Below are 60,215 nucleotides of genomic sequence, written 5' to 3'. Positions count from 1 at the left end.
GATATAAATGGCAAGTGACGTTCCAGTTGGGAAATATACCTAGATATACATACTAATATTAATACAAAATAAATACAAAATCAACAAATTTATGTTTTTTGTGTAGTATACAAATGAAATACATTACTGGTTACCTGTATAAAAACGTAAACTTGGTCATAACTTTTGAATGGTAGATTTACGGACTGTACTAGTATCTTATGTATTTATTTATTTTTTTAACACTTTACATATCGTTAACTCAAACGTTTCAGTGTACATTATTTCAAGGAAAGAAGTTTTGTTCTGACTTTGTTTATCATTTTCACCTTGTAATACTTGTCGTGAATTTTCGTGACTTTTAAAACATTGTCCTCACACAGCTCATAGCTGATGACGTTATTTTCTCCACACAAATCTATGACGAATACATCTCTTCCTGCTCTAGCTGCGACTGCGCAGACGCACCAAGGACCATTGTATGAAGGGATACAAAGATGATGTTTAGACTGAATCTGAAATTTAGTTCGTAGTGTTAGGAAAAAAATAGAAAAAAATAACTCTGGCCATAAATGAAAAAAGTATGTTTGCCCACTTTATACGGACTGAAAAATTTTCCTGATCTTTTCCTTTAATAGAAATGATTTCCCCACTTTTTTATCCAATGAACTTTTTTAATCGTCATTTCTTTGTATTTTTTGATATAAGGTCAGACGACACATTCCTCAAAAATCTGTATTTTTTGCAATAATTTGTCATTGAAGTCTAGATATTAAAACAAGTTTTCTCACATAAAATTAAGGTACCGTACCAGGCATTTGGACATCATACCAAAGGGTGATGTTTCTAATAAATCTCATACGGGTAATCAATTGATTGGCCTTTATCACAATTTGTGGTGTACTTATATTTAAAAAAAAATATTGAAAACAATGTTGAAATCACAAGAGAATGACAAAAATGCATAATTTTCATATAATAACAAGAAATGCAAGCTATATTTGAGGAATTGTCGTCTCCTACCAACCTGATATTTTCCTTGTTGCAAAATTAAGGGCAAGCAATCATATTTAAAGAGGGCTTCACATGAATGTACATGTAAGCATAACTTTCTAACCTCTGGCGTCATTTAGACATACCCGTTGTTTGGTAAAAAAAAACCCCAAACAAGTAGTGATTAACCTTATTTAAATTAAACACTACTAAACTTAAGTAAAAAGGCCTTTTAGATTAACCACACCTACCCACTGTAGTTGATGTTGATTTCGATAATTTATAAATTCTCCTGGTATCTGACAGTCGTATGATCTGAAGAGAGAGAGAGAAAAAAAATGATTATCTTAGCTCTTAAATAAATAGAGGACGTTTTTTTCACCTATCATATATTGTAGATTATCGAAATTATTATTGCAATAAAATCATTTAGTAAAAATAATCACTCTAAAATGATTGAATTTTTAAAACTTATATGTTACCATCTACAAAAAAATTGTCATATAAGTACATTGTAAAAGAGTGATTGTTCCCTGTAAGAATTATATACATCTCATGTTCTTTTGCATCTAATTATATAACTCCATAACCAAACATAAAAAAATTAAAATTAAACACCTTAGACGGATATAACTTCGTCAGTATTTTTTCAAGACGGTTACGTTCAAAAATATTTTACTGCACATGATTATGTAATTTATGCATGTATGCAGCCCACAATTCATGGAACTAACCATTAGTAGAGAGTCTTAAGCATTGTATTGTTCAAACGTTTCATCCAATACAGACACATGTTTTGTTAACAAGCAAATTCAGAGAAGCTGTTCATTTGTCAAGCAAAAGAATTTAATCTGTACTGCAATCATGTCATGGAAAGTAATCACCAAAATAAAAAAATAGGTAAGACATGAAGGTGAAGGTCAAGTTGTAAAAAATTTAAGCTTCCTCGGAAACAGATTGTTTCAGGCAATGCAGATGTCAAATATAAAAGCCTTATATCTTCTCACAAGTTATATATACCATTTAAGGTTTTGTTTATTCAAGAAAAATCTTATCAAATTAAAGGTAATGTAAATACATATGAAAAAGCTTTATCACTTCTAATTCAAGGTTATGACTGAAATAAAAGGTTTTGAAAAGTTGATCAAACTTTAAAGTCATGGCCATGGAATTAAAATCATAAAAGTATGATAGTATATTTAGAAAGGTCTTGTCACAGGTAATGCATGTCATGTTAAAGCCACGCAATTCTTTTTTTTCTCAAAGTAATAAACATGTGTTATAATTACATGAAAAGCCAATCTTTTCTCTATCAAAAGTTATGACCAATTTGAAGCAATGCTATTTGTTTTAAAGAAGGTCAAACCTTAGTTTTTTTTTTTTTCGTAAAATGAGTTGTGAAGACTGATAAGAAACGATTTTGTCTTACTTTCCGTCAAAAGTATACATGTGTGGATCTGCTCTAACACCACAAGATTTTCCTTTCCAGTTTTCATTTCCTTCTCGAACACTAATCTGTAACATAAACTCTAACCTGAACTCTATAATCTTTGTATAAATGTGACTCCAGATGTGTAAAAAATACAAAATAAATGTAGTAGGAAAGGAGAAATGCACAAAGAAAACATATGGTTGGACCGGGAATCGAGCCCGAAACCCCAAAACAAAATTACAGATACATCAATAACTATAATTAAAAAATTATTTTGCATCTATATATTGAGATTTAGAAGCGTAAATGTTTTCAGCGTTGCCTGAGAAAACAATTCCATTCTGATTAAATGTGACAAAAATCATACCGAAATGTCGGGCAAAGACACGTGCTCGAATATTTTACTTCCCACACCGTTAGTTCCTCCCGTCTTTAATCTTAAGGTCATCTGACTGTTGATGACGTAACCATCCGTGTCTTGGCTATAAGCCGGAAATGAAATGTTCTGCATCCATTCGCCGTTCTCGTACTTGTGTTTTTCATTGTAATTAAAGCTTTTAACTTTGACCTCACACTGATTGGACGAGCCTCCGCCACCACATGTAGAGGAATCATCTGTTTTAAAGGTCATATGTATGTTCAGGTCGCTCACTGGTTGAGGAACATTATTGAAAAAAAGCGATTCCGAGGCAAATGGTATTGTCATCTCCAATTGGACATTCTTTGATCCTTTTCTTTCTATTTCAATGTTTGGATTCAGTATCTTGAAAGCAAAGTATGTTTAATCTGAAAATGTTGTTCACATACATGTATTTAATAATAAATATACAGTTATGTTCGAAGAATTCTATTTTGTTGTATGTTAAGTAAGATAACATTTAAAAAAATATTGAATATATTAGCACATATCCTCAATAAACCATCTAAGTATTGAACATAAATATTACATATATCACCTTTATTCCAGCAAAGAAAGGATTTCCTACTTTGTAGATACACGGAAAATTGTCCTTTATGCGTTTTGCACCAACCTTGCAATGTACCTTACAGAGGAAACAAATATGATAAAACCTTTTTGGCATGCCCTAATTGATCAATAACTTACACTTGTTGATGTGTAAATGAAATCTACATTAGAATTTACCTTTACAAGTATAATAGACATGTATACACTAGACAAAATTGCTAATGCACCACTTGTTAATTCTTATTTGTGAATTAAACATTTACCGCATCGGTACTAGTGTATATAATATGCCATTATTTCCAAAATGGTGGGATTGACAAATGTTTTGGTATCATGAAAAGACCCTTGAATAACCTTCTTGTCTGAAATCCAATTTCCAGCTGTGCACTGAGCACCATTTTTGCCCAGATATGAAATTCTTGATCACTAAAAGTAGTCTTTGAGGTTGCCAACTGAGTAGTCCCCCAGTTATAAATTAAATAACAAACAGTCATTGACTATCACAACGCCTAGTAATCATCGATGCCTTAGTGTCCATACCATATCCACTCAACTTCCGGTTGACCTAGTTTTGTGGAACAATTTTCAACTGATTTTATGCTGCTAACGTAATGCCCTGGCTATCTTTTGTAAACATTTTTTATGTTTATTAATATGTTTGCAACAATTTTTCATGAGTGGAATTCATAAGCTTTTTATTGTTTTCATTGTTTACAGATTTCTTTAAAGGAACCCCCTGCATACGCCATCCTGTCTCTAGCGTCAAACGCCGCATACTCTTTTTCTGAGTTTTCAATCAGTAGCAATGTAAAGAACACAAATACGAAGCAAAAGTTAATATTTTTAATTTCCAAAATGGAATAAAAACGATTTTAATTTTTTCTATGAATTAGCCACATTTCAGTGAACACAGTAGTTATTCATAAGGTTTGACATTAATATGCCTTTTTATTAAAGATATTTAATTATATATCAAATACATCATAAACAGGTTTTTAAAAGTAAAATATTAGTTCTCTTAGGTGGTGCATTAGCAATTTTGTCTTGTGTATATTAAAATCAGTTAAAAAACATATCATTTTCCAACGACTTCCATTAAATAAAATGTTATAAATATTTTCATGTATATATTAAAAAATATGGAAAAAAAACCCCACAAAAATCCTCAGTTAAGCTTTAGCGCTTTCATTTTCAATCTACAGAAGCTTACAACAGTATTACAGTAACAGTGATTGTGACGTCAAGTTAACCGGAACCTTAAATGTCTATATCACAGGGATTTGAGACAACCTTAGAAAAATCGGGTATATAGTATAATAGGGGAGAAGTGACCTAACGAGCCTCCATATGGCCGTCAGCCATATTTGATTCCGTAAACAAATATTATCCAATCATCTTTGATCGTTTAAACTTACGTCATTCGGTGCTGATTTCATTCAATATGGTTGACCCGATTGAACTCAGAGGTAAATCGAAGGTGAAAATAGGGCTGATTTCTCTAGACGGACGCTCAACGGTCCCTCAAATATTGTGAGGATGACCAAATGCATTTATATATTCAAACCTTGCTCTATGATAGAGTGCAACAGATCACAAGTGCGTAAAAATTAAGGTAAAATGGCATTGAAAAAATGGTGTAGGGTTAACGACGGCGACCTAATTCTCGGAAGTTCAAATATTTTTTTCTAAGTTTAAAGTTTTAATGAAGTAAGGTAAATGATTAATTTATGACAATAAAGAACAACATCCTTCGTTTCAACTGGCAAAGCTTTTCAATAGGCTTTTTTTAGAGTTTGAAGCGAGACACCGAGGAATTAATGGCGGCTCGTTAGGTCCCTTCTCCCCTATTATTGATGATGTACTTTATACCCGATTTTTCGAAGATTGTCTTGTCTCAAGTCCCTGTGGTCTATATTAGGACGTCATAGATATACAATCTGTTAAAAAGTACGGGAAAATCTCAGGTAATTTATAAAAGACTATTAAGTTTTGGCTTAGAAATACTAATAAAATGTTTTTTTCTTTTTCCCGTCTCTGGATATCACAGGAACACCTAGTTTATAGAAAGGGAAAATTTTGAATTGTTTTTTTTTATTACACGCTTCCAGGTTTGCACTTAACTGAATTTGTCTGTATTCGGGTGTACTAATGTGTTGCTGATGTACACGTACACGGGCACAGAGAGTGTTGCCGGTTTCACCAATATAATATTCCTTGCATCCAGGACATGTGATGACGTATATGACATTCTTTGTATCGAATGACATGTTCATTATACCCCCGCTTGAAATGTGGGAGGGTATACTGTAATCGGTATGTCCGTCCGTCCGTATGTCTGTTACGCTTAAGAGAGCTCGCAAGCCTCGCCCTCTATCACGTTTTCTTACCCTCGCCCAGATATCGCTTATATTTCAAGACAGTACCCATGTATTTTACATATATTCTGCAAATGATGGCTGCTTAACGATATGTCAATATGCTTTTAATATAAAAAGAAATATTTTCATCAAAATTTCTTACTTCAAACCCAATCTTTTTCTCAGCTTTCAACATATCATGGGCTGTTATTACTGCTGTATAATTACTGGATTGGTCAACTGTCTGGTTGACAAGTTCCTGTCCATCAATATACCATATGACGTCATATAATAAATCTTCATCGGATTTCACACTGAAGTTGCAGAGGAATGTCACAGCTGGGTCATATCTGATAATGTTGTTAATTTCTTCCTTCTTCCACGTCATGTTATGATAAGAAACGGATACATCTGATGGTGCCCAATCAATACCTGTTTCGGAGGCAATTTCACAAAGGCGATTATTACTACATGTAACCAAAAAAAAAAAAAAAAAAAAAAATTAATGTAATATGAAAATTCGCACTTAATTAAATATGTGTGATAAAATAAGAACGTTTTACTCACAATAATTTATGTCGACTGAAAAAGAAAACAAGAATTGAAATGCCGAGAAAAATGACCTTCAATATAACGGCAACAATAACAGGATGACTCAGATATAAGAAACAAGGTACATGTAATTCAGAGAATGTGTGTCCCCCGCTGAAGAAAAAAAAGTGGAGGATGCTCAGATCGACCCCCCCCCCCTCTCCCTGGATTTGCAGATTTATTAAATCATGTAATAAAGCAAACAAAAATGCCAATATGGATATAAAGATTTGACTTCTTATTCTTAATTTTTTTTTTTGAAATAAATGTTTATCACATACAAAATGTACAAATACATGTAGTTTGTGCAAGTCATGCGTCATTACTTCTTCATTTCAGATGCTTTAATACTATCATTTAGTAATTGAAAAAAAAATTAAAAGACTCTACCAGTAATTGAACCAGGGGCCTTAAGCTTGCTTAATAACTTAATAGCGACAATCTTTCCCCTCCGAAATCGGCGAAATTGACATAGCGAGGAATGAAATCTAAACAATTGGTAACATACATATCGTATGTACATGTTTTTTTTTCTTCCTTTTTTTGGTAACATTTTAACAATTTAGAACGTGACGTTCTAAATTGTCAAAATTTAAAAAAAAACTGTGTCTTGTTTAGCCTCAACTTAACCTTCTTTTTTAAATCAAAACCAATATGAGTAGAATTCAATTGCACTTTCAGCGGGGGACAATAAGTGCTTTTTAACTGCCAACCTTTATCGCAAGTATCATTTATCCATCCTTGAGCACATCCCCCATGGCAACTTCCATTGTATCTATTACAAAGGTATGAGGTTATGCAGTGACTACTACATCGCTGAGAACAATCATGTCCATACCAACTAGAATTGCAGGCTAAGTAAAAAAATAAAAACATTCCAATATCCGAGTACACTTCTCTTTAAATAAGACTTACTGTGCGTACAGTGCATGGTTAAGGACAAGTAGAAAAATAAAATCAAATCTCAGATTCAGCGTGTTTTGTTGGCTCTACATGTATATTCTGTGGCGAATATCATTATAGGACAGACAAATCAATTCAATACACGAGTGCGATTTCATGGACAATATACACAAAGGACGAAAATGTTAGATGCACACATGTTCAGAACATCTCGCAGAGTGCGGTGAAGGAAAGTTTTAAGTGTTGACACCTGATGAAATCGCCCATTTACAAATGGACTATTTTATAGAACTGTTTAATCCGAAACTACATCGTAAATGAAAGAATTTATATAATTACTGACTTTTATTATTTTTGTATTTACATTTAAAAATATTTTTTCGTAGAAGAAACTATTGTAGAGAAAGTATGTTAATTCTGTATGGACTTTTTGGGTCAGCGAGATGATTTATAATCTTGTTTCCATATATTTCAGTCTGATTTCGGAACTAATAAGTTAAAAGTTATGAAAGGAATAAAATAACTGAAATATACGAGGGGATTTCAAAAAGTTTGTGGGCTAGCGCCATTAAATCAGAAACGCTTAAGGTACATCAAGGTACAATTTAAAATGTCTAGTAATCAAGCATCATCTTTTTCTATCTACGAGGGTCTACGAGGGTCATTCAAAAATTTCTTAGACTTTTGTAATAACTTTTTTATTTAACGTCATGTTATAACCAAATATAGTTCAAATATTTTAACAATAAATTTAAATAATTTGAGCCAATATATTGGAAAATATCTTGATAATTATCAAAATTATCAAAGATTAAAGACAGAAAAAATGGGGTCATGGAGCAGGCCGGGTCAAAATTTACCTATTTTCTAATTATACACTTTATAATGTCTAGAGTCATATACCTCTAATAAATGGCTCTTAAACGAAATAAAATTGAAATGTTAAAATTTAGAATTATTCAATTACTTCAGATGCTAAAATTTGATGTAAAACATCGCTTATTTTTCAAGATATCAATCTTTAAAGGCAGTTAGTCTTCATGAAAAAAAAAAACGAAAAAAAAAACGACGACGTTGAAGGACGTCACGGAGCAGCGTGTAGCGATGAAATTTTGTTTTGCATTCGGGAAACCTTTAAAACAAATTCTGAGAATGCTTGATGAACCAGGAAATTGATGCAAAATGTGCTTTGCATTTGTTTATAAAGGGAATGACTATTTTTTGAGTGTTAGAGACTTGGAATCGGACCATAAACGGTCTGCGAAGAAACATATTAAATTAAAAAATCTTAAAGAGTTAGTAACGTCATAAAATGTGATGTGCGATTTACTTTCGCGGAACTTGTGCAAACAAGAGTTACGCTATAAAGAATTTGAAAACATTGACAGTTTAACTTAGGTACTCAAACAATTGTTCGCGAATTAGGTGTAAAAGGCTATAAATTCATGAATTTAAATATGAACAGTTGACATCTAAAACTTTGTTAATTAAAAGTTCTATGAAAAATTATAGTAAATTTTACATGGAGTATCCAAACAAAAATAAGGCCTTAAAAATGACGTCAAGAGAGGAGAGGGGTTTCCTTTTCCAACATTCTATAAAGTTTACCGTAAAACCGTATACACCTATGAAAGGTTAAACTGGCTGCGGAGATATAAAATGCATCCAGAGTACTTGTCTTTTAATGTCAAAATAGATTCAGATAGAAAAAAGGATGTACAGTTAATGTCAATTTGTAGCCAAGGTGTGAAAATCGATCACGTCAAAAAATGACAGTGATCATGCGTGGTAGATATTCAACTCCAATACACTAAATATGCTGGCACAATCAAGCGAGGATCTCTCCCTATGTATAAATCCATTTGCAATATTATATGTATTGAAAGCCGCTGTTCATGACATTGTAAAGTCATATACAAACTGGGTTTACGTCCTTACTCAGGTCCAGGGATTCTCGTGAAAGGAAATGTACGGGGTAGAAGAAACGGACGTAATGAAACTAAATGGTGTCAAGTGACCAAATGATGTCGTTTTTATTTTACAAGAATTTGGCAAATGATGAACGTATCAAGCTAACTTTCTCAACATTTCTTTATTTTTTGATGTTTTATGTTCATTATAAATTATGAAAGCACAGACTAAATACTATTAATTTTATAGCCTCAGTCCACAAAATTTTTGATAACCCCTCACATAGATATTTTTCATTCAACCGTTGCTCAATAGATCTTCCTCCGGTGTGAAAAATGTTTAAATTACTCAATTCTATAATTAATCTAAAATCCCATTTACCTTTTCAACCAGAAATTCCTTTGAAGTTATGTAAACTAAAACAGGAGATACCACCGCTTTTGTATTCAAATATATAAAGATTTGCGTATCATGAAACAGTAGAACTATTTACTAGGTCATTGAATGAACTGTACATGTACATACCATGTTCAAAGTATCATCGTGATATTCAAGCGTTTTGATGGTTCATTCTACCTATTCCCACTTTTTGAAAATCAAGTAGAAAAAGGTAAAATTTTATGTGGGAATAGGTGGAATTTTTGTTTAAACAAAAAATTAACTATGAAAAACATAATTACTGTACAAACAATGATTATTGAACACCTATTGGAATAGAGGGCAGGTATATTTGCTTTATCAAATTATAAATCAGACTTTTAACTAATATTCGAAAGAAAAAAATAGATTTTTAATAGAATCAAATTATATTTTTTCTCCGTTAATATATTCATTCTAAAATCCACCTATTTGAATGCTTTTTTAAAAAAAAATTAATCTATTTATTTTATGTTCTTTAATTAAGATATTAAGTTGATTTTTCTTATAATTACTTTTAATCATTTCAAAAATCCGAAATAAATTATATTTTCTCAGGGATGTATTCATTATTTTCTGTCTTAAAATGTACCAAATACAGGTAAATCTAAAGAGCACAGTATTACTTCTCAATGACACTGAGCGCCGAGTATAGGACTTATTTTCAGGCAGGTTGCGGTTTCTCCATATGAGTGAAAAATATTTTCTACAGGGACGTCAAACATTCTATTATTATATTCTGAAAAGCCAACGTTTCGGAAAGCGATTTTGTTCAATTTCGACTGTGCCATTCTGTTTTTATTTTGGTTATGTATATATGAAAAAACCAGAAGTCTCTGTCGAGACTGTAGCTCTACTGGTTTGTACTTATCAAAAGCCATTGCACTATTTTATGTATCTTTGTGTAGTGTACTTGTGTGCCAACTTATTTTGAAATCAAACTAAAACTGTAGAGGGAGTAGCGTTTTAAAGGAATTTCACAGAAAATTCTATTTTTAGTAACCATGGTAACACCGTTAATCGAAATAAAAAACCGATGCATTATTCTATGTATCTTAGTGTAGTCTACATATGTGCCAAGTTATATTGAAATCAGACCAAAACAGTAGAAGGAGTAGCGTTTTAAAGGAATTTCACAGAAAATTCTAGTTTTAGTAACCATGGCAACACCGTTCATCGAAATCAAAAACCGATGCACTATTCTATGTATCTTAGTGTAGTCTACTTGTGTGCCAAGGTATATTAAAATCAGACCAAAACTGTAGAAGGAGTAGCGTTTTAAAGGAATTTCACAGAAAATTCTATTTTTTGTAACCATGGCAACACTGTTCATCGAAATTAAAAACCGATGCACTATTCTATGTATCTTAGTGTAGTCTACTTGTGTGCCAAGTCATATTGGAATCAGACCAAAACTGTAGAAGGAGTAGTGTTTTAGAGGAATTTCACAGAGAATTATATTTTTAGTAACCATGGCAACACCGTTCATCGAAATCAAAAAAACATATGCACTATTCTATGTATCTTAGTGTAGTCTACTTGAGTGCCAAGTTATATTGAAATCAGAACAAAACAGTAGAAGGAGTAGCGTTTTAAAGGAATTTCACAGAAAATTCTATTTTTAGTAACCGTGGCAACACCGTTCATTGAAATCAAAATCCGATGCACTATTCTATGTATCTTAGTGTAGTCTACTTGTGTGCTAAGTTATATTGAAATCAGACCAAAACTGTAGAAGGAGTAGCGTTTTTAAGGAATTTCACTGAAAATTCTATTTTTAGTAACCATGGCAACACCGTTCATCGGAATAAAAAACCATGCACTATTCTACGTATCTTAGTGTAGTCTACTTGTGTGCAAAGTAATATTGAAATCAGACTAAAATTGTAGGAGGAGTAGCATTTTGAAAAATTGTTTACAGACAGACAGACAGACAGACGGACGGACTCCGGACGCATTACTATCGCATAAGCTCTTCTGGTCTCTGACCAGTAGAGCTAAAAAACCCTCTTACCTTCATTGCACTTGCTTGACGTCCAACCCTTAGTGCAGCCGAGTGAACAATTTCCGGTCACGTAATCACAGGAATTATTTAAGCAATGCCCGCAGCTGTAGGCACAGTTAGGGCCGTATGTACTATTGGAACATTCTACAAAAGTTTATCTCAAAATAGTAAACCCAAAGTCTGAGAACTTTTTCTAAGCTTTTGCTATTAAAGCTTTTATCGTCTGTGTGTGTTACCTTCTGTGCAATTTTCAACGGTATATCCATCTCGACATAATGAACAAGATCCATTGGTAGCGTAACATTCGTCACAGTTTGGATAGCACGGTCTACATGGGGTACCATAGTGATTTTTTGGGCACCCTGTTAGACAAAAATATCACAAGGGAAAGCATTACTAAACCATATTCTTTAATCTAAAAACAAGAGGTATTTGTGAAACACTTATACGCAACGGTCTCTCATGGTTTCTTCTTTCCAGTCGTAAAAGTCTACTCTCGGCCTGTTTCGTAACTTATGGTGGTCTGCCAGTTCGAGGCAAATTTTCAACATTTTCTGTGATTAAAACTTTTTTTCATATGGTACGAAATGTCACCTATGATAAATTTAACTTTTCAATTTACAGTTTTTGTGCTTGTGTTTTAAATAAACAACAACCAGTTGTTTAACATCCTAACGTATTCCTTCCGACTTTCGTGCCGTGTTGGAAAACAAAATGGATAAATATAACAGACAAAAACATTGATACTTCATCAGATTAGGTCATCGGTCATGTGATAAGTATATATATATATGTGTAAGATAACTCTAAATTAGTCAACAATCGATGAATTTAACCGTGAAAATCGTTTTCTATGAAATATAAAAAAATCTATCATTTTGTTTTTCCGCAAATACTCTTGAGGCAGTGCTGTATTTTATCATTTGCTTGTTGATGTTGATCCTGGCAATGTTGTTTTTAAAATGTTGATTCTTGCTGAATGCCGATGCTTATTTTGCCTATGGTGATTTATGTAATTAAAATAAATTCCCTGTACAGTGAAACTGGATGGAAATTTGGTCTGATCGCGAGTACCGTTCTTCAGTTAACTATTCTTTAGGGTCAAATTTTCCTGATTTTAGTAAAAACCCTTGGTTCGTTGGAATTAGAATTCTTGGATAAAGAATTGTTGAGTTGTTATGTATGTAATATTTTACATTTCGTGGTGGAGACACTCTTCATACCTCGAAAACAACGAAAATTAACCCCCCCCCCCACGAAAATTTGTGATTTCCCATTATTTGATATGGTTGGAAATAATAAATATTAAATAAAAACCAAAATGCTATTATATAGGTTTCATATATTCTATCTAGAATTGATGCATGTCATGTCCTGTTGACATCCATGTTGACATCATCCTATTTTAAAGTTTTGATAATATTTAGGTCTCTTGTTTTCTCTCCTATCCTGTTATCCGTATTTAAATATATACTTAAAATACGACGCAAAAATTGAAAAAAAAATCTTACCGTTTATTTCTACTTCACAAATAGAGATTGAAGAATTAAACACGTCTCCAGGATCATCAAAAAAAAATCTGTAATAAATTCGTATAATGTGGAATTGCTTTGGATACGGGGTTACAACTTTATATGAAGAAGATTCTGGAATCTCTTCTGTCCCTGTTATTTGGTTCTCTGGTACACAGTACGTATGGAAGCAAACGGAATACCAGAATTTAACAGTTGAGTTACCTGTCAGAATTAAATCTAATTATTAGGTAAGGAAATTAAGAGACTGTGACTAGTCACTTTTGTGTTGGAAAAGTAATATTTACCCAAAAATGTTTTGAAGTGGAAAAATTATCTCTAAGAGAGGTAAAATTTGAAAACGAAAAACGTTTCAGAATGAAAATAATGTCCAAAATATACAATTTCATTAAAGTGATACTTTTGTGTAAACATGTGTATAAATCATTGTGTTCAATTTGGAAAGCACATCAAAAATGTGTTGTTTTTTTTTTTAGTAAAAAATTAACTTTTTTTGTATTGTACTATTTATTGTCCCCTTCCTTCGCGAATCTCATTCCTCTTTAAGTCCTTTTTTCTGTCCGCCCGTCACAGAAACATTAACCTTGGTCATAGCTTTTGAATGAGAAGAGATAGGAACTTCATATTATTCATGTGTATTACCCGTGACAAGACATTTAGGAAATCCCTGTGTTTGACATCTTGACCTTGAAATTTTACCTACTTTTAAAAAATTAAAACCTTGCACATGAGTTTTAAATACGAGGAGATAGGGCTTTCATTTTAAATTTATGCATTGCTTGTGAGAAGACCTTTCTAAATATACTACGATTTTTGATCTCTTGACCTTGATTTTGACAACTTTTTCAAAAATGTTAAATTTTCGTTATAATTTCTTATAAATTCGACATGTACATTATATTACAAGATATTTACGACCATCCCATGGTTTCTGAACATTTGACCTTTACGATTGATCTAATTGTTTAAACATCAATGGTGATAAGTTCTGCATGACATACATGGATGACAAGGCGTTCGTTTATGACACAATATGCCATAAATAATGACATTTCTCCCACCGAGAGGGAGACCACAATCCCTTGAATTTGCTTGTTTATTTATTTTTTAGCAGAAATGTTGCAGCAAAATATGGCATGGTTTTCATTTCGATTTACGTAAAAAATAATTCACGAACAAACCTAACATGAAATAACTCTCAAAGAAGCAAAAGGTGTACAATAAATTACCGATCCTAGTTTGTAAATGTTGACTGTCAGAATATAATGCATATACGTATGTGCATCTCTACATTGACAAATTTAAGAAAATGCGAAATATAAATATTAAATCAAAGAGAATTATATATACTGTATTATCTTTTCGTACCTTTATTGGCTATGTAAAACCGTATGTCTTTAATGTTATAAACACTTGAAAGATAAATGTAGTGGTTATATGTTTTTCCAATCCAAGAAGATGTCAAATTGATGCAGCTTGGCTGTTTAGTAGCCCCATCAAACAAAAGGTAGGCAGGTAAATAAATAAAGAATCTCTCATGATAGAAAAGCAGGTGTGAACTTGTCTGAAACGCTACATTCTCACTTCCTACAAATATAGTATAGTAAATCAAAGATTACAAAGCTTCCTTTGATGAATATTATCTTCATGTATGACAGTCTCATAGAATGAATCTTATGATTACATGCACTAGTACATAAAACGATGCAATTTTAGCCAGCTGATAGTATTGAACATGATGTTCCTTTGGAATGATTGATTGATTGTTGGTTGTTTAACGCCCCCCCCCCCCCAAGAACTTACATGAAGACGTCACTGTATGTCAGTGAAGGGCTTCAAATTAGACAGACATATACTCGGCACTCAGGGCCATTGAGCATTGAGGTTTCTTTATCGTGCCAACGCCTACTGCAACACGGAACCTACGTTTTTAAGGTCATGTCCGATAGACCCGTGACTTTTACTTCTAGTGCCGAGCACTTGGCAAAGGAACAGTCATTACCCATGTGTACATCTTAGGTTTGAAGCATCGTCGCGAATAAGAATCGAACCCGGGCCTCCTGATCACGAAGCGAACGCTCTACCACTAAGCTACCTTGACCGGTTCCTTGGGAATGAAGATGCTCCAGTATCTTTTAATATTTAATACCCATTCTCTGTAACCACTTAAACTTTTGCGGCACGCATAGTCACAGATTTTTTTCAAATTTGGCTGGAAAGTACCACCTCATAAACTACTTCAAAAAATATAGGTAGATCATATGAATGTTGAGTAGTTACCATGGAAACGGTGTCTAAAGTTGATTTTTTCTGAAAAAATGCAATATTTGGGAAAGTTTTTTGATGAAATGCGGCTACTTCAATTCATGTTCCTCACAGAAATAGGAAATATAACATCTAACTTGAAAAGGCATGTTAAAACCTTCTTGGAATTCTCTCTTTAAATATGAGAATTCTTTGATTAAAATATCAGACATTAACTTTGAAATTGAATTATCTCCCTTTGATAATTGTGAGCTCTTCAGTGAGAAAGATAAAAAAATCATTGTACAAAAATGACTGGAAGTTGTTTACATATTGTCAGCATACAGTTCTGTATAACCTGGAATTCAAGTAAATCAACTGTTTTTTCCTGTTTATTTAATGTGCATACAAATTTTAGCCTCTGTTTATTTCCTACATGCAAAAGAATAATTTTGATATGTGAAAAATGGTGAAATGTACAAGCTAGACTACATATTACAGGAAATCAGCTCTGTACATAAGCATTAGCCTAGTCTCAAAGTCTAAGGAGTTTCAAAACGGGATTCAAGATAAAATTGAAATATCAGAATTACTAGTATTATGAATTTTTTTTTTTTTTTTTAAGAATTACTGCATCTCACGATCAGTCAGAGTGATAACTGGAGGACTGCAATGAATACGGCGTTGGAAAGCAAATGAGTTTTTAAACTGAATGTCATTACAGACACATAAAGACTAATAATTTTTTTAAAACTGCATATGTCCTTGGCTGAAAGGGAAACAAGCTAATTCAGAGAATTCGTGTCCCCCGCTTAGGGAAAAAGTCAGCTTCCCTGACAATTTGTAGAATTATTAAATGTATACATGTATACTGAAGGAAATAAAATACATGTATGTCAATATGCATATAAAGATTTGATTGCTTATTCTTTATTATGTGTATAGAAGATTTTTTCATATGGAATATTTATCACACTGTAATGATGATTTTATAACCTCATAAATTTTTCATTTCACATGCTGAATACTATCATTTAGTAAAAAAAAAAGTATTTAAAAAAAAAAAGAAAAAAAAAAGAACGGTCCGACCGAGATCCGATCCCGGGACCTCTTACATTTGAAGCGAGAGACATAACCACTAGACCACGGAGTCGCTTTACATTGAGTGAAGTATATGCAGAACTGAAGTCACATACATGTATATATTTATGTTTTCATGTTCGGTATTCTCAAAATTTTACACAATCCATGGTGTTTGAATTATTTAGCCTTTATTAAACAGTTCTAATAGATGTAATAAGAACATAAAGTCCGCCGAGAACCTGTTTTATACGCAATAACTCTCCTCATGCCCCTGAACTAAAAATAGCGACATGTAATACTATAAATACTAATAAAACAAACGGGGCGGGGCACTTTGAGAGGGGCGAGAGACGTCCTAGGGAGTTTTGGTATAAAATTACATTGCATCAGCTCAAAATCTTCTTGAAATATCGCCCAAAAATGATAGTGTTACACACAGACAGAATGTATAAATTTACGACCTTGAACTTTGACCTTTTGACCTCAAAATCAATAGGGGTCTTCTTTAGGCCACAGGGAGTTGTTATGTAAAATTTCATTGCAATAGCTCAAATGGTTCTGGAGATATCGTGTGGAAACGAAAGTGTTTTAACAGACAGAATTTGCTTATTTATGACCTTGACCTTTGACCTTTTGACCTCAAAATCAATAGGGGTCTTCTTTAGTCCATAGGGAGTTGCTATGCTAAATTTCATTGCAAAAGCTCAAAGGGTTCTCGAGATATCGTGTGGAAACGAAAGCGTTACAGACAGACAGAAAGACGGACAGACGGACGGACGGACGGACGGACAAACCCAAATTAATATCCCCCACTTTTCAAGCGGGGGACAAAAATATACTAATAATAGCTACAATACCCATCCACAGGTCGTTATTTCAGCAATAATTTTTGAAACCCATGGTATAATACGTATTAAATATGGGTTAGAAAATTGTTACCTATACAAGCCCCCCCCCCCCTTCCCAAACAAAAAAGAGTTTTATTTATTATTATTGTTTTTTTTTCTTTTGCTCTTCAGACTTTTTTCTGTGAAGAAGAAAATTAATAATTTTCCCTAAAGATCATCTTGGAAATAAATGATATGTCCTGCCATGAAAATAAACCTAACTTAACCCCCCTCACCCCCCCTTCTGGATCAAAGTCGTCCCCTAACCCATAGTAAACGCAGTCATATTATGTAGTTTTTAAACAGGATAAACAAGTATAAAATGTTTTGTTAACCAGTCAAAAATATACTTTTGATGATTGGGGTAGTTGCATAGAAATACAAATTGTCTGTGAATCAAATTTAAAGTTAATGGTTTATCATTTCTCTGGACTAAGATACATTATGATTTTTTTAATTTATAGCAGTACAATTAATATTTACGAAAAAGCCTATTAGGATCAATCTAGAGAGAAAAAAAAATAAAAAGGCGTTATAACGCCTTTTGAAAAGGCGTAATAACGCGAAAAAAGGCGTTATTACGCCTTTCCATTCCAAAAGGCGTTATAATGCCTTTTTAAAAGGCGTTATAACGCCTTTCTAAAAGGCGTTATTACGCCTCTCCATTCTAGAAGGCGTTATTACGCCTTTCTAAAAGGCGTTATTACGCCTTTCCAAAAGGCGTTATTACGCCTTTCTAAAATTCTAAAAGGCGTTATTACGCCTTTCCAAAAGGCGTTATTACGCCTTTCTAAAAAGCGTTATTACGCCTTTCTAAAAGGCGTTATTATGCCTTTCCAAAAAAGTTATTATGCTTTTTGAATAACCATTATTTTGCATTTAACAGCCCCGTGCTTTTAATAGCCCCCCCCCCCCCCCCACACACACACACACTCCACTGGCCAAATTCGTGGGGGAAATACTCGGTAAAAATTTATTTAAATGCAATAATTTGTCACAGTTTTACATACTGCAACAAAATGTTCAGGAACCAAGAAACCAATAGTTAATTATGATATTTAACTGTAGCAAGACCTTTCCTCAAAAGTGTGTATGTTTGGAGGGGGTTTACCTCATTCGCACTCGTATTACTGGCCTACATGAAAAGGAAAAAGGAAAAGGCGTTATCTTTTATTAATAAATATAGAAAGATTTAATTAAAACCATCTTTATTTATGCAATTCTCTATATTCCTGCACATCTCACTGACAACTGTTTGCATTCGTATTAAGAGAAGGCAACACTCAAGAGAAGGCAACCCTCAAGAGAAGGCAACACCCCCCCCCCCCCCCCCCCGGTTGGACTAAATATGTTTAGTTATGTATTGAAAGTAAAAGGCGTAATAACGCCTTTTGGAAAGGCGTAATAACGCCTTTTAGGAAGGCGTAATAACGCCTTTTAAAAAGGCGTTATAACGCCTTTTGGAAAGGCGTAATAACGCCTTCTAGAATGGAAAGGCGTAATAACGCCTTTTAGAAAGGCGTTATAACGCCTTTTAAAAAGGCGTAGTAACGCCTTTTGGAATGGAAATGCGTAATAACGCCTTTTTTCGCGTTATTACGCCTTTTCGAAAGGCGTTATTATAACGCCTTTTAAATTTTTTTCCTCTCTAGATTGATCCTAATAGGCTTTCGTAAATATTAAATCTGTCTAGCAGTATTTTATAATGAAAATAATTTTCTGACCCCCCCCCCCCCCCAAAAAAAAAAAATTGATTAAAGCACAAAAGCAGATTATTCGAACAGGTCCAGCAGATTTTTATAACAGATTATTATTGATTAAACTTTGGAAATATCGGATCTTTTACGTAGATCCAGGCATATTTGAGTTGAAATCTTTACCATCAACATCGCTAAAATCTCATTTTTTAAAGAATGATATTGCAAAGTAAATTAGATTTTTCCGTCAACTTCCCTGAAAAAAAAGTCACTGGAAAACACATTTTGACTGTCACTTGAAAAGTTCGGGTCACTTGAAAAGTTCGGATTGTTAAATATGGTTTTAAAAATGTACATTTAGGGGCAAGGGATTAGTTTACTAAAACAACAAAGGAGTGTCTTTACATGCTTGTAGCGCAATTCTCTACATACAAGAAGTCTTGCACTCAATATGGAAAGTGTGTAGTCGTTCAATATCCTTAATTGCCTACCTTTATATAATTAAAACCTGAAAACCGTACTTATATAAGCATTTTCACATTATGCATCAAGCTAAAGGGAGAATGTAATACCAGTTTCAATAAAATACATTCTATACGGGATAGAGGTCAGGATATAACATTTACAATACCAGTATTCCGAATAACCGAGTATAAATGCATTATTAACAAGCTAATTCAAAGAATATGTGTCCCCTGCTTAAGGGGATAAGAATTTGTGTAGATTAAGAGGAGTGAAGGGGGAGGGGGTGTTGGAGGGTAGTGGGGTATGGGATGGGACACTTAAAATGGGGCGGACGGGACCATAAAGAGTTATGATTTAAAAAAAGCTAACCTAAACGCTTTTTGAGATATCGCTCGGAAATGAGAGGTTTACATACAAACAATGTCTTTTTCTACCTTGACCTTTTGACCTAGAAATAAATATGGGTCTTTTTACGCCAAAGCAAGTTGTAGTATAAACTCAAATTGAGAAAGATCGTCGGCTTCTTAAGATATCCCATGATAATAAAATGTTAAAACAGACAGAGGGGGGATATTTTTATAGACAAATAAAAAAACGAAAATAAATGCCTATTTTCTCCCAATTTCAAAGTGATTTACAGCTAAAATAGTGTATTTTATTAAAATATATATACTGAGTATATTTTACTTATTTTCGTAAAACATGAGAAAAAAAATCTATGTAACATTTAATTACATTCAAGATTTTTTCAAGATATGGTGATACTTGAAAGTCCGATTTCAATGGAAAATATCAACGACTCCTCCCCCCGCCATCAAGAGTTGGAATAAGGGATAATGTACTATTTAGCACTGGTATTAAAATAATGAATCAAATACCATTGAACTGTTTTTTGTACTATACAAAGATTTTATGGCTAAATCCCCATTAACATTGAATAAAATGGTCGCAAAATGTAGGCGGGAATTGAGAGTTAACGTGCATAGTTCTTTATATATCATTGTGACCTTGAACTTCGACCTTCTGTCCATATGGGCACACATTCATATGATGCTAGTTATTGTTGACCAGAACTGTAATTTTGTTTCTTCATTTGTTGTTTAAAACAAGTATTAGTTATGACACAGAAAAAAATGTTGTTTATAGTTTCCTTGAATATCTATCTAAATCTGCCATTTTGACCTTGACCTTTGGTCATGAAAATAGATTTTTTCGCTTTGTTTTTGCTATTGTTTACCATATAACTGAATTCAATTTAATCCATTTTAAAATACTAAGGCAATTATATGGATCCTGATTGTATCTACATATTGTACTTTTCTAGGATTTTTTTGAAAAAGCGTAAGTTTGTAACCATGGTAACATGAAAACTAAATATGAAAACCAAGTAGTTCTTTGTAGTTTATATTAGAACTATATGTGAACTTTCAAACCAGTGTATTCATTTTTTTCAAACTATCCGCAAAAAAATATACCATGCTTTTCAAAAGAGCCTAAAATCTACAATTTTCCCCATGAAAAATCCTACCTATAAACGAGGGATAATTTTTCTATGAGGAAAAAGTTACTGAAATACGAAAAATTTTGTCAAGCACTGTAAAATGATATATTTTGGCAAAAAGGTAAAGTCATGTTAATATCTTGTTCCATTAAAGACTTTTAATAAGTCAAAAAAGGGTCATTTTTCATCAAAATTTAGCGATTTTTAGGCCATGAAAAATGTATGTTAGTTGCCACGGTAACCATGGACCATAGCAACCATTTTATTATGAATTATAGGTACATACATCAATATGGGAATGTATGCCAATTTTCATAAAAATCCAAGACCATGCGTGCCACACTCCCTATATAAGAGTTTAAATGCTTACAGAGAATGGCTATTAATCATTAAAAATGTGCATCAGTCTGGAAATAAACATTCCTAAATGCATCATCAATAATAGTTTTGTCATTTCAAGCCATTAAGTTACTCGATTATGCACTTGATCAGCAAGAGGCAAACTAGGGCATTATAGGTCACCTGAGTATCATGTAAAAATTCTCCAACAAAAGACCCTTTTCCTATGACATATTTTGCGTAGGAGTTATTCCCCTTAGCCGCCATATGCATCTTGAAGGGCAAAGTAGTGAATTTACCTCTTTGATCGATCAATTTTAAGCATGCATGCAAGAAATCTATGGGAGAAAATATTTACAATCTTAAAATTATGAATTAATAGAATCTTTAACAAAAGTATATTCGAAAGAAACCTCAGTAACAAATTAAAATTGGTTGAATACCCAGAGTTAGATCAGAGTAACAAAGAGAAAATGCGTTTCCATTTTGTAACCAGTTGTAAACCCCACCCATTAGGAACCACTGACGATATAGGGGCACGTATTTTGAAACCCTGGAAAATTTTAACATAAAATTTCAGATTAATACCGAAGAGCAGATTTCAAAGCATTAATTTATTTTCAGACTATGTAACCCCCATTAAGTACAGTACCACTGACCCAGGAACCCTGATATTAACCATTTTGGAAGAGTCATCTTTCATCATAATCAATATGTACAAAGATCATTGGCATACATGTAACACCCAGGAACACATGAAAAGTATTTAGGGACCAGAAATTCACAAATCTTGAAAAGGCATCCTCCCTCATCATAACAATGTACAAAGTTCACTGGTTAAATACCCAGAAGCGAAACGATTTAAAAATAATTGCACAGGAACGTAAAGGTTTCCCAGAGAATATTTTCAGTGTACTCTGTGCATGCATTTCTATGAAATACAAATGTATGACGTCATAATTGAAAATGACGTCAAGTCACTGCAAACTTGAGCTGTAATTAGGGAATAACTATCTTCTAATTTGGTATTTGCGACCGTTAATGCTGATTTAACGGTCGCAAACTGAGTTTTACCGGCGACGCGTAAGCGGAGCCGGTAAAATGGATGTTTCCGACCGTTAAATCAGCATTAACGGTCGCAAATACCAAATTAGAAGATTAGTTATTCCCATTCTAATGCAATCCATGCATTTTGTTTGTTGTTTACGTCTTATTTTGATGAATTTTGTTACATGAAATACGTCATGGAGCATTGTGTTTTTGCGCCGCTCTATTATGACGTCACAATGAAAAAGCTTTCACGCTCGTTAATGCTCGTTTTACTGCTTCAAACATCAGTGCATTAGCCAATGAAAAAGTGTTTTACAAATCATCTGCATTAGAATGATTGAGAAAGTGTCATAAACTTTACATCAAATTACAATCTGCATATAAAGATGCAGAAAGCTAATTTTAATATAAACGTGTTTTAATCTATATATACATATATTTAAAAAAAATCTGATATATCTGAACAATTTAGATATTTTTTTCTATATTACTCTTGTTTAAAAGTCAGCGTGTTACGGCCTGGACATATTTTGATGAATAGAAATAAAAACAGAAAAAAAAAGAATAAGAATTTCTACAAAACCAATATGTGTTCCCTTGACACATACATGTCATAACCAACTTAAAAAATGGAAAATCCAAGGTCATTCTTCAAAAAAACCGCGAAATTATCACAAATATCTACGATATTTTACGTGTAAGTCCCTGACGTCATTTTAAGACGTAAAAGTTTTGTGGCTGTCTACGAATGAGGTGTAAGGAGTCATTTTAACAAAGCCTATGAAAGAAAAGATATTAGTAAAACACATATAACATTTTTGAAGAAGTTTTTCCCATTATATCACAAATATAATATTTTTATCCAAATGCCCTGAAAAACTGCCGAATCACGCCGGATATAGTTATTTTCCACCGGAAACAGTTATATTGGCCTCCCGAACACTGTAAAGTTCCCTCGCGTACAATCATTCGACATATTAAATTCGTCGGCTTCGAAATTCACAGAGGCATTCGCTAAGCAAACGTAAACAGTTCCGCGAAAATTAAAAAGGAGACAACGTCTGCGATTTGTTTATTAGAACTCAGAGGAATTATATAATTTAATTGAGGAGAAAAATTCCTTAAATACAACAAAGGTTATCAACACAAGTGTCAGTATACTGAAAACATTCTGCCTTGAAACAGGACGGGATATTTCGTAATTAGGCCCTATACTCAACGTACATGTGTAGACAGTGTTCAATAAATATGTTCGATGATTGATTAGGGTACAATGTTTAAAAATGTTATTTACCATATATTACATGGCTTAATTCTCGGACAGCAATACCAGAATATTTGCCCCTCGGTGACAGGAAAGCCCTGGAGTGTTATGTCGCCCGAATGCTGCAGGCATCGGACGAAATAACACTCCAGGGCTTTCCTGTCACCTTGGGGCAAATATTCTGGTATGCTGCCCTCGAAGCCATGTAATATATGTATAATGCCTCCTTCAAGGGGCATAATTCTGTCCAAAATGGCCCGATTATACTTAAAACATAGCTCGACCTAGAAATTCTCATGACAAATCTGAATACCAAAATTCCATTTACATATATGTGTCTCCTCTGCAAAGAAAATGAAGGGAAACATCAAATAATTGGATTTTTTCTACGTTCAAGGCGCATAACTCTGTTCAAAATGATCCGATCGTACCCGAAATATAATTTGACGTAGATATTTTTATGATAAATCTGTATACTAAATTTCATTTTAATAAATGCAACCTTTGCGAAGAAAATGAACAGAAACTAATGTTTAGCTGACAGACAAATCGAAAGACCGATGAAGGTGGAATTCCACAAGAGTATGTAATGAATGATTATATTTCTAGCAGTTTTTAATCGTAAATAACGGCCGGTCGCCATGAGGCTAAAAATATTTTTTTTTTACTTTCCATCTATTGAATTATAAATCTGAATACACCATCGGAAAAGGCGTGCCTGAAAAGGGTTTACAAAAAGTGTTAACTAATAAAATGAATTTTGGTACATATAAATTAATTTCATGGATTAAAACTAATACGATAATATTTTGAATGAAAATAAGTTTATCTTAAGGTAAAGATCCATACCATCCTATAGAAATAACGGAACTACAGATTTTGTTGAAACTTTTCAGAATCTTAACTGAGTATTTGTCCTTTCCAGATCAGTGTAAATTTTGGGGTCAACCGGGCCTCCTTTTGAAAGGATTGTTACTAAAAATAGACATTGTCTCGTGAAATGACGGAAATGCGGAAATTAAGATATTTATTCTAGCTTTCTAAAATTAAAAACAAAAGAATTTTTTTAACATATGAATCATAGAGAAAATATGCTTGTTTAAATGTTTAATTATTTTTTTAATCTGCTGATCCACCTAATATTACTTTTTAGGGCGAATTAAACATATTTAGCTCAAAATTATAAAGTTCATTACTAGTAAAAATAAATTGCTGCTTGATATTCTGACTACAGATTGCTTTTTAAAATAAACACGTTATTTTCCAATGTTCTCTCCCTTATATGGCATAAAAATTAAGTGGGGCAGCGGGCATCAAACAAGAAAATTTCACATTTTTAAACCAAATTTGCTGAAAAATGATAATTTGAAAAATCTTTTTTACATCTATACTTTTAGGATTTGGGTGTAAAAATCGCTTTAAATATTTGAAACTATCGATAATAGAACAGTAATAAGTATGGTTTAAATCATAAGTTGAATATTTAATGCATAGACGGCCAAAAATTCGTTTTCACGATTCACAAGCATAATAGTAATCGGGTTCAATCTTCGGAATATTCTATAAACCGTTAATGCGCATGTGTTACGTTGTGACGGAAGTGAAAGAAGAAAATACTTTCAGTTTCAACATGGGTAGTTTGGATGCGATTTAGTTGATTAAAAATTTAGAGAAGTGGCACGTTTTACTACTTTTTGTGTCTATGTAATACATTTCTCGCTATTCATAGATACAAATAAGTGGTTTGTTTGCCACATCTTTTTAACGTCTGGTTTCTGATCTCAGGAAATGCTCGGACCTGTCCAAGTAAGGTTCAACGTTGTTTATCATGTTTTTATTCATATACCATATAAAATAGATCAAATTAATGTACGCGGAGATGAATGTGTTCAGTGTTTCCACTTTGTAATGTTTGTTTGTTTAAAACACCGTGCTTACAGGCGATCATATCCTTGGAAGGCAGAGATCCCCTTCTTAAGCTAGGGACACTCTAGCACTGAATGATCGAGGTTTTCCGTACATAACTCAAATTCGTTTAATAAATTCAAGCTCCATAGTTGATGACTAGAATTGCATTGAGAGCATCATTACTAAAGCTATGTCATTTAATTGGTAAAATGTGAAGTAATTTATGTATTTTTAAAATCAATAAGGTTTTATAAATATATGAAAGAGTTCATAATTAAAAGGGTTAAGTACGTCAAACAATAAAAAAATAATTGTTTTATGTACTCTGACCGAGCTGTCAAAATCACCCTTACACAATAATTTTTGTCAGCACTTATATTTTTTTTCTCGTTTCTATAGTATAATTTCTATAGGATGCTTTTTGATTGAAATTTTCATGGCGGATCTAGTGGTGAGTGTGTGTGTTCCCATGGACATTGCAGAATTATTAAATGTACATACTTAACCTAGCAGTACAATTATTCTCTGCCATCCTTGGACTTTTAGTAAGACGTAGTATTCTCGGCACTAGTGTCTTTCAAATGGCAAATAAATTTTCATTGGTTACAAAATTAATAACATCAGGTACTTTTAATCATTGTTGACAATCATTAGACAACTTACCGGTAATCTTACTTTCTTATATGTCCTGAATTTCTATCCCGGCCACATATATTTCAACGATGAATGAAAGCTGTGTAAATTTTAGAGGCTAAATAGTAAATACATAACATCAAGAATATCCCGCCTTACTGATAGTCCTAAGATAACAGTGAATTTTACTAAAAGTGACCTTGGATGGCAGGACCCCTCCTTGGAAAAACTGATCTATGCAAAATTGGTATGAAAAGTCATTGGTATGATGCTTTAAAAGTCAACAACTCCCTGAGTAAATAGAATGTTCTATGTTAAAGTGATATTTTGATATGGATCCAGTGAGCATTTGTTCCATGAGTTTTGACACAGATTCTCGAACCTGAAATTGTCTGAGCTGATGAACATCACTATAGGTACTGAATATTTAATTTGTATGTATACTTGTATATTAAAAGTACCTGAGGAATAATACATGCATTATGAACTTGGTCTAGTTTAAAAAAAAAACTCTTTTCTGTTGCTCTGTGCCTAAAATAAAAACATTTAATCAAGACATCCAAGATGGTTCAATTTGACTTGTATTGGAGTTTAGGCAGTTCAATTATACTTCTTTAAAATTGTATTCTAATAATGAAATTTAAAAAAAAAAGATTTTTTTCTTCTCCAGCTTTTTATCATGCTACATGACACAGCACAAAGTCCTAACTCATAAGTTTGGGAAGGACTCTTCATTCATTTGGGGGAAAATGGTTTGATACAAGTTTTGCATGCTGGTCCAATACATTATCTGGCTTTTTGGAACTGTGTTGCTTAGTGCATATTGATGTTAAAATAGATATTAAATGTGTAGGTGTATAATATTATTAAGCTCAATATGATATCAAAAACTATTTATGTAGGAAAAGAAAGAACTGAATAATCACTGGGAAAGTTATGCTATTTTTTTTTTAAACAAGTATCTTGATAAACCAAGTTTAACATCAACAAAAAAAAACTTATATAATTGTCTCCCCTTTCACTGAAAGTGGGGATACTAAATTTAGGTCTGTGCATCTGTCCGTGTGTCTTTCTGTCTGTCCTTATTCCTTTTTATATCACCCTCTATGATCTCATAGGCATTCCTATTTATCATCTTATACATGTATTCCCTTCTTTGTTACTGTCATATTGTTATTTGTGGGTTTAAGTCTAACTATCATTACAGTAATCATGGTAATGCATAAAATTGCACATTATCTTATTAGCGACTGATATCTATTGCTGTACTATTCACGGGTGCTTGAAGACAGAAATATCCCCATTCCCCATCTGATATAGACCCCTTGGTCTGTTCGATGTATGTTTTTCTCATTTATTATACATATTGTATATACCGTAGATGAGAAATATGTAATTTATCATCAATTTGGAAATTGGCTCTAGCAAACATATAACAAGAGGCCCAAAAGGTTCGAAAATGGTTATGTACTATGTACAAGTATATAAGCAAACGATAATGACTTTCGTCAAAAGAGAACCATTTATTTGTTACTCTGTATTTTTTCAACTTCCAGAGAATCGAACCCAGGACACCTGTCAGTCTAATGACATGTGCAGCAATACACTACATTGTATACCCAAAGCACTACAAATGATAGCTAAAGATTATTGTGCACTAGCTTTAAAACAAATTTTTCCAAATTTTCAGCATATATGTCACATATTATGTGTATTAAGGAATTTTTTTGTCAATGTATCAATGTCCTTTCCTACTTAAATGAAATATTCGGGTTTTTTTTTTATCAATAATTATTTTATGTTTCAGTGCAAGGATAAACCAAATAACAGTCTGGAGCATTAATATTTGTGCAGTAACTGTTTTATGTATGATATATACATTGTAAAAAAAAAAGTTTTCCATAATTTTTTTTCAAAATCCCGAGTCAATCCCCAGGGGACGATATTTTAATTCAAACAATCGAGAAGAGAAAAACGACATATAAAAATCGGAATATTGAAGCAAAGTACAGTACTTGGCCATAAGTGAGTCATAATTTTATTTTTCCACTATATATTTCATTAGGAAACACATTTTTCTAAAATATTCTTGCAGTGTCATTTATTGTTTCTTTTTAATGTCTAAAACACCATAAAATGCAGAATTTGTTGTAGTTTCTTCACATTATTATGTTCCCCAAACGAAGTTGGGGAACATATTGTTTTTACTCTGTTTCTTATTATTATTATTATTATTATTATTATTATTATTTTTCTTCTTCCTGGGAAAATTTTGTCCACGAGTGATCTTGTAAACTACACATCCGACTAAGGTAAAATGTTTTTAGGGTCAGTAGACATGTTATGTAGATTTGCCGAACGAAGGTCATTTTGCGCGCACGTGCTTGCAAGAGCGCGCACGTGCAACACATGAAATGACCAATATAATGGATATTGCTGTAACTTTTCTTTTTTTTGATGAATTTTTTTGAAACTCATAATGTAAGGATATATTAGTAGTATAGACAAGATGGCATGGTCAAAATAGCAAGATCTCACGTGCATGCACGTGCGCTTCGCTCTGATTGGCTGAGACTAAAGTCTCAATATCTTTCTTGTTTCTTGTCATAATCTTTTGAAATTTTGAACATAGTCCTACATTATGAAGATCTACAGCATGATATATAAAAATTTTCATGAAAGCATGCGCATGCGCGCGTGCTGCAATCTGATTGGCTGAAAATTTCAATGGCTATATCTCCTTTGCTTTTTTACGAAATGCTTTGAATTTTAAAACATAGTCATGCATTAGGATATCCTAAAATATGATATAGAAAAAAATTCATGAAATCACGCGCATGCACGTGTGCTGCAATCTGATTGGCTGAAATTTTAAATGGCTATATCTCCTTTGTTTTTTTACGAAATGTTTGGAATTTTAAAATATAGCCATTCATTTAGATATCCTTCAATACAACAAAGATAAAAATTTATGAAATCACGCGCATGCATGTGTGCTGCAATCTGATTGGCTGAAACTTCAAATGGCTATAACTCCTTTGTTTTCCAACCAAACAGGATGGAATTTAGAACAAAGATAAATATAAAGAACTCCTACAAGAAGGTGTAGTCATTATGCATGTGCGTGCACGTGAAATGAGTAAAATTAAAAATACCCTCGAATGAGTGTATTTTTTAATACTTTTGGATTAAATGCTTTGATATTAAGTATATTAAAATTTTAGATAGTGTAGACAAGATAATATGGTCGTTACGAACATGAACACGCAATGCCTATTTTTAAATATATTTTGTATTTTTCTGGGAAGACCTTGATTAAGTCCAAATTCCATAAAGTATTTCTTATTTAATAGAGATTACAGGGAATATGGCACCAAAAGGGAGTTCGGGAGCGTTTGGGGAACATCTGTAACGGTCCCCGTTACAATTAGCACTAGTTTCAAAATAGTTTTATCTTTATGCATTACCATGAAATCACAGGTCAAGTGCAAAACAAAAATTTTTAGACTTCAATTTGTTAAGAAATCATAGTAATTTGAGGTTAGAAAATTTTGTCATGACAATATTTTATGATTTATTCTCAATAGTTTAAGTATCATTTTGTTTATCATTTAAGATTGAAAATTTATATATACAAGAAAATTTGAATAATTCTGCATGTTTCAGTGAAAAAATCATGAAAATTGAGCTAAAATTGACTTCACAACAAGTTTTTATGAAAATAGGTTTTTCAATGAAATATATAGTTAATAGTGTAAAAATAAAATTATGACTCACTTATGGCCAGGTACTGTAGTTAGGTACCTGAATACTTTCAGAGCCGTACGTGGTTCGAAAATGGTTATGTACTAAGCCTATGTACAAACATGTAAGCAAACTATAATGACTTTCGACAAAAGAACCATTTATTTGTTACTCTGTATTTCTTCAACTTACAGAGACAAAAAAACGACCCGATTGTCGAAGTCTTTTAGTTATCTTGTACTCGAGACAATGAATCTTCCATGCCATCTTTGTTGTACTTTCGGTTTGACGAATCATCTAAATTTAAACTCTCCTTCGATCATGCATCCCGGAAAATAACTGAACATCGTATATTTATGCCTTTTATTTGGAAATTAATGTACCTTTTTTTTTTTTTTACAATAAGTGAAATCGACGTCAGGCATTTTTGATAGAATAAGCGTCGGGCGCGTTTGACGTAATAACGTCACAAACGAGAATAACGTCACATAACGTTATTTTACGTGGTATGGATCTTTACCTTAATAAGTTAAACAACACCATTTTAAGTTTAAAGCGGCACAGTGACGCACAAAGGGGAAAATTGACAAATGTAGAATTTTCGCATGACCTCTGTAAATTTTGTTCAATTCCTAAAAGTATTCAGTTTCAGAAAATTACATATTTCAGAACCTAAGAATTATATTTTTATGGAGAAAAATAAAAGTAAAAATAATTTCTGTCTGACCCAGAACGAAAATATTGCAAAATTCCCTGGTACTTCTTCCTCTCTATTGTACGCATGCGCAGAAAAGTGTTGAATAAGTTTCCATAGTTACCATGGTCTCAGGTATCCACGAATGAATGTAAGAAGACCAAAATATTTGATTTAATGTTTTAAAAAAGTTGTCAGAATATATTTCTCACCTTTGCATGCTCCAGTTGAATGTTGTTTACAAGTTTGAGCTAAAAATAAGAGTTGCCTGACCTTGACATATACGAAGTAACGAAACGGTAGATACAACATTTGTTTTTCCGGCACTTATATTGTGCAGTCAATTCTTGCAGTTTGTCATATCTTCGCTATATACTCATAATTTTCATAAGTCTTTCTCTGTATGCTACATATATCTTAAAATTAAGATGTGATTTTGACTCACTGTGCCGCTTAAACATTGTTACGATTTCATGAAATAAAGAAGGAATGCTTCCGTCATCGTTCGTTAACGGCGTAGTTATACACAGTGTAAGACAGAAAAATCTCACACTCCTGTCTCACGCCGGACAGGTCAATCTAACATTGGTGATTATGCAAGAACTGTTTCTTTTGGTTTTTATACTTATTAAAATAATTACAAAAAGAATGAAAAAAGTCCTGCGGATGAGCCCTGGAAACCAAAATGACTCTCTGAAAATATGTTTCGGGATTGAAAATGCATTTTTTCTTTTAATTAAATAAACTAATCCTATCAGAAATATTTTAAACAGAAGTTAATCTATGAATTGATGAAAAATTATTAAAATGAGGCTGGTATCTCATAAATGACCCCTTTTTCGTTTGCCTAAATTAAACATCTTTCTTTTTACAGCAATTAATTGATTGTATGCTGTTTCACGTTCCATTCCAGAATCACCACCATATACCGGTGAAGGGCTTCAAATTCTGAAATTTACTCAGCACTCAGACCCATGGCGAAGTAGGGTCTCTTCCAAAGGACCCACAACTTCAACTTCAAGGCAATTTAGATTGTCGTTCCTATGCAATTTATTTTCAGAGCTTTTTCAAAAATTAGTAGCATTTTCAAAAATAATCAAAAACGATTAGCCCTGACCCCTTGAATTTGTCAGAAAACACATTTTTAATGGTTTTGGTTTTGACAAGGGGGGGGGGGGGGATGCCATGCAATGAATTCTTTTTGTTGTTATTTATTAATGCATGCTAGATAAGTGACTTATACTTGGCTCAAAAGAAAATTGTTAATGTTAATGTAAAAAGTAATACTTATTGTGCAATCCGCTCCCGTGTAGCCTTCTCTGCAGATGTAGCATGCGCCATTCTTAATATCACATACTTCACAATTATCAGACTTATTACAAGACTGACAGTCGCTTCCATAACGGTCAATTTCGCACCCTAAAGAAAGAGTTTTTTTTTAAATCAACATTGTCAGCAGTAGGGATTTTTTAAGATATAATTTTGAAACAAAAAGAAATTGTTTTGACATGTAAGTTACCGCTTATCTCTATTTCGCATAGTTCAAATTCTAATGTACTTCCATAACCATCCCATATGTTGAATTTAATTGAATATGCCGTGCGCTGAACCTCAAACTCAACTGTATGTGGAATTTCAGTTTCGTAGGATTGATAAACTTGAAAAGGCCATCCATGAGAGTCGGAGTAATAGAAAACCGTTCCGTTTGTGTGAACACTCCCTATATCCGGTTGAAAAAAATAGTATATTAAGATTTTATACTTAAATACTTAATAATCTACAGTTATATTGTATAGAGAAAAACGCTTGTAATTTCAACTTGGCACTTAACTATATGTATTACAATCGATACTAGTGCAATTGTTGAACTGATTTCACAATATACCTTTAAATAGAAGTCTCGATACTTCAATGCTGTAGGTCTTTTGAAAGTTGATTTCAATATAAAACCGACGGCCTTTTAAAATTTCGCAGGTATCATTTCTATCTCCGTCAGTCAATTTTCCAGTAGTTGAGCGACTTTCTTGTCCCCATGCGTTATAGAATGTCACAGTTTTTCCAAGTGCAATGTTATCTATTTAAAATAATAAAAATCAAAGCATTGTTTCATTCAAGGCTTAAATTGGTTCTTGCGTAATGCAATAAAGCAACAAAAAGCTAATCTTGCAGCACATTGACATTCTATGCTAAAGGGAGGAAATCTATTGGCGATGTGTAGAAGAGAAAAGGAGGATTATTATATTTCTATTCACAAAATTTTGGCATTTTACGGTAAACTTTTCTCACAATTGTCCTGGAAATTTAAGAAATAAAATTGTCTTCCTTTACATTTATAAATATTGTTAGAACCCCCCCCCCCCCCCCATGTGTCACTTTTGCGATTTTTGTTAAATTTTTTATCTTGACGATTTTTCCAGAATAATCGCCAGTAAAGTATCTTCAAAATAATATAATTTTTAAACGCATACAGTTTATGCAATTTTTTTCCTATATGTATATCAAATTCTTTTAATTTACTGTGAAAAATGGGTTTAAATTGAGATTAGAAATTTTCTTAATTGAAATAACTTAGAGAATATGTATATTCTACCTCATAAATGTCGTTTTCATCATCTAAAGCATCAGTGATTAGTACTTTTAACGTATGTTGAAAAACATTCTACACTAATAGTGTAGATTTTTTTTTTTAATTGTGTTAAAAGTACTGAAGTTTCCAAGTAACGGTGATAACTTATTTTATGAGAACCATTTCTTTTTAATTGATGGCAGGATTGTATTACCCTTACAATTGACAAGTGTGCAAGAAATACATTTTTATGCCCCCCCCCACCCACCCCCCCTCCAGCATCGAAGATCTCGAGGTATAAAGTTTTCGCCCTTTTCGTCCGCCTGTCTGTCTTCGAAAAAACATTATCCTGACCATAACTTTTAATTTAATTAGGTAAAGCTGACAGAAACTTCCCTAAGTACCATGTTTTTATGACTTTGACCTGGCCTCAACCAATCGGTAAAGATTAACATCAGTATGCTCTCTGATGTTTCACTATCCACTGGATCTCTCGAACGGTCTGTTTTCGGCCCCTTTCTCTTCCTGATGTACATGTACCTTCGCTCCCTAAGGAGAATCATCGACCGGTATACCATAAACCGTCATGGATTTGCAGACTACTCATCGAATACAGTCGTCTGAGTGAAAGAAAAACCCAATGTCATTCGTGCCGCACAGGTCAACGTTATGGGAGTGGGGTTGGAGGTGAATAGAAAGTGTACGAGCCTGGATTACTGTAAACAGACTTAAACTAAACGATGCAAAAACTGACTGTTGACATCAGTGCCCATAACCAGTACCGTGTGAAGGATCACCGCCCTATGATTGGTAAGGCAACGTAGACACTTAATCTACTGTAAAAACATCAGTGCTGCGCTGGACGCCTCCGTATCAATGGAAGCACAAATAAGCCCATTTATATGAAAGAGGTACTTAAACATTAAGGGATTCTCCTAGGTGGAAGCCTGTGTAAAGGTTATCAATGCAACAGTCACATCCCACCTTGACTATAACAAGTAACAAGTGGCTTAGAACAACGCTGAACGTTGTTTCACAAAATTATGTTACAGACAACATATCAAAAACTACATCGGCTATCAAATAAACTGTGTTGCATTTAACTCTTTACAACTTTCTGAACTGTTTTGCAACATACACTTAACGTTCACGTCATAGAAAAAGAAATTTACCATTTCCCCGCAAACACCTTTTAGCGTGGTACACGTTTCTCTAAAGTTTAGCGTAAATAATTTTATGACGTTATATTTTGATACAAAAATAACTTTTCCTATTTCATGTTATTTTTACAAGTATAAAATAAAAGGAAATTGGCATCTAATTAAAGATTAAATGAACTTTTTAAAGTGCGTGAAAATGCGTGATTGCGGGGAAACGGTATATGCGTGATTTTGCGTTAGAAATAGGAAATGGTGTATGCGTTAAAACGAGTAACTGCGGGGAAGGGGGTTAAAGTGCTAACAAGGCTCTACACTCCTCCTCTATACCACTCTGTATGAGAGAGGTATTTCCCATGTACAATGTACTTAACAAAAAGAACTTTACGATCATTGTCTGACAAGTGATAAGTGGTATTTAAGAAATCATTAAACACATATAATGCAAGTTAGAGTTATTTGCACACTCTGTGCACAACTGTGAAACAGCCTGCCCTAAAACGCCGAGAGCTTGATGCACATGGAGCATTCCACAAAATCCAAAAAAAAAAATTCTTGTTCAAGCGAGAAAATAACTTCAACTTCAACGACTTTACAGCAATTTTGTGGTACCAGGGCAGTGTGAGGTGTCGCCCTATCTTCAAAAAGCGTAGCGTGTCCTGGTTATTGAACCAACTTTTGTTCATCAATCCTGCCATTGTTTTTTTTTTTTTTTTGAATCAGCGCAGGTTTAAGTTGTTTTTCACATAATAATTTGCATTTATTGTTTCGCCGACTGGAATGATATGTAGCTTGCAAAGTAATTCTCGTTCCAGTCTCTAGCCGTCAAATGCTTGTGATCACGAGCACTTCTGCCGTTGTGTTCTGTCAGAAGTTGATTTCTTGATCGTTTAAATGCCTTTCATTTTTTTTTACCTTTCGCGAATAATTAAACACTGTTATATAACTCACATTATAACTAGAGTTCTTGAGTTCCTTGCTGCATTTTCTCCTTGATTTTCCTCTTTTGTATTTAATGTTCTCCACTTTTCTCTTTACTACGCCTACTATCTTCGACGGTCGGCCAGGTCTCCGTTGATCGGTTAGCTGTTTATTTTCTTTGACGATTTGTTCCATGAATAAACAATATTTACTATTTTTTTTTTCAGAGAACGAGGTTAAAATCTAAGATTTAAAAACGAAGTTTTAAACTAAACTTTTAACCGTAGAATTCAATTTTGGGGTGGGCGACACTTCATTTTAGCGCGTTTTTCTGGGGACCGGTAAAGTAAAGTCGTACTCTAACCCTAATCAGTCGAATAATGCGCAAGGACTTACCTTAATCTCTCGGATGGATGCGAGACTAACCCTAATCAGTCGAATACTAGTGCAAGGACTAACCTTAATCTCTCAGGTGGGTGCAAGACTAACCCTAATCAGTTGAATAGTGTGCAAATTTAACCCATTTCAGTTGAGTGAGTCTTAACATTCTGAAGTGCACAATTAGCAATACATTATACTTTCGGCATACTTATTTCATGAATCATTTAATTGTAACTAGCATAAAAAATTGTAGGTTATGCTCCGAGAATGACGCGGAATTTTGAACTCTCCTGAGAGCTGTAGTAATACATGTAAGATAGATACATGTAACTCGAGTAATCGCAATAAGGGTTTTTAGGGGTCGGACGGAGTCTGTAATAGGCCCCATTACCAATACGAAAAAGTTTGTATTTTTCCAATTTCATCAAAGAAAATTCCATCAAACAAATATGGTTAAAAATGTCTAAACTCAGATATTCCCTAAAACCTTGAAAATAAGACGGATTTGATAAAAAGCCGGTTTTTAAGATAAGCCTCCTATTTCTTGCATTGAAAATTACTCAAAAATAAGCCTGTTTTGAAAATATGCCGGTCATACATCTTCTAATATGTTGACGGTGCGACCGTTAGAGCGAGCGCAAACTCTTCTATTGTTTTGACTTAGATCGGGCTCGTCAAACCGCACGTGACATTTGGTGCGTCTAACTCTGACGTCACATGACGTATGTAAGTTGCAATATACCGAGAAAAAGCCTGAACGTAGCTGAAAGTTAACGAAGAATGTTTTGTTTTCTATTTATCTTCAATATATATCCATTAAATCAAGGCGAGTAAACTTTTTGTTGAACATTTGCCGTGATTCTCGCGAGAACGTAGCTAAATTAAGTGATGCATTGTGGGTCGAAATTACGGCATCAAAAAATGCTATCGAATGATGTGCAGAAGTCCGAATTTTCTCTTCGCACAGGCGTTGCTTTAAGAGATCGCTATGCGAGCGGCGCTTCGCGCCACCTAGCTGCGCTCGCTATTAATTCACGATGTACGTTTAGCAGTACTAGTCACCATTGCTAAAAGTGCATAGTTTGTTTTAAAAACGGGCGCACAGAATTACGGCATTTGAACACTATTCATGTAACTCTTACGGATGTTTACCTGCATATTCTATTTTTAGAACGAGCAAGTAGTTTTTAATCTATCGATTACAATTTTTTTTATTGATAAAAAGTCGTGTTTATGTTCTCGATGGCTACCAGTTTTTTTTTTATTGATAATAAGCTGTAATTTGAAAATAAGACGGGTTTGAAAATAAGCCCCCACCTTCTTATTAAAGCTTACAAAAGCCGCGGCTAATTTCCAAGGTTTTAAGGTATGTCTATCAGGAATGCCCTTAAAAATGTAAAAGGCATGCGTGCTCCAAAATCTAACGGCCTGAATATCAAAAATAAGTCAATAAATACCTTTAGCTACAAATGAAATAAGCTTCTTATTTGGATATATTTGCAAAATAAATAAATATATTTTTTTCCAATTTCAACAAAATGTCAATATTTTCCCCAAATAGACAGGGACAAGGCCCTTGATTTCAAGACCTTAAATTCCCTTGCGAAACTGTTAGTATTGAGTGCCGAAAGAACAAAATTCACTTCTTATTATATTTGGCCCTGAGAATTTCCCCAAATTTAAGTTTCAACTGAATCAAAACTTTATAGTGGAAATAAATGTTGGGTATGTGCTTTCTTAAAATATAGAGCAAACTTTTTAGAATGTGTCCCGTTAAACTATTTTATGTTGGTCAAAACATGCATGGAATGCGTATTTCCGGAAAAATCGTTAAAAATCAACTACTTAAAAGCAATTTTCAATAGGTCCGCATCAAAACACCACTTTCAAATTTTCTCAGTTGAAACATTGATTTAAGGTAAGGTTTGCGTTTACAGGGAGATAACTCTTGCGAATCACCAAAGCGTTTGAAACATGCGAATTTGAACCAGCGATGCTAAGCATCTCGGTAACGAATTTCCTCTGTCATACTTGATGTTAGTTGTCACTTATTGTTAGGACTAAAAACAAAGGACGTTTTCAGGAGAAAGTCTTACAACAAATCAAAGCATGGGAATCTTAAAAGCCTTTGAGATTAGCGTGATGCATGTGGATGAACCAATAAAGGAGGACTTGTTTATTTTCGATACGGAACGTGGCAAGTTGCACGGCCATTCCGATCAGAAGAAAGTCATTGACGCAGTGTGCTGATGTGTGTTTCTCGCTTCACCACTTCACTAAAATTTTAAGTGAGAATGGGAAAGAAAAAAGAAAAGACCTGAGAGTATCCTGCAAAGTATTATGCTATATGCAGTCCGAACAGGGAAGAAAAGTCGCGGTGCATTTGACCATGTCCAATGATGATGTTGACAGTTTGATTGTTGATAGAATTTTCATCAGGTAATTATTTAACTATTCATTTTACTGAAAGTTATGAATGATCTACTGACTACGGATTTAAAAACGATGAATAAACGGTACAAGGATGTCAGGATGTGACTAATATCCCAACATTGCCGAAAAATAAAAAAAAATGCATTAATTCAAGAAATTATGAAAAATAAAATCCTTGCTTTTTAGGCCTCAGAACAGGTATTCAATTGTTCAAGTTACCTTTTTAAATGAGGTTTGATTTTAATTAATATCTCATTTTCTAATTTATAAAAAAGAGATACAGATTTTGCATGACAAGAACATTAATTTTCTTGATCAAGCATTTTGCATTTCACTAATTCAATCTGTAAATTTTACAATAATTTCATATTGATTCTTCATTCATCATATTGGAAATTTATTCATTTCATTGAGTGAATGAAACTCAGTGCAATTCCTTATGCTATTCAAAAAATGCAATTCCTTAAATGTTATTGTAAAAATGAACACATGTGATTTCAGATCATGGGTAATTAATTGGAATAGATAAGAATAAAAAAAAAGTACTTTAGTGTTTCCTTAAAAGATTTGTGCCATCAATCAAAGTAGAGGTCATCCCATATCAGCTCAAGAATATTAAAGAAAGTTGGATGGATCAAGCTAAGATGTTGAACCAGACATGGCAAAATCAATGGAGATTTGGAGAAGAACTTCTGACTTGTTATACCCAATGCATATTTTTATATGTCTATAGATTATAGAAGAAAATTATTGTTCAACAACATCCTATCTAGTATATACATGCTGTTTTCCATATATTTAGAAAAGATGTGTATGCGATCATATTGCGATGATTTCAGTTCATGCTCTGCTTGTCCATCTTTGAATTTGTTTTCAGTAAAATAAATGTATACATCATAGGTATTAATTGAAGGTTGCTTTTGTCTATACTTACATGTAACAAGTTTCTTAAAAGGGTTTGTAAAATTGCAAGGAAATTAATACATGAACAATTAAGATTAATATTTTTATTCATTAAATTTTGTTCTTACCAGGAGCTAATATGCTCAAATAAGTATTTCTGAAAACTGATGAGTTTTGTATGTAAAGCTACAGTGAACATGTATAATTATATCTACTGTAACAGTTTAAATCATGACACTTGGCAATTGTAAGGTTGTTAATTTAGTAGGAATGATAAGACCAGTTTAGTAATCTACTAAGATTAAAATTTTTTTCACAAATACATGTAGTTTATTTTAAAATTGTTTACATTTATAATCTTTTAATTTTTTTTCTGTATTTTGATTTTAAAAAGCAGAAAATTTTGTTATATTTAAATTATTGTTTCATTGATATCAAGGAAATATATCTATCACTGTAGCATTGTTTCTTTTTCCCTGTTCTTGACAAATATTTATGACAGTGTTATGTCATTTTGCAGAATTTGCCTTTTCTCTGAAATCAGAAGTACTCTGTAACCTCATTAAAGTATGAATTGATGTCACTTAGAATTCATCTTTATTTTGTTCTGTCTGATATTTCAATTTAGATTCTCAAACTACCTAATCCAATGATTGAGCTAATGTCCATGAAGTGTAGAAATAGGCCATCTTTAAAGAATGTTTGGTGGTCGGCCTCTCCAGACCAACTGACTAAAATGACCAGACTGAAAACTTGTTTTCAATGCAGGGCCATGTTTTTTTTTTCTTTTTATTCCTCTCATCCCCCTTAAAAAAATGCTGTTGAAGATTTTCTCACCTATCGACCCAATAAATTTACCCTGAGTCAAGAGAGGGCAAACAAACATTACTTTAAAGATAGCATTTCTACTCTTTGAAGTAAAGAAATCATTTAATTATAAAAACAGCAGCTTTGTGGATGCAATGCTTACAACAAATCACTCAAAAAATGGCATACATGTATAATGACAGTCACCAGCCATAACTGAATAAAGATGATATGCTACAAAGATGTCTAGAAGTTACTACATGTTGGAATAACTAAATCAGCATGAGGTCAAATTCATAGGCTTTTAATTGGTTTAGTTGCAACATTTTCTGAAGTTTGTTTATATACATATACATGTACTTCTAAAGGTGTTGCAGTATAATTCATGGACAATTTCATCAGAATATTCAGATGGAAAGATTGCCATAAATACTAGAGTTCTTCCATGGAATAAATTTTTAGACCATCATGTTGCACATAAGGAGTTTTAATTTGAATATTTTTGGCCAATTTATGCCTAAAAACAATATCAAAAAAAACATCTGGTCTTTAACATTCACCATGACAAGGTGATATCAATGTTGTCTTTAAAAGTGTAGAAAAAGCCTGATTTTTATATTCCGAACCCATAATATAACCCCTGTTTCCATGGAAATAATATTGGGGACAAAAATATTTTTTTAGTTCAAATTAATGAAAATGATCAAATTAATAACTTCATAGATTTTGATGGAATCGGTAGATATGTAAAATGCTGATTTTTATAATTTTGTTGCCATGGCAACGGTTTCACTTTATCAAGGAAAATTGAAAAATCTTCTTTTTTACCCAAATTTTCACATTTTTGATAGCGGAAAATTAAAAGTTTAAATAATAGAAGCATGAATTATACTAATTCAGGTCATTTTAATTATAAAAGTTTGATAATTTATAAAATAAATCAATTTTTTCAATGAAAATAATATTCGAGGTGAAATATGAAATACGTTAAATTTGGCGTCTTTTACTGAAGAAATGGGACGGGCAATATCTTTGAAAATCATATTAAATGATGAAGCTAATCTCCCTTAATAAATTGATATATAGCATGTGTGCATATTAAAAAAAATATGAGTTGGAGGGAGACGCAAACCTTACCTTAAAAGCATTCTTTATGCAAAAAATTACGATGGTGTTATTTTGCGGACTATGTTTATTTTTTAAAAATGTGTTCATTTTTACACCACCAAAACCCATGAATGAGACAGAATGTTGCTATAACACGTTTTATAACTCGCCAAGTATCGCTGAAAAATCGTAATTTTATAGGATGAAGTCTTCACATCAATATTATGAACATCAAGTAATGTTATTTCATATATTTAGTTGCAATGCTTTTGTCTATAAAGTCTTATTGATAAAATAAGAAAAGAAATACATATACGTCATTTCTAAAAATAATGACGTCACAATGGGGTGTAATACTTTTGATAAAATATAGATCTATAACCTTAGTCCTTTGTGCAATATAATCCGAAGCATAAGAAATGACAATATATATACAACGTATATACTTATCGTGATAACAAAATGTAATAGGAAAGACAATTTTAAGATACTTTTAATTGTCAAGAATCACAAAGTTTGCATGTGTTCCAAGAAAGCATTGCCTATTTGGCGTGCATCTGCAAAACTTAAATCCATATTTTGACACGTTTTTTAAATATTTGCTAAGAAATTACAGGTATTTATCGAAAATTACCAGCGTATTGCAGTGGTTAGAGCATTATGCTCTAGAGTTGCGAAGTAAGGAATTGATCCTTACGTCGCGGGTTCGAATCCATTGTGGGTCGTGGAGACAGGTTCTTCAGCTCGAACGAGATCGTATAAACCGAGATGCTGGCACGAAAAAAAAAACCTCACTGCTCAATGACCCAATCGTAACTACTCGGCCATTTCCGTAACCACAAATAACTTTTTATCAGATACGGAAAAGGGCGAGTGTGATCCGATTGCTCAATGACCCTGACTAAGTGCCGAGCATAAGACAAAATTTGCAGCTCTCCACCGGCTAGTAGTGGTGTCTCCATATGAGTGAAATATTTTCCAAAAGGACATTAAACTACAAGTTTACAATCAATCAACCAATCAATCAATCGATTGTCTCTATAGGTACATGTACTTGTAATGAGATATCTGTGTAAAAGTGTAAAGTTTCGAAAGGGCTCGTATATATCCTTAACTTGTATTATATTCTCAGTTTACGTTAATTATATATTTTTTCATGTCAAAAATGTTTTTAATTCATTCATTCTACCCTCTACCTTCTAAATAAATGGTGAAGTTTTACTTGATGTTTTATTTTAACGATAAACATAATGATACTCTTCCAACCTCAACTTTTTACTTCTCGTTCTCTCGCTCTCTCTCTCTCTCTTAACTTTTTTGTTATGTAAAAAAATTAAACGCATAATTATCACTGAACTGAATGTTCAGCTATATTTTGCTTATCAATGATTATTAGTGCTTCGGGCTTAAACACGTGTTTTTATGACAAAGTGACTTAAATATTTCAAATAATGTTATTGTTCTCACCTCATTGTATATGTCCGCCATAGAACATGTAAACTATATCAATTTTATTATATATCTGAAATGACCCCCCCCCCTCCCCTTAAAAATACATTTTAGTTATCTGTCTTCCGAGGTGGCTGCATCTTGTTCCATTCTTTTGATTTAATTTTCAAACGCGCCAAACTGATAAAGCATACAACCAAAAATGATGAGGGCGGGGGGGGGGGGATGCAACGTTCAAGAATACCTTGTAAAATACACTGTGTAAAAGATATATAGGAAGGAAATAGGTTCAAAGTTTGTTTTGTTTTATGTTTTTAATCTGCTCCATGGAAGTTGCTGTTGCACATTATACGAAATAATGAATAACTGTCAGATTTTTTCAATTTATGACAAAGATCAATCGATTGGCTTGCGTGATAATTTTATGCATAATCGTCTACGGTTATTCCTTAAATAAACCGTGTGGTACATGTACCTTTCTCTCCTTGTTTACTACAGGGTGAATTAATGTACAAATATTTAGCTCATCTATGTACCAACCGATATACCTACACATCTCATTTTTTTTTGTGAAATTTCACCTCTCGTATACAACGTCATTAAGAAGAACGACAACACAAAACCTTGACATTGTGAAAATGTGAAGGTTATATGTAACACGTGTAAATCATCGTTGGAAATTCGGTCTGTTCAATACGCGTATCGCGTAGAAAATAGTAACATATCTGCATGTATTAGAACAAAACTCTACATTTTTTTTTCAGAAAACCTGACATAATTATGATAACATGAATTTACTTCGAATTCGCTGTTGGAATACTGTTTGTAAAAATCAAATAAGAAAGACAAGAAGGCCAAAAGCCGGCGAGCCACACCGACATGCACACTAACTGCAGAATTGAATGTAGTTTTATGGTGACGGTGGTCAATTCCATTTTTTCCCCAGACCAGTGAGCATAGGTCTTCAGCTACATACACACTAAATCATTTTCTATAACAACGGCAATTATAATCATTTTAGTCGTTTACAAATTTGGTCAGGCACGTAGCATCGTTTTTGAAAGTGGGGGGGGGGGAACCAGAGAAAAAATATATTTTACTTACCTGAAAAATTTGACAAGCAAAAAAAAAACAAAACAAAACAAAACAAAACGGAAAATTAAAAGTTGCCCAAACTCGAAAATCCTATTCCGTGGGGGGTGGGGGTAGTGGTCAACTTTTTCAAAGCAAAATTACTTTCACTTCCTTTCTTTTTTCCTACACTTCCTTGATATCACTATACTATGTTACAAAGTGTGGGGGGGGGGGGGGGACAACCATCCTTTTAATGAACATTTTCTATAGTAAAGGTCATGTTGGGGAAAAAGTGCCCCCCCCCCCTGTTGCTACGTCCTGTTGGTTATTACGACCGTCTTTAGAACTTCAGCGCTGAATCGCAGCGATAAACTACTGCATACGGAACGCATTTTGCCCGAGAATACTGTCAATAATTTTTTCTTATACCTTTTATTATTTATTTACATGCATGTATCTTGTAATTGCCTTCCGTGATGTAAACTTCATTCCGTCACAGTTTATCACCAACGAATGCGACATTAAGATCCGCCTATTATGAGACGTAAACGGTCTATTATTTCATCGGCAGGTCCAACATCTCACTCTGCAGTCAAACATCGATTTTTTTATTCACACTCAGTAAAACATTAGATATGTTAGATTTTTTTCATATAGATTTGTACTGGAACAAATTCTTACAAATATAAAGGTATAACAACATAATTCTTTTCTTTCAACTTTTTAACTATACGATATACGGCTTATATTTTTGAATAAATCTTATAAAAATGTTTTAATAAACATTGGTATAACCAAGCAATACAAATAACGACTTATTTTTATTATGGTAGGGGAAACACATTTTTAAATGTGATCATTTGTCATCTAATAATCAATGTCATTTATTGATGTGTTGTCAAATTCACAATTTCTCAGTTCTTCTGACCGTAAACTTATATAATCTTACTGGAAAATATAACCCTGGAAAAAAGGACGGTGTGGGTTTTTTTGGTCAAAAAGTTACATATCCTTTAGAAATATCAAAATTCGCCGAAAGGAGCAAGACAAAATTAGTCCAGATGACGATTTTTATTTTTTTTTTTTAATCAAAACAACAAATGGTTAAGGTAGAGTAGAGATAATTTTGTGCTGAATCGCTGTGCGAGTCTCCAAAGTCAGTTATATGTTGTTGAAAAGTAAAATTACTCGCAACGGTAGAAATTGAAATTCAACGAGCAAAATAATTGACTGAGGATCATTCTTCTTCATCGTTGCTCAATCTTCAATGTTGCGTTTTGAAATCAGTTGTTTATAAAATTTTAAACTCATATTAACAAGACCAGTTTCAATAAAAATTTATCAATACGATGATATCTCGTTATTTTAAGAAAAGTGTATTGAGGCAGAAGCAGAAAAGATAGAGAAGCAATGACGTTGCCATTAAGCAATTTAAAGGGCGACATATAGAGCAGGGTCATCCACTAACGATGAAATAGTAAAATGTTTAAAAAATCAAGTTGATTTTTTCAACATTTACAAGTACAGTTTTTTTAATATTTAAAGTTCTTTAAAATATTGTAGCGGTATGAATCTCATGGCATCAGTCCGCGAACACATGAAAACTCTCCAAATGCACAACTTTTCTCTAAATACGATTTTTTTTTACAAAATCAAATCCAAACATACCAATTGATTCATAGATTTGCTATTAATTCTGGAAAATGAATCTAGTAAGTATCGTTTGCTGTATCAATGTTGAACAAAAAATATCGCGTTACGTTTGTGAATGAAATTCATTAAACGTTCAAAATGAAAAATGCATGCTAGCTGGACTTATTTTGAAATATCCTGTATCCCATTCTTGTTTATGACGTCGCATAAATCAACGTCAAAATATCGCAACGTTAACGTAAACAATGCTACCTTTACAGCTATGTAAAACATAAATAAAGCTCTGTACAGGTATATATTGATAATTTCATAAAAATATACACTCTTTAGAAGAACTTAGAGGAATATTATTAATTTTGACACGGGGCCGAATTTTGCAGCAAGTGAACCAGGTTCTTTTTCTTCCGTAGGCCTATCTAAAAAAAAAAGATATTTTTTCTCTTTTTTTTCCCAAAGAAAAAAGATGCAGTTTTTTTAAAGAAATATATTAAAACTAAGCGTCCATGGATTATAGAATACATTTATAGCTACTACATATATAAGTATTTGCTATATAAAACACATATTGTAATAGTATAAAAATTAACTAAAAATTTGTTTAATCTAATTGTTTCAGCTACAATAAAATATGTAACATTTTAATGTTTTCTGTGAAATGTAAAAATGATCACTTCTTCTGGAGTATTCAAATGAAAATATACTGAAGTAATCAAGTGAAGCACATCATACTTAAAAAATCTTTACCATAAATGAAAGGGGAAAAAGGTATATAGATTACATGTAAATGTACATGTATTTTACGCGTCATTTCATGAGAAAATAAAAGTTTTCAAAGAAACTATTATATTAGAATTATCAATTAATATGTTTTTTTGTTTATATAATTTAATTAAGCAAATCAGATTGTACTTTGAAAACCGTTATTTTAAAATTATCAATTAATATGTATTTTTTGTTTATATAATTTAATTAAGCAAATCAGATTGTACAACATTCGGTTAAAACTCTAATCAAATTCAGAAGAAATGAAATAATGAAATCTCAATACCTCTTTAGAAAAAGAAAATTGCGAAGAAAGCCCATCTAATTTTGTGCATATTCGAAGACTACTAGATGAATTTTAATACAATATGCAGGAATAATGTGTTGTTTATCCGAGATATTTTTTTTGAAATTCTTTTCCGTTGATATTATGTAATATAGGAATCTAAGGATAGATGTAGTCATGGAAGGGGTTGTCTAGTATCCCTTTCACTTTTGAAAGTGGTAGGACAAGTGTATCTTTGTTGAACTGCCATGACTCGGACAAAATAGTATTTAATCACAAACTTACAATACATTCTTAAATGAGAACATAAAAACTTTGGATTTGTAATAGAACGTCGTCTGTTAAAAAAAAAGTGCGAAAAACAGTTTTGTGATCTATTCAAAAGAATCAATATGGCGCATATGATATACGAAAGCTTAAAAGCTCCTGATTGTTAAAATATTTAAAGATCTTAATTGAAATCTAGAACGTGTATTTTATTTACCCTAGGCCCTGCGTGAAAAGGAAGCGATTTACACTTCCTTGTTTGTTTTCTTGTTCTGTTTTTTTCTCCTTTTTAAAATGAAAAAGTAGCAAACACTTAAAAAAACCCCTAACTTTAAAGCTCTAAGTTTGGCATGAAAGTTCCTTGTTTCCTACCTTACAAGAAAGTTCGTAGGTCATTCAGGTTTTGGTCAATTTAATTTGAATCGTTACCAATACATGTTGTAATTAAATCATTTTTTATTTATAAAGCAACTCTTAATATCTTTATTTGATTTCAGATGGCATTAAAAAGATCACTTTGCAGTGAACAAGCTGTTGAAAACTTCTCAAACATTTTATCTTGCATAAATATAATATGTCAACAGAAAAAATGCTTGCTTTGAATCGTAAGTTCCGGTTTTCTACAAATATTGAGAGCTATTTCAATGCATAAATCATTGTATTAAAAAAACTTACAGATTGCTGTTATTCCACACACATGACAAAAGAGGAGACATAAAAATATCAGGAAACTCTGCATGTTACTTGCCAAACGCTACCGATCTGTAAGATAAAATTGAACTAATAGGGGTGCTGCGTAGTTTAAAACGGTACGAACCAGGAAGATTTAAAAACAATCCCTTTTTTCAAACCAAGTAAAGAAGAGTAATCAAAAGGTTGGCTCTGTTTTCATAGTGGTGCGTATATTATGAAAATGAAGTGGTGCGTATATTATGAAAATGAAGTAATTTGATTTTTTGCAGGGCACGATATTAAACTCTAGGATACAAAAATAATGAAACCTGAGATTTCGAAAAGGGCAGGTTTCATCTCAAAAAGTAATGTTAAAAGAAACCTTTATACACTTCAATTGGACATATTCATTTGTTATCAATATTGTAAAAAAAAAAGTCTTGTGCCCTTTTTGGAAAATAATATTTAATTATCCTTGCGCAGGGTCGGAAGATGGCATATCCCTTAATATTCATATTAGTGAATTTGATAGTAATTTGATATTGAATTGTAATTTGATTCAGATTTGTTTACATTCAACAGTGCTTGTTTCCATGAACAAAAAAAAAAAACCCCAATAATTATGCAGTCACTTCTATTTAAAACTGAAACACAAAAAGGACATCTTTTTGTAAAAATCATACCAGGAAGTAAAAATGGCGTTCACAGTTTAACATCTCATACGTTTGCTGATGAATGCATAGTCTTTTAGATTACAATCGAATTCCTTAGGTACATAAAGTCTAGGTGTTTTAGTCTAAGTATATATATGCCATTGTGTATTTTTTATCCTACGCTTTAACTGACAGCCGGGGATATTAATTTCGGTCTGTCCGCCCTTCCGAGTTTAATTCGTTTTAACAAATTTTTAAATTCGTTATAACGAAATCAACAAATTTGTTATAATAGATGAAATTCATTATAACGAATTCAAAGAAATTGTCATAATAAATTAAATTTAAATTTAACTCGTTTCAACAGATTCTAAAACTTGTTATAACGAATTGAATTCGTTTAAACGAATGCGATAATTAGTTATAATGAATTGATTTCGTTAAAACGAATTTGAAAAGTTGTTATGTCGAATTCATGTATATATTTCTATAGGCCCTGATTATTGCATTTGATTAAACGAATTTAATTCGTTATAACAAACTTTGGAATTTATTTAAACGAATTTATATTTGTTATAACAAACTTTAGAATTTGTTCAAACGAATTTAATTTGTAATAACAATTTTTTGCGAATATTTTTACGACTTTAATTCGTTATAACATATTAAAGAATTCTTTATAATGAATTCAACAAATTTGTTATAACAGATTAAAATCGTCATTACAAATTCAAAGAAAATGTTATAATGAATTAAATTCGTTTTAACATATTCGACAATTCATTATATCAAATTTCAAAAATATTTTTTATAGGACATAAATGGGCTTCCGTAGTAATCTAAGAATTCGCAAATATTTTTATCGCCCCAGTCTTAGTTTATAGAAAAAAAATTGAAAAAAATTTCCCCCAAAGAACTATGAATCGAAAAAAAGAATTTTTGCAGATAAACACTCAGTTCTAACTACAACTCATTTTGATGATGTTTCGTAAGAAAACGCAAACATGTCACGTGGATTCCCGATCAAATATGAATCTGTTTTTCTTCTTGCATAGAACACAAACTGTCATCTTCATTTGTATAAGTATATAGAAGTACATTTCCTATTTACATGTGTATATAAGATCCCTCATCTTTGACAGGTAAAATAAAATAGCATTAATTGAAAAGTACTATCTGTAATTTTATTTTTTTTTTATATTGTACTTTTGGTGTATGATTTGCAGTTTATTGCAGAGAAGGTCTTCATTACGATGGATTTCCAAATAATCAATCTTAACCAGGAAGATAAGTTGGCAGGTGGCATCATATTCCTATCCATCAATCTCTAATTATGGAACGGATTTAAAAAATGTAAAATTAATTTTGAAGTGCATAAGACGCATGCTTTTTGGGGTTTTAATTTCCAGCAAAATCCATTTAAATACATTATCAGACCTTCAATATAACGTTCTTTTTTAAAGATAGTTCGATCCTCAAGTTTTGAAAATCAGCTTTTTAGAATTGGAGGTGCTCACAAAACTGTCACAGATTTCACGGGGTATTGTGTATTAATCTTCAAAGTAAATCAGTAAAATTATTTATATATGGAATTTTATCTATTTTTCAAATGCAAACTAGAGGTACATGTATTATGAGCAATGAGTTCACTTAATGATACCCACTGCCTCCCAAATAAATATAATAACAGTGTCCATTTTTTGAAGTTGAAATCACAAAATATGTGTCGGATCAAAAAGTATAATTGTAAAAAAGGAGGTGCACAAAGACAATATGTAATAAAGAATCTGTGAAAGTTAAATTTCACTCAGTGGTATAAGGGGAGTTGCGGATAAGAGATGGGTACCCCAAAAGCGTAACAGACAAACGGACGTACAGACGGACAAATCGATTACCATACACCGTCCCGTTTTTGAAGCGGGGGTATGATAAAAGTAGCAGTGGATTTTCATGTTCAATATTGATTAACAATAATATTTTTAGATTGATTACAATAGATATCAACTAAGGAGCAAATTGCTTTTATTGCACACATATCGGTATTTATGTTTCTTCATTTTACAGTTTTGACAAAAAATCCAACTATGTATAGAAAACATCTATAATTTTCTAAGTCTGATTTATACAAAACACTTAAGCAGAGAGTATACATGTATGTTGATCGTACAGAGTCCATATCAGAGGTGGGATCATGTGTCACGAAAGAGTGAACATCCCCTGCCAATCGGTCACTCCATCGTGTGCTTCTTGTCATATTCGGGGAAAAAAACTGAAAAATACACTTGTGTAAATAATGGCCTCACAATCAGTCTGAAAAAGTAGTCAATATTTGATATATTGTATTTGCTAAAAATGTCATTGTATTACAAAATGCTGATATTCTTGCTTCAGAAAGGTGTTTGTAAATAAATTACCTCCATTTAGAATTTTTTGTCATTTCGAAATGATTAGAAATTGGCTATACATAATTTTAAAAAAAATATACGAATATCCAAATAACTTTAAAATTAGAATAGTTTAAACAAAGCAAGTGAAACGTAGTATGATACATTTTTTAATCGAAATAAGTGGAAAAAAAAGATGTTCAGGATTATTTAAGCATTTTTATAAATATATTGTTTCAACTGACTGATAATTTTAATGTGCCGAAATCTGTACTTAGCTTTTGAATTCCTGACATTACAGAATAATCTTAAATCAGAATTAGATGTATATATTTAAAATGATTTTTCAAAAATTTCTTGTAAGAAGATTGGATATCATACATGGTTAGTTATCGGTAAATCATTCGAGAAATTTAAATAATTCTTAAAATTCCAAGTGATTGATTTTGATCTGAACTAATTGTGATAAATTCCTTAAAGGAGAACATGAAAACATAAAAAAAATATCATACCTTAGTTTATTCTGGTCATTATGTAACTACGCTTTGATGTACTGAGTAACATTAAAGGACATGGAATCTCTTGTATATAATAATATTTTGTGTACATACAACGTGAACTGTGATTTGTTATGTTTTCCAGGCATGTACTGTGACATAGGGCCTCCATCTCCTGCGTTGAGATTCCGATTATTTACATTAGGATCAAGTTTACCTGGGAGAAGATACGACCAGTGAAGGAATAGGAAATTGTTTGTCGCTTTGAATTAAAGAAAGATGTTGGAAACAGTATATTTAAGAAAATTGTCTTTATATTTATAGTTCAATAGGAATAATAAATAAATGTATGGTGAAAACATGATTTAAAATAAAATGTTGATCTTCAACATCTTTAAAATTTGCTTTAAAATCACCTCTCCGACCTGAAGAGTTGCGGTTATTTATAACTTAATTGATGTTCTTTTCCAATTCGTTATGTGGTTGTTAGGCTCGACATACAGAAACACATGTGTATCAATAGAGTATATAAGTAGCTAGAATCTTGTCATTTCATATCATGTCATTTCTTTTTTATTTTGGATAATATAGTTTCGATCATTTGTGGATTTCATTTTAATTTGTTTAATTTTCTACATTAAAGTACATTTGTGAATCCGTTAAGATGGTGTATTATATTCAGGTGATTCAGTTGAAGTATTTAATTAATTTACCTGCTGATCTGTACTCAAAATTAATTACCTTTCCTGCTTTGCTTCTCATTAAAAAACGTAAACACCCCAGCCCAAACTCATGTTTTACATTATCACTAATTCATTCCTTAAATATCTGTTACATTTAGGTAAATTACAATCATTAATATTCAATTAATTTTACAAATGTAAACTCATTTTGACCTATGTCACATTTGCAAATAAATGCGCAATGTCCGGAACTACTCAAACGTATAATATACTTGGGCCAATTGTTGCATGGCTCCATGTTCTAAACCCGTGAGGTGAGTAGTTAATCCTTAGGTCGTGGGTCCGAATATCTCCTTTCTTATCAACTAAAATTCTACATTAACATTTAATGCCTTTCGATGTTAACATCGGTACGACAATATCACTGTGCACGTATATATTCTATTTTGTGATATACTATTTTGATAAATCATACCCATGGAGTTTTTTAAATTAACATGTTCTCCTTATAAAAATGTTCATATGCACGTAACTTTATTTTTTATTATTCGTTATATTTTCATTATTTATCTACTTTTTTAAATGTAACAATGTGCTACTTTCAAAGCGAAATCCTCCTTTTATCAGGAAATATATATTCAATGCATATTATACAAAATATATAAGGTCATAAACAAACAGTATATAAATGCCTCTTAAAGCAGCTTCAAAGCTAATGATATATACAAATTCAGTAAAGTCTAAGAAAATGTTAATTCATATTTATGTACAATAGGAGGTGAGCTTAAAAGTTGTCAATATCTGCGATATTTATTGGAGTCCACATGACGAGATCCGCCACTAGATTTGAAGTGATGCAGTCGTGCGTGTGCAACGTAAGAATTTCTGTTGTAGGATAAGGTGGAATTGGCATTGTATAGAGAATCTGTGTTTTGTTTTCCCGCCAATGCAAGGTCTCTCCAGTCTCTGATTGGTCCATCGTCTTCCTGTTGTTTTTCGTGTTGTTTATTCCTAATGTATGTAATAATTAGAATAAACAACTTTATGACTGAATACTTATACAAGTCTCAAAAGAGTCTATACTGATTAAACAATTGACAGTAATTGAACAAAGCATTATATGAAAGTTTATTTGAAAATGATGAAGATAGTCTGTAACTGAGGCAAACATATACGAAAGACTTTTATATACAATTCAATGTTAGCTGTTTTTCTCATTGTTCAATCACAATGCGTAATAAAATTTCCAGTCAGCCCCCTAAAAATAAAAAGAAATGAATACTTACGATTTACTACATTTTCTGGCTACCAGTCCTATGATTATCATTAATAATACTATTCCAACAAAAGAAGCCGAGGCTCCAACGATCAAATGAGTGTTTGTCACTTTTGACTGAGTCGATTCTTCTACGGTATCTTTTGCATTAGATGATGTATTAGTGCCCAGAGGTTCATTGGATGTTTCTGTTGATTTCGAAGTTGATGTACTAAGGCTTGGTTTAAGCTCACTGGTTGTTGCAGCTGGAGATGTACCTTCTTCCGCAGTTGATTTGCCGTCAGTACTTATTACTGATACCGATGTCGTTGTTGATTTGTATGTTGATGACAGAGAGGAAGTCAATGTTTCTGTGTAATTTGTAGTTGTCGTTTTCCCTGTAGATGTTGTTTTTGTTGTTAAGCTTTCAGTTGTTTCTTTGTGGGCTGTAGTTGATGGTGATGTGATTGGTTCAGTAGTTGTTAAACTTTCAGTTGGTTCTTTGTTTGATGTAGTTGATGGCAATGTGATTGCCTCAGTAGTTGTTAAGCTTGCAGTTGTTGTTTCTTGGTTTGTTGTAGTTGGCAGGTTCGTAGTAAATGCTTGTGTTGTTTCCGGTGTCGTTGACGCCCATGTTGTTGGATTGGATGTTGATTCAGTTGTTGATATCACAGTAGTTGTATCTGGAGTTGAGGTTTGTACATTTTCCGTCATCTCTGTTGACTCAGTTGATGTTATTGTCGACTCTAATGTTGTTAATTCAATAGAAGACGATTCCAACTCCAAAGACGTGTATTTGGTTTCTCCAGTTGTGACTGGAGAGGTTCTTATTATATATGTTGTTTCGTCTTGTTCAGCAGTCGTTATAGAACTTGTAGTCTCTTCCATTTGTTCTGTTGAACTACTCCTCGTGGATTCTGTGTCAGTGTGAGTCATTGTTGTTGACATACTCTCTGTTGTTGTTGTTTGTCCACATGCTACATTGATAAAAAAATACAATTTATTATACTTAACTTTACTACATGTACTGTTAACAATTTTAATTGGAGCTCAAATCACATCCCCATACAATGCAAAAGGAAAATATAAAGTATGATAGTAAGATACTTGCATTGATTTTCTGTCCAGTTGAGTTGGTGATTTGTTGAATTGCAGTAAAGACACTCATTGGTTGAACTATTCTGGATCGGGCTAATGCACACACTATCGATGTAACAGAAATCGTCCTGCAAAAAATATATAAACAAGATTTTCCAGTTTAACGAATCATGTATACAAACACAAAAAAGATTTTTCAAATAGCTAGAAAAATTTAACACAAAACGTACCTTTAAGGTGAAATATACATTTCCAGATTCGTTGTGATACTCCTGACAGTGAGATTGATATATAACAACATTATACGTGTCTGTATAACGTACTCCGTCATTGGAAATATTAAACTTGATTTCGGTCGTCCAGATACCCGTTGTTTCATACAGAAGCGGGCAGTATCCCTCAAATAACGTCCTCTCTTGTAAATTCATCTGTCTTTGATGACTTTCTTCTGTTTGGTTAATCTTTGTCTGAAAAATAAAATTGAAAAAAAGTGTTATTGCCGAAAAATGAAATGATGATATAATGTTGTCAAAAGAACAAGTTTATTAACACTGAAGGATTAATTGTTTGTTTTTTTACGTCCCTTTTGAAAACATTTACCGTATAAAAACGTCATACAATAGCGGTGAAGAGCTTCAAATTTAGACGTTAACCTGGCCATTGAGTAAGGGATCATTATCGTAAAAACTTTTATCGTATCACATTAGACCAGCAATGCATTCAAGAGTCCAACAACTTTTAATTTAAAGTGCAAAACTTTTGACGAATGAACGAGCACTTTCTTTATTCATTATCTTAGGTTTGTTGCAGCCAAGGTTTAAATCGACGATGGCCCTATCACTTTGCAAGACATCTACATATTGAACGTTTATTATATATTCAAATGACAATCAGAAGTACCTGTTTCACAGTAAGATAGCATATTGAGTCCATGTTTTCAAAGAAATATTTTCCCATAATTGTTGCCTCTTTACATGTTTTAGAGGACAGATCACACAGTCCGGCCCCGGGAACGCTTGTTATGGTAGGAGGTGCGAATAAATCAAAGGAACAGTCGCTTCCCCCAAAGCCAGTGTCACAGGTGCAGTTACCTTAAAATGAAGATAGGGTAAACATATTGTCCACATCTGAGACGATCGTCAATAAAACGATGACTATGAAATCATTTTAACATACACAACTCTTATAATATATTTTTAAAATTTTAGAAAAAAAAATTGAAGCTTCTTTTAAAATTTATTCAATCTTATTCTTTATCCGTTGGATTTTGCAGATTATTTTTTTTTAATGAGAAGATAAGCAATTACAGTTTCTTTACTCGTATGATATAATATATGGCGTACCACCATCACACGTGCCACGTCCGGTACAATTGCTTGGACAGAGGTTTTGTATTGTATACGTTACTTCCGGTTCTGCCTCTTGCAGTGTGGCATTTAAAAGTACGAAAGTAGAACATTGCTGTAGAGCGGCTTCCACGTGAATCTGTGTTAGGTTATCATCCCCTGTCAACTGAAAACAGACATTGAATGTTTTCAATTCAAGCTTCTTTATGCAATGACGGACCACTTAAACAAACTTAAAACCAATGCCAGGGACGGAGGTGTTTGATTTTTTAAAAGCGTTTTTTTTCCTACCTGTTTTGTAGAGTTATATAGAAGAAAATCATTTGCTCTTAAGCGTCAATTCATTATAAGCCTGATCGCTCTAACTAAGTTTACTGTACATGTACAAGTTAATTGATGCTAGAACATAAGATACCGCAGTGTGTGCTCAAAACGCAATATAAAGGTCTAGTAGTAACTTACTCTTATGTCTTCAATGCAGTTGGATAAGGTCACATTACTAAGGTCAGTCACATGTAGTTGACAGGTGTTGTATTCAGGTGAATTTTCAAAAGCCTGTAGACAAACTCTCTCGGAGTATTCAGTCGTCTGTACGTAGGTTATCGTGCGTTTCTTTCTCTGAAATTGTTAAATAACATCTTATCAAGATGATACTATCGTTAATATGAAATTCAATATTTTGACATGTAATCAAAATGAATCTAGAGGAGTTCATGGCGAAAATAACTTCAAAGTATTGTAACATGTAATTGGAATAAATGTTAAGAATTAATTGCATACAAGTAAAGGATCTTTTTCCATGGACATATCGGAAACATCCCGTTTTCGTCTTCTGTTCTGTACAAGATCTACATTACACTCATACTGTTTGCCTCGGTTTGAGTTGCAGGGTGTAAACGTATTGTAGGAGCACTGGGTTTTACCGTCCTCCGTGCATGCGCAGTGAGGTACTAGAATTGAGGCCACTGATTGCAAACTGCTATAAACTAAGGAGTTACCACTGAAGAGATTTTCGTTGTCCGGAATCCTAGGTATAAAGGAAATGGTTAACAGATTTTATTTTATATCGGATGAATCACGCTACATTCCTATTTTTTGTCAACGTGGGTCCTTAAACTTACATCCATGACTCAGAGAAGTCATTAGGATAACTCTGACTGATGTCGTCTGTAATGCTACTGTTTCGCCTTCTGAAGTCGTTTTCCCTATCACCATCAAAGTATCCACATAAACCATCAGCATTTCCTATATCCATTGCAGAGGGGAGGATCTCTAGGTCGATGTTATAATGTCCACTCCATTCCATGATATAAATGGCAAGTGACGTACCAGTGGGGAAATATATCTGAATATATATGCTTATTAATAATTATACAATGTAAATATAAAATAAAATGTATGTATTTTGGAGTAGTATACACATGAAAAAACATTACTGGAACCAGAACAAAACTGTGAAGTACATTTGCAATCGTAAACATGTACTTGTTAAGAAAGCGTTTTCTCTATACAGTACATACATGTACAAGTAAAAAGATTAATTAAGTAACTAATTCGTGAGCGATTTCTCTTTAATTTTCTTTTTGTCCGCTAGAACTTTAACCTTGCCAATAACTTTGAACGCTTGATGCAAGAGCTTTTGTGACTAAGCATTTATGTAGGTACTAATGTATTTGACTCCCTTAGACCGTTATAGACGTTTGCGAAATTTACCATACATTACTTTAATTATCCTTGGCTGTAAGGTTTGAACGGCGTATTATAAGGCTTTTGTATTCCATTGGAGTATTCCATGTGTCAAGACAATTCTTCATTGATACAACAATTTTTTACTTTTTAACATTGGCATTAGAATTTTATCTTCTAAAAAACATAACCTCTACCATAACTGGTATGATGGATTTACGGACTTTATTATACAATACCTTATGTATATATTTATTTGTTAACACTTAACATATTGTTAACATACATGTTTCAGTGCACTTTACTAAAGGTAGGATTCTTCTTTAGTTTTTGAGTGGATAAAATATTCAATATATATTTGCTTATATGTCTTATATATCTAGGTGAAAGAGATTTAAAAGACCATCTTTTTCTTTCCTCATCACAATTGTACAACTTTAAATAGAATTGGTAAATTGTGTTGGAAAACTAGCTTTGACTATATTTTTGGGGGAATGGTGGCGTATGAAAATATCTTTTTTCTGCCTCTCAAAATTATTATAGAACAACGAATTTAGTTATAATTTTTACACAATCGAAGACTAGAAGAATTTTTCAAATGTTAACTAGATGAGTAATAAGGAACTTAAGTTTTAAAATATATCAAATAAATTTGAATTTCCAAACAAACTACATTTATGTTAGTTTTTAAAATCTTACAATCTAAGTGCAGATATGAGCAAAAAATTCATAGAAAGTGTTTTTACTCTTATACTAAACGTTCAAAACTTTTTTGTTTTTGTACCATTTTTGTATATCTCTATAGGACTTTTTTACCATATGTGAAAATACGAAAACTTTAAATATATGGCGCATATAAAAATAACTTAAATATCATAAAAATGTAAGATAAATAAAGAAAATTCGGATGAGCCAAAATCCATTTCTGTTAAACTATTTGTGTCAAATTGGGTAATATCATCTCATAGACCCTATATGTTAATATCTTTTTATGAAAATAGAAAAAAACATTTTATCTTTGGAAATAGAAGACACTATCTCATGATTGGATGCAGTTATTTTTTATTCTTAATGACCATGGAAAAGGTAATGACCTTTACCTGACCTTGACTTTAATATAAAACGGTAAATCTTATCTAATTGATACCATCACTTAGTAATATTGTCATCTTGATTCTGTGAGAATTTCAAAAATTTTTAAATACAAGAAATACAGTTTTGTGTGCGAAGAATCTTACCTTAATGGAAAGAATTTTGTTCTGACTTTGTTTAACGTTCTAACCTTGTAATACTTGTCGTGGATTTTTGTGACTTTTAAAACATTGTCCTCACACAGCTCATAGCTGATGACGTTATTTTCTCCACACAAATCTATGAGGAAGACATCTCTTCCTGCTCTAGCTGCGACTGCGCAGACGCACCAAGGACCATCGTATGAAGGGATACAAAGATGATGTTTAGATTGAATCTGAAATTTAGTTAAAAGTTTTTAGAAAAAAAAATAAATAACTCAGACCATCATTGAAAAAAAAGCATGTTTGCCAAATTTATACAGACTGACTAAAATTTCCCTGACCTTTTCCTTTTACGTACAAAATAGAAATAATTTTTAAACGTCATTTCCTTGTATTCTGGTTTAAGGTCAGACGACACGTTCCTCAAAAATAAATAATTTTTTTGCAATAATTTGTCATTGAAGTCTGGATATTAAAGGAATTTTTCTCACATAAAATTAAGGCACCATACCAGACATTTGGCCATGATAGCACAGGGTGATGTTTCCAATAAATCCCACATGGGTAATCAACTGATTGGCCAGTATCACAATTTTTGTTGTACTCATATTTTAATAACATATTGAAAACAATGTTGAAATCCCAAGAGAATGACAAAAATGTATATTTTTTATATAATAACAAGAAATGCAAGAGGAATGTGTCGTCTGACCTTAAAATATACTCCCTACCAACCCGATGCTTTCCAAGTCGCGAAATTAAGGGCAAGCAAACATATTTAAAGAGGGGTTCACATGAATGTATGCCTAAGTTTCTATCCTCTGGCATCATTTAGACATACCCGGCTTTTGGTAAAAAACAAAACAATTAGTGATTAATGTTTATGTGTAAATACTTCAGGTACGTAATTAATAGCCATTCTCTGTAACCACTTAAACTTCGTTGCCACGCATGGTCACCGATTTTGATGAAACTTCACCCATGCTTAGTAATTGACACCAGAAACAAATATCAAACAAAATTTCGTTGCTAAGTGTCTCGGTTGCTATGGCAACAGCCAGAAAAGTTTGAAAAATCGAGATTTTCAACCACTTTAAATCTTCACTGTGGCTTAATAAAAACTAGAAAAAACAAACCAACCATTCTCACAAAAACATGACACCTTGATGTCACTTATACTGTAAAGAAACTGTTTAGATTATATCTCTAAGTAAGTGGTAACCAAGGGTACATTTGGAATACATTTAAAATGCTGAAATATGCTAAAAAACACTCCGTATTCACTAATGGTAGGTGTTACATGCTCAAACTCAATCCAGGACTTAAGAAAAACAATGAAAATGTTTGACCTTAAGTACATAAGTATAAGCAATGTTATTCTATAAATAACTTTTATGGTTGCCATGGTAACACAGTGTAACCACGCAAAACCAGTAACTAAGATTGGGTTAATGCTACGGTCTTGAGGAAAAACATAAAAATTCAAGACTTGCAAATATGCATCCTTAGGACCTTGCAATACCAAAACCATAAGGAAAATTGGGTATAATTGCTACTTTGCAGTGTTACCATGGAAACAAAGTACCAGTGCTTAAAAGTGAAATTTTTCCGCTGCATTAAGAATTAAATTGCCATATAATCAAGAAACAAATTAAAGGACTCAGCTTGAATAGTACTTATCTGTTAGAACTGAAGTTGAATATCATATATTGATAAAGTTTGATGAAGAAAACAACACTGTTGCTATGGTTACCAAGAAGGGAAAATGTTCGATTTTGTGAACTTTATATCAATATTAAACCCTGTGTGCCAATTTCTTGCATCCACTTAGAGATAGGATGATAGTCAAAATTAAAAGTCAGGTTAGCTGTTAATAAATATCAATCATAAAAGTTTTGGGAATCTACATTTAAGGGTACGTATCCAAGGAAAGAAAATATTTTTCAGGTTTTTTAAGCATATATTTTCTGCTTATTTCCATAGCAACGCTCTATTTAAAGAATCTAATCTGAATTTTTTCAAATGGGAAAACTAGGAACACACCAACATCTTTAAAAATTGATCATTAGTTATGAGGAAATATGCTTTTTTTAAAAGATAGGATCAGATTTAAACATACAGAGTGCTACTTTGAAGGCTCTCTGTGGTATAAAAACCTTGGCAACCATTGCCATCCAAAATGAATTATCATATTTTGTTCTTGGTATATGTTTCAAGGCTTTTTTTTCTATTATTTGGTCACATTTCATCCCATAATTGCTTTTTATTTTTACGTGTATGACTTTATAAAATTCAAAGAATATTTTTTTTTTACTTTTGAATACTTTGTTACCATAGTAACGTA

At 32.6% G+C, this 60,215-nt stretch overlaps 1 protein-coding gene and 1 long non-coding RNA gene across 2 annotated transcripts; both read right to left on the bottom strand.

Annotated features, from left to right (window-relative positions):
• Positions 1 to 31,882: 31,882 nt before the first annotated feature.
• On the bottom strand, positions 31,883 to 32,663 carry LOC134240950 (uncharacterized). The gene is made up of 3 exons (XR_009986544.1): positions 32,482 to 32,663; positions 32,116 to 32,316; positions 31,883 to 32,015 (listed from the first exon to the last, which is right to left on the bottom strand). It is a non-coding gene; the product is annotated as an uncharacterized LOC134240950 (long non-coding RNA).
• Positions 32,664 to 51,864: 19,201 nt separating this feature from the next.
• On the bottom strand, positions 51,865 to 58,433 carry LOC134240951 (mucin-2-like). The gene is made up of 11 exons (XM_062723059.1): positions 58,383 to 58,433; positions 57,919 to 58,104; positions 56,072 to 56,295; positions 55,731 to 55,977; positions 55,413 to 55,568; positions 54,948 to 55,116; positions 54,505 to 54,695; positions 53,835 to 54,071; positions 53,618 to 53,732; positions 52,538 to 53,483; positions 51,865 to 52,262 (listed from the first exon to the last, which is right to left on the bottom strand). The coding sequence occupies exons 1-11, from the start codon at positions 58,431 to 58,433 to the stop codon at positions 52,046 to 52,048; spliced, it is 2,739 nt and encodes a 912-aa protein (XP_062579043.1). The 3' UTR covers positions 51,865 to 52,045.
• Between the last annotated feature and the right edge of the window lie 1,782 nt (positions 58,434 to 60,215).

Source organism: Saccostrea cucullata, unplaced genomic scaffold (assembly GCF_032062105.1).
Source record: "Saccostrea cucullata isolate Sc308-1 unplaced genomic scaffold, CSIRO_AGI_Scuc_v1 ctg2832, whole genome shotgun sequence".
Classification (NCBI taxonomy): Eukaryota; Metazoa; Mollusca; class Bivalvia; order Ostreida; family Ostreidae; genus Saccostrea; species Saccostrea cuccullata.
This window is presented reverse-complemented; position numbering and strand designations above follow the sequence as displayed.

Bases quoted from the DNA above. Each gene is read 5' to 3' on its own strand.
- LOC134240951 (XM_062723059.1), bottom strand. From the start codon at position 58,433: ATGTGGGATTTATTGGAAACATCACCCTGTGCTATCATGGCCAAATGT. The intron at 56,296-57,918 runs GTTAGAACGTTA...ATATATATTCAG, and splicing joins TCCACGACAAGTATTACAAG to ATATATTTCCCCACTGGTAC. The intron at 53,733-53,834 runs GTACGTTTTGTG...TATTTTTTGCAG, and splicing joins ATGTATATTTCACCTTAAAG to GACGATTTCTGTTACATCGA.